Below are 62,533 nucleotides of genomic sequence, written 5' to 3' on the forward strand. Positions count from 1 at the left end.
TACCACTTAAAGTCAATTCATGGGCCAAAATATTTTTTTAGTCCCATAAAATAAAGACAGGATTTTTTTTGGTACCACAATTATGGCAGGTGATGCTTTTAGTCCCATAAAACTTAATCCCAAAAAGTTGCGTGTGTTGTGGTTTTGGGACTGAAAATACGTGATTATGAGTTTTATAGGACTAAAAGCGACACCTGCCATAATTGTGGTATCAAAACAAATTATGTCCTTAATTTATGGGACTAAAAAAATATTTTGCCCCAATTTGTATCATATATACTTTTGAGCTCCCACCACAAAAACAAAAAAATAAAGTAAAAATAAAAAATGGAAAAAATAAAAATAAGAAAAAAATAAAATAAAAACCCTACATATATATGGCACAAGTTGCTTTGATGCAAATCTGAGTGCAAAATTGTGTGGTCCTCTGAGTACTAAGCAGAAGGGCTTTAAAGAAGGTCCTAAAATATTGGTCCCTCCTCTACCTACAATGCATAGATAGATACTATATCAATAATCTCATCCAGCCATGCACCACAAACTTGATCAACACTTTCAAATTGGCATCTGATTTTCTGTTTCAAATACTATTTCATCTCTTATTCCATTTAATATGTATACTTACATGTATAAAAACTTTTTTCAAATAAAATACATAATGTCATCTTTACGCACGAGGGCTGAATATGTTGAATGAGTAGGAGAGAAATACGGTTTGCAACAGGAAATCCAATTTGATTCAAACTTGCCTAATTCAATTCTTTCCCTAGCTTAATTCTTACTTTATTTTTGCAACTCTTTGGGTATTATATATATATATATATATGTAAGTTTAATTTAAATTTGATATTCTTCAACAACTAGACATTGTTAATTATGTATCTCTTCTTCTTTAATTAATTCTTCATTATGTGCCTATACCCTAATATTATAGAGGGACTCAAGAACAATTGTGTTGCACTTAAATTTAAGTACTACTAATAATGTCAAGAATTTCCTTAACATTAAAGAACTCATGTTCATTGCCAAAAGGGCATCTCTCTCTCTCTCTCTCTCTCTCTCATTGTATATCTATATGGAACATTACTGAGAAAGCTATTTGTAGTTGACAATAAAGCAGTTACCCTCATTTTCAAAGTATGCAGCTAGCTAGGTTGGTCCCAATTGGAGTTATAAGTCCATCTTAAGAGCCATTTATTAGCATGACACTATAAGCTCAAACACATGACTTTGTTTTCAAACAAAAAAAAAAAAAAAACAAGTGATTGAATTTTGCAACATGTAATTATCTTTGATGAAATTTGCAGAAATTTTATGTGTCGTTATGCATTTAGGCCACATGGACGCAAATGCGCCATACCTTTTTTCCCCTTTTCCTTTCGTTTTCAACACAGCATCGCACAATATTCCATCGTCTGCCTCTTCCCAGAATTGAAGAAACAAACTTATTTAAGCTCAATTCTCTTAGTACTCAGCATATAATTAGGTTTTCCTTCTGAGTTTTTCCCCACACTACCGCGAATGAGCTGAAAGTGCAGCGTTTCCGACTCCACTTCTGCAGCTGGCAAAGAGAACAGATTCAGGTTGATCAACAGTAATTATACTAAAATATTCATGAGTTCGTTTTGCAATGTTTCCTTTTAATTTACTCTCTGAATTTCGGAGAGTATAATCTTATGTTTCCTCCAAATTGTTATAAATATATATTTATGTTTATCAGCTTGCAAGAGTTTATGAAGATAAGATAACCTAGAAAATTTTCCTATTACATTTCCCAAAACCTAATTGTTGTTGCATAATTTAGACACTGTTATGAAATAAAATTTCAGCTAGATGTTAATTGTCTTTGATCAAACTAGGGGTTCCCCAAGAACGCGTAAAAAGTTTCCATCATCAAAATTTCTATAGATTTATGCCTTCTTAGAGCAAAATCCACCATAGAAACTGATGAAATTCTCCTGTTTTCTACGATTTATTTACTTGATCATCCAACTCTTGCAGGGCGATTCATGATGAAGCAAAAGTAGCACATATGATGGCCATGAATCCGAGAGAAAAAGACTTCCAAGCAAAGAGAGACGGGGATCCCAATTACAACAAGTTCCCCAAGTTCACATCTTCTTCAAGGCAATGGTCAAGCTACAAAAACCCAAGAATCATTCGCGTCTCTCGTGACTTTGGAGGCAAAGACCGGCACAGCAAAGTGTGCACTCTGCGGGGACTGAGGGACCGACGCATCAGGCTTTCTGTCCCTACTGCAATTCAGCTCTATGATCTTCAAGACAAGCTTGGACTCAGCCAGCCCAGCAAAGTTGTCGATTGGTTGCTTGACGCGACTAAGGACGAAATCGACAAGCTCCCTCCTCTCCCTATGATCCCTGGAAGTTTCACACCGTTCCATCAACCAACACTAGCTTGCCAAGATTCATCAGGAACCATTAACCCTCAAAACCCCATGTCCCATTTTCTTGCTACTAATCATCCCTTCGCCAAGAATTTAGGGATTAGTACTCCAAGAAAAGATGGGATCATCAAGATAGACGAGGATGAGAAGGAAATGTCGACAACAGGAAAGGAAAAGTGGATTTTTCCACAACAGGAGCAAGAAAATCAAGAGGGTTTTGGAGGATTTGTAGCTCAACTTTCAGCACAAAACCTCTTCCCACTGAGCAATATCAATCATCAGTCATCGTCCATACCGAACTTGGGCTACAACTCTTACTTCCATTGTTGGGATCCTCCAAACCTGTCATTATCTCAATTTGGAGGAGGGTTTACTTTCCCAAATCAAACAGATGAGCAGCAGCAGCAGCAGCCCTACAATACGCTTTCAACGTTTAATCTACCGACGAGCTCTCAGCTCTATTTCTGCCCTTCTGCAACAGCTCTGCCAGCTTCTATCATCCCTTCTTTTCCTTCATACATCAGTACCCCTTCACTGGACAACTATGGGTTGAGACAATTCAATCATCATCATCAGTTGCAGCAAAATCCACAGCTTCTGCCCACAACAACCCTTCACTTGATCAATCCCACCATGAAGTCCTTCGCCCTCAATGTCAACTCTAAAACGGTTAATCATTCACAGGATCAGAAAGCTGCTGATGAAAGACGGAACAAAGACCACAGAAATAGTTAATTCCTGAAAGTTTTACATGATTCGGTAGTGCTAATTACCTTGGAAGAAACAAATTAAGAAGGGCTCACGTGGGATCAATACTTCAGAGATAAATTGCAACGCCGTACAGTAAGAATTTCTTCTGTCTTAATTAATTTTTATGCGATATATATATATATATATAAATACTGGAAAAATGTGATTTATTAATGATAAAACTGTATGTATTAATTTACATGTTTGTCAGGTTTTGAGGTATTTGTTACAGAAATTAAATAATGAATGATGAATTATTAATATATGAAAAGCATGCAATAGAGTTGTGTAATGCTGGCTTAATTTATGAATTCAATTATATCATTTGGGCTTTTAATTTTATTTTGTTTGTCGCTTTACGTTCAATATATTTATTGATTCAAAAATATCGATCTACTAAATTAATATTTGAGTTTGATTATACTGATTGATATAGTAATGAATTGAATTTTATTAGAAAAAATAATCTATAATGCAGGGACATTATATATGTAATTGATATATATATATATCCATATAATCAAGTGCCAGCAAAGAAGACATTTGATATTGTATTAGTTTAAATATCTGATAAAATGTTGTGTTTTTTAATAAACTGATCATAATTTTTAATTTACCGATTCCAACTAAAAAAGTATTTTAAAATGTATAATTTATAAAAATTTTAATTGATTGAACTAATTTAATTGTCCATTTATATCACAAATATTATGGCCTGCTGCTTATGATGAACATTATAAGGAACAGCAAGAAAGACTAATAAATTTATTTTGATTTATGATATGTATATATACATATATATATGATTGAAACACAAAAGTGGGGATGATAAATTAATTAATTAGTGAGATGGCTTAAATTTGGGCATCATTTAATTTTAAGTAAAAATAATAATGGCAACACTTTCCTAATATATATATATATATATAAGGTCAATTTATATAAATGCATATGTGTCTTTAAAATTTTAATCACTTTCTTTGACAAATCTCATGAGGCAAACACTTACAAATACTTGTTAAGTTCAATTCAGTTCTCTATGTTAGAAGGGTATCAGCCGTTGTTGTCCTGTAAGTAATGAACTGATAATTTTAGTCTTATAATTTAATTATTCTGACATAAATCAATCAAAAATTTGTCGAAACAATTAGAAATTTTAGGAATTTTTGGGGTTTTTTTCTGACTAGACGCCAAATTTAGATGTGGCATATTAGATCTGCACATTTTGGAGGAAGTTTTGGGACATTTTTGCATATAGTCACTGATTTCTTGTTCATTCTATTGTTTGACAGGGAATGCAAAAGGGGTGTTGATTTTCCTCCAAAATGTGTAGATCTAACGTCATGTAAGCTGCCACGTCCAAACAGTACTAAAAGTAATATAAGATTTAATCATGACTAGTTATTATGACTAAAATAAATAGCCATGGCCATTGACCATAACCGTACAATATTTGTTCGTCGTGGTTTTTGCGAATGTGGCTAAAATATGATTAAAAATACTTTTCATGACGGACAAATTTTTGCATCAGATTTCTTCAATATTAATATATAATAGTTATTTACCATAGCTTTTAGTCCATACATTAGAAAAAATACAATTTTCCATTACGGTTAATTACCATTGCCAAAAAAAGAAAATAACTATAAATACAAATCAACCACGGCTTCACAACGGTCATCGGCCGTTGTTTCTGCAAGTAGCCAAAATATTAGCCATGGCCAAAACCATAGCAAATGTTTGGACTATGGCTAAAACAATGGCAAATATTGATTAATCATTTAGTTTATTTAACCATAGTTAATAGTATTAACTTACCATGATTTTTAAGCGTAGTCATTTATAGTGTAGCGAAACCTTATTATTATTTTTTTTATAGTGATAGCTATTAAAAGTTCTAGTGAAAATTGGTACCCAATTGCCGAAAAAAAACTCAATTTTTCTAATATTCCTCCGATTATTCTAACGAAAGGACTAAAATTGCCGCAAAATAATTCATTGGAGTTAAAGTTACAACATGAGTCACCACCCCTTAACATACATAACTAAAATATATATATAGTCCATCTGGGAATTGAATATTTTGCTTATTTAAGCAGCTTGTTGATGAAATATATATACATGCATGGTATACAAATGCTGATGAAATTAATATGCATGCTATACATGTAGCTTTATTTTTGATAAATTAATTAATTATGCATGTTTTGGTTTGTTTTTCAAAAGTTACCAAATATCATTCTATTAAAGTAAAAAATATTTTCACATTAGTCGAATTAAACTCATAAGTCGTATAGTCATATAGAGTCTCAATTTTACTATCTAAATTAGGTACGATCGAATGCACTTACATTTATTAAGCATATTAAAGATTTAGAAAAGATTTACAAGAAATAATTTTACGAGCATGCAAGCATATACGCCTTTCGTGATCATCTTTTCTAGGGGAATTTAAACCCTCACCACTTTCGCTATGAAGCCGTTCATCATGAAACGTCGTCATTTCAATCATTATTCGGATGTTTCTTTAAGTTTTTCAACAGATCTCAGTTATAACTTTTTTAGTCATCATTTGGGTTTCATTAAAATTTACCCACCTTTCAATTATATCAAATAATTTAAATAAAAATTATTATTTCTTATCTCCCTCTGGCCTTTTCACTTTTCCTCCCCCTTCTGATTCACTTGGAATTGTTCCCAATGTTCTTTACATGAGACAAATGTTGCCCAACTCCTTTGGTAAAAACGTCAAGTGCAGAAGTATTAATTGCATAGGTCATTATTTGACAATGAAATTGCAAGTTTAGTCCTATAATTTATGAAAGACGGCGACTTTAGTCCTCCATTTTAAAAGGGACCAGCAATATTGGTCTCAAATGCAAATTAATCACGTGCTAGTTTATTTTTCCGATCCATAAGTTTTCAATTTTCAAACTATTACGCGCGGATGTGACTTTTTTTCTAATAAATTTTGTTTTATTTGTTGCTATATATATAACTACAATAAATTGTAAGAAACTCGTGTAAACTATGGTTCGGATTAAATGTTGATATAAATTTCATAATATTCGATCATTACGTTTTCTGATCATTTTCTGGAATATCTTATATACATGGATTATATAATTATTAATCGAATATATATGTAGCGTCGATTGTATTTAATAGTATAATTAGATTATTACATCGATTGTTGTTATTGCCTATATCGAAATATTATCAACTATAATATCAGATAATATCGATCATATTATAGGAAATGCTATATTATTAATGAAACTTGTTTTTTTTTTCCTTTGGAAACTCTGAAATATGATTGTTTACTTATGTACGTATATTATTATGTGTGTGTATATATACATTGAATCTTGAAATTGTACTTCTTGATATAATTATCAGAAAACAACAACAACAATAATAAAGTCATTAATTTTAATCTAGTTATATAATAATTAAGAGCTAGCTAGCTAGAATAAAATAATTAAATGCAAAACAATTAAAGCTAGCTAGATCATCATATATATATATATATCGTTAATAAAGACTATCTACGATTGATAATAATCCAAAACGTACCTACGTACTATACCAATAATTAATTGTGATCTAATTAATTACATAACCATGCACAATTAATATTATAAATATATATCCAATAATTATATATATGTATATGTATAAAACCCTAAAAGAAAGAAGCATAAAGAGAATATATATATGTGTGTATATGTAGAATGAATGAATGAGTGCATAATTGAGAATGTTGAAAAGGAAAGAAGAGGATGTGCAGACTGCTGACAGCATCAGCATCAGTATAGCTCACAAGATCCAAGAAAATTTAAACCAGCAGCTCACCACATTATACCAAGTTGTGGGTGCAGAAGGGCTATGCATCCCCATAAACTTGCCAAAATAAAACCTCCTTTTTCATCACTAGTGGAGTGGTCCTCCTCTATATTTATCTCATTACATCTATGTATGTATGTATGTGTATGGGAAAATTATTATCTGTATTAAGCTCGAAAAGGTTGAATTACTTACATGACAAGTATAATGAAATATATTTATCATGTAATTAATTATTTTTTCTGAACTGCATGCACGTCTGCCCAGTGTAATTACATGATCTCGTGAGATTTGATTTGCATGTGGTTTAAGTAGGGCATGTGGGGTGGACCAAAATGTGTTTTTCTTTCAGTTGAATGGGTGTGAACTGAGAGTGATGTAGTATATGTGTTGCTGTCTTGAAGGCTCTCTCTAAATATCATTTTCTAGGGTTTTCAATTGGGGTAGTCTGCACGCTGATTGGAGGCAGACCCTATTAATCAATCCAAGATATGAGAAATAAAAATTTTAAATTATTGTGATTTCAAAATCATTTCTTGCTATAATTAGGAAAAAAAAAAAATGAAGTTCGTAGCTGCCCTTCACACAAAATTTGAAAAATTCCTCCAAAATTTTACTAGAAATTATTGTCGTTAATAAATTTGTAAAACAATCAGTAATAAAAAAATTTCAATACTAAAATTAGCTACCAACTAAATATTCTCCTCACTAATTTTGTTCTAACATAAATTAGCAACCGATTTCACTATTTTCAAGAAATGATATTATTTCTTGTAGTGAAAAAGATCCATAAAAAGGGTAATGCTAAGCCAGACGTAGAACACAGTAAACTTGTTTGGTATAAGTTTAAGGATCATGTTGCTACTTCTTCTTTCTGAAACTTTGTGTTTAGTAATTAGTATATTTTTAGGGTAGTAAAATGCAATTAACTGAAAATGATGATTATATATTTATTTAGAGTGTAGCCAAAATGTGACGGAGGGATGAGATAACCCTATCATAACACTCCCACGCTCTAATCCTATCCTCATCTCTGGCCGCATAATCCAGCTTCATCACCCCATTGAACAAATCCGAGTAGAGTTTCCTCAGCCGCCCCCTCTTCTCCGCCGGCTTCGCTTGTATAATTGTGTACATGTCCTGTTTCAGCAACGACGAGCTCTTCCGGAGCACCTTCTGCGCTTCCTTCCACGACTCCGCCACTAACAGATCCTTCACTCCCACCAGGCTCTGCGCGTGGGGTTCAATCCCCGATTCCGCTTCTTCCACTGTCTGGTCCGGGACTGTCATTCTGAAATCGAAGGCGGTGGCGGGTTTTGTGAAGAGGAAGAGGGCTGAGGCTGAGGCTGTGAGTATTATTAGGGATGATCTTCTGGTGGTGGTGGTGGTGGCGGTGGTAGGGGGGTGGGGGTTTGTTGGGGGATGAAGTGGTGGTGGGTTGAGTTTCTGGAGTAGAGATGGTAAGTATGTTGCTGCGGCCATAAGGTTCTTTGAGGAACTGCAAATGCTTCGCTACTGTTTATTTACTTTGTGAGTTTAAACGTAAAATGAGTAGCAGTTTGGTATGAGGTTGGGAAAGTTGTGAAAAAAATACAAGTGTATATATAGTATAGTAATAAAACAAGAAAATGAATACATCAATTAAAGGAGATCATAAAACTTTACAAATAGTTCAAATCATATCATACTCAACTGTTTGTCGTGATTTGTTAATAAATCGTGATCATAAAAATATAATATAGGATTAATTTATACTTAAATTCCATTTAAAAATGCAAACCTTAATGATTTCCACCATCTTGTTGTTGCTCCTTTTGTCCAAACCCATCAGCAAATTGTTGGTTTGTGCCTCTCACATCTTGGAGCAATGTATGAACCAGTTCATGTAGGTCTGTCTCCCTCTTCCGAGCCTCATTCCCGTCTTTCGAGCCACTTCAAGAGCAATTTCAAACAATTTTCTATTTTCTTCTTCTTTTCCTGAAAATTATTCTTCCATCTTTGTAGCACTAGAATGCATATCTTCCATTACTTTGATCAACTCATTAAACTTTTCTTCAAATGCTCTAAATGTAGAACCAATTGGACTTGCACTGGTAGATGAAATATTTGTCCACATGTCCTTTTCTCAACTTCAGATTCTTTTGCTTCGCAGAAATAGTTGAAACCAGGATATCAGCCTCTTTGTGTTGGTAAAAGTGCTACCTTCTACAAACTAAAAGCTGATCAAAGTAGAACATAGAAATTGATTTTGGCGATGAGTCTAGTAGGTGTTAAGGAAGTGCCAATACTTAAGTTTTCTTAGTGGTGGGAGTGATGAAACAATGAGAGTACTTACATTTAATGAGATCATGGTTATGCTTATTAAGTTGCAGAATTAAGGGTCAAGAACACTTTGGATACAAGTAATACTTTAGTACTCTCAAGATCCCACAATCACACTGCAAGCTGAAACTTTTCCCGAGGAATATCCGATTATGTTTTCAGGGAGGAAAGAAAAATTTTATAAAAATCTCTTTGTTTCTGAAACAAGAAATATTATCAGAGAATGAATTCTTCCATATCTCCTGTATGGCTGTATGATGAATATTGTTTCCTAATAAAATCCTAATAATATCACCTACATAATGAAGACATGTTTTCTCCGATACACCTGTTTATGACTATCATTAAACTAAAGAAATAACTCGAAAAATCCAAGCTTTACACATTCTTGCATCATTTCAATAAAAGAACATATAATGTTGATAGTAAAATAAGAAGAAAAGAAATAATCGAAAACCAGTAGAACTCCTGAAAGCTCTTTACACCAAATTAACACTGCTAAATCTATATCAATTTCTGTTCTATAAAAAAAATTTGAATTCTTTCCTTTCTGAGTTTCTTCAAGCATTCAGAAAAGGGTAGACCTACTGTGTGTAGTTGCACGTTTGTATGTGTACTGGGATACTTACAACATCAATTTCCAATCAAAACAAAAAATAAACATATAATTCAATCATATAGGCCAAACGCCACAAATTCAAGAATCCAATAAACATATAACTCAACAGATGTTGAATTTTGTCTTACTTACGTTTGATTGTTCCAGCCCCTGGGAGAATGTGCGATGAAGTGCTTTATCCACACACCCTTCAAAAGGATTAGGATTAGGATTAGGCTTAGAATTTGAAATCTCCGGACCTCGTGGTCGGTGATCTCCCAATAACTCTTCATTCTCATCTCAAAGGCGCAAAGATGCACCTCACTAACACCCTCGCCCGCGTCCTCCAACTCATCTCTAGTCACCCTCCTGTCAAAGAGAAACAAAACCAATTACATTCTAACAATGAAAAAACTATAATGATGACAGCTCACTAACTAAAAGGAACAAATATCACCAGAGTCAACAAGACAGATAACCACTTTGAGGAATGCGTCAAAATTGGACAGATACTCTACTTGCATCCAGTGGAATCAAACTAGTTGTACCCTATAACAATGCAAAAGACATGATGACAGATTACACTAAATAAACCGAATAAAATAACTTACATGAAGATGATTTAACAATGATTTAAAACCTTTACATTACAAGGATATTCGCGCAAAGAATAAGAATATAAAAATGGCCATCTTTTCTTGTAGGTTTCTGAGCCAAATATTTGGTGTTATTTTGGCACTATAATGGCATGTAGGTTGTTGATCTCTCCTCAAATATTTGGATAAATATGTACCTTTTATCTTATAGTAATATTTGTTCAAGGTAAAATTGCTTCCCGCAATAGATAAAAAATTTGAATCCAGTGATAAATAGCTGAGAAGAAACAGATTCGATATTTCCTTCAAAATTACCATCGTAGCCACAAATAGAGAAGTAAAAGTATAGCCTGACACTATATACTGGAACCAGGTAGTTTCCTTCACTATCCATCCAGAAGGTATGTTTAATAGCCTGAACAGAACCCTTTTTGCAGATAGAAACTTCACGTAATTGTCCCTAAATGTTACTCTACAATAACTTTAAGATGACACTACCGAGGAGAATGTCATAATCATTAGTATTTCAGCCTTCGAGCAAATATAGAACATGATACAATGTGCAATATTTTCTTAAACCTTCAACAGCCACATAAAAATGAGAAAGTAGCCTGGTTCAAGCAAAACTGTATTATTTCCCCGAGTAAGATGCATAATAACCAAAGAACAAAGAAATTTACATGATACTAAGGACTGATTGGAAAACAAACTTTCTCATGAAACTGGAAGCTACCTGACTGAAAAATGGCCAAGTTTTCATATTTTGGGCCCTCACGCATTAACTGTCTGGAAGATGTTACCATTTGGTGTCATAAACTAATTGGGTCTCTGCCACAATTTTTAAGAGAATATGAGCTTCTTCTTCAAAATATATATGTACATATACATATATATATATATATATATATTCTGTAAACCATTTACTAAACATCTAGATCAACTAGACTAACCAAAAGTTGTATAAAATCAGGTAGGTTATTCATAAGAGCTGAACCAACCCAACCGAGGATTTCAGAAAATGAATTACAGGAGCTCCACCATAACAGAATTAACTTAAAGGTATTATATATTCCTACTTTCCTCAATGCTTGTACAGGTAAAATGCAGAAGAAATCCACAATCTATGTTATGGATACTACAATTTTTCAAATTATTTAATCAATAAATCATTCACTATTCTAAGATAGACAGAAGAAAGGCAGACGCACATCCAAAAACATACAGAATTCCACCAACCATATTCAAAATTAAAAGGAAAAAGGCGAAAATACCTATCAAAAGAAAAATCCCTAAACATTTCACACCAATTCCACCTTCATGCACTAAATACGTGAATGGGCAGTGAAAAGTCCAATGCCCAGTGAAGTTCTCACACTGCTTAACTACCAATAACAAAAATATCTCATATTAACCAGCGCGAGAGAAATGGAAAAGGGTGATCAATGTTTGAAGACTCACCAAATGTGCCTCCGATGACAGATGATGAATTAACTTCACCGATGACCAGAAGAAATTGAGGCAAGAGCGATGTTTTCTTTTTTTCTTATTTCTCTTCACCTGACTGGAATAAATTGGGGCACGGTTCTTCTCAAGAGCGATTTCTTCTTCTTCTTCTTTTTTCCCCCTCCTTTTTTTAAAAAAAAAGAAAAAAATAGACATTTAAGACAAATTTGTTTTAACAAAATTCTCAAATAACTTCTGAGACGGAAATTTTCCATCTCGAATTCTCAAGATGCTCTTGTCATTTGAACATGATCTATTACAAATGCTTGTTCCAAGAAACAAAAATGTAATAACTACTTTTCTAATGAAGGGGAATTTAAAACTTTAGATCACTTGACATTGATATGGAAAAAGGAATTACTATCACCTGAAGTCCAGATAATTGTAGAAGCAAATCGCCAACAGCAGATTATGCTTTATGTGATCAAAAATTCCCCAGTTATCCCTTTTGGAGAACTGCAGTTGGGGCCAGAATTGGTATTTCCGTACTTTCTATGTATTAATTTACCAATAATCACCACATGAGCAAATCCCATTTTCAAAATGGTGGTATCGATTTGTATCCCTTACTATGATTTCACGCTCAGCAATCTTAGAGATGAACTTGATAGCGACGTGGCAATCCTCACAAACACGAAGATTTTTAGTAACCCTGATCAATATCCCTGGCTTGCTATTAATAATTGCGAATACAATGGCCAATTTTTCACTGTGAACCACCAGATGGTTTTCTTTATCTTCCTCCTCCACATCATGAAGGGCTGTGTCTGTCTTTGGAACATAACCAGCTTCTTTCATTTTTCCTAATAAGCTTTCTAACTCTTCATAGATCTCTTCTGATTGTGGATGTGATCTATCACCAGCAAGGAAAGTATGGACCTGATCCTGAAGCTCAACATTGCTAACACCAGGTATTTTCTTGATTCCTCTGCCTTTCATAATTGAGCGAATTAATGTGACGTCTTTCCATCTCCCAGCCTTGGCATAAATGTTTGATAACAGGACGTAATATCCAGATTGCTGCGGAGCCAATTGAAAAAGATGATCAGCTGCTACAACCCCAATATCCATGTTATTATAGACATGGCAAGCGCTCAATAGAGCTCCCCAAACCCTGTCGTTTGGCTCCATTGGCATCTGCTTGATATGAGTGTAGGCCTCATCCAGTCGACCAGCACGCCCAAGTAGATCAACCATGCAAGTATAGTGTTCCAATCTAGGAACTATCTTATATTCTTCAGTCATCAATCTATAATAGTTACGTCCTTCTGATAACAATCCTGCGTGGCTGCAAGCTGAAAGAATTGACACAAAAGCTATTGAATCTGGGGCCAGACCTAAGTCCTGCATTTTGGAGAATAATTCAATTGCTTCCTGACCTTTACCACTCCTACCATATGCAGACATCATTGAAGTCCATGAGATGACATCCTTGATTTGCATCTCATCAAATACTTTTCTTGCTTCTACTAAACACCCACACTTAGCATACATATCAATCAAAGCATTCTCTATGGACAAGTTAGGCTTCAGCCCCCTCATTTCAACATATTCATGAATCTGCTTTCCTAGTGACACGGCAGAAAGATCTCCGCATGCTGGAAGAACACTAGCGATAGTTATTGCATCTGGTTCTGTCCCATTAGTTTCCATCTGTAAATAAAGGTCAACTGCCTCAGTCGACATAGAGTTATTTGCATAGACGGCTATCATTACATTCCATGCCACCAATTCCTCTTTGGACATGCCCAAGAAAATCTTCTTCATGAACATAACATTTTCTTTGCTCGTATTAGTCACAGCAGGTGAGAGGCTAGCCATTGTGCCAGGATTAGGTTTGACACCTAGTGACTCCATTTCCTTGCACACCTCCAGTGCTTCATCAAACCGCCCATTTTGTGCATAACCCGCCACCATAGAATTCCAAGATACAATATCCCTACACGGCATTTCATCAAGAACCCGTTTTGCATCCTCCAAATTCCCACATTTCCCATACATTGCTACAAGACCATTCCCAGTAAATAGAGTCAAATCAAGACCCTTCTTCACAGCAGGACAATGTATTTGCAAGCCAAACCTTAAATCATCCGAAGCCGAGCAGGCTTTCAGGACACAAGGCAACGTGTAATGATCTGACATGATGCCAGAGGCTAGCATACTCTTATACATCAAAATAGCATCTCTGTAAAAATGATTGTTCACATAACTTCTAATCATGACATTACAAATGACATTGTTTCTCTGAGAAATTCTGTCGAATATCTTGCGAGTGACCTCCGGCTTGCCACGCGCTGCATAAGCCCGCATCAATTTGATAGCCAATGATGTATCTGAATGTAAATTCGGGTCAGAAATAATCCTCGAATGAAGTTTCTTGAGGGTTCTGACATCTGGGCTCTTGTCTAGTGTCTGGATGATCAAAGACTCGGCATTCTTAGTGGCAGTTAAGACATGGCGCGAAAGTTTGGACTGGCTTTTAATGGATTTCATCAATCGAAGAACGTAATTCTTGAGCTAGTACTGCTTCTTCCTCCTAATTCATAAAGGGACGGGAAAAGAAGAAACTTAAAAAAATAACATACCGAACTACTGATACTCAGAATAGCAAACTCGCACTGCAGAAAAGAGCAATTCGTCGATAAGGGAGATGAAAAACAAGGAAAGGGAAAAAGGCTGTGAGTATTAGGAATGATCCTCTGGTGGCAATGGTGGACGTGGCGGCGGCGAAGTTGGTGGTGGGGTGGGGATTTGTTGAGGGGTGAAGTAATGGTGAGTTGAGTTTCTGGAGCAGAGATGGTGTGTACGTTGCTCCCATAAGGTTGGGAAATACTCGCAGAATGAGCAACACTGATTTGTTAATAAATCGTTACATAAGATGTAGGGTTAATTTATACTTTATACGGCATCTATAGATGAGAAGGGTATAACTATAAATAAATAATTTTTAAAACGAGTGTAAGTGTAATTTAAAAAAAAAATAGAAAAAATTTAATTCTGTATTTTTAGAGGAGATGCAAAAATTATAAATTATAATTATGTTTAGATTTCTTTCAAAAATACGAAATTATATTTCCCCCAAAAATATTTTAAATTACATTGCACTCTGTCCACAAATTTTCTGTATACAACTCACCCTCTTCCATTAGGGTTGTACAGAAAATATTGATATCAACAAAAAAATATATAAATTTTTAATTTTTATCTCATTCAAAATTCTCTTGTAATATTTTTGTACTTGTAAGCCCAAATATAAATATATATAAAATCAAAAGAGTGAAATTATAATGAAATATTGCTTTTAAATTATAGTCATTGGATTGAAAGCAGGTATAGATGAATGAATAAATTAGTCATTTTTTGGTGTTTTTCATACTTTCTATATATGGAGCGAACTTAAAATTATTATTTCAGCTATTTTTTAAAAATGTGTTGTTCAAAACTTCATCCACTGCTTGAATAAATATACGCAACAATAGTGTTCACTTCACTCATTTATAGGACATAGAAGAAGTACAAAAAAATATAGTTAATAATTGTATTCATAAACAACTACTTTTGTCTAATCATTATTGATGCAAGCAAATAATGTCTATTATCGAAATTTTTGAATATAAGCTCTTTGGCCCAAATCTTTTGCAAGCCTAAGAAAGAGGACCGATAAAAAAGATATTAATACTCCAACGAATAAGTCAACAAACGATTGTAAAAAGACAAACTCAAAGATAAATGAAATAGCAATGAATGCTTAAAAACTTATAGAATGATTCTACTGAGGGAAATGTTTTGAATAAGGATTTTGTATGCGTGCTTATACTAAGAGAATGTTATCCTTCACTAGAAGGGAAGTTAGCTTTTATAGCTTTTAATACCCCTCGTATGATAAGGTGTGCCCCTTAGAACTCGGGTCAGTGGTTGTTGCCAATAAGACCCCTTTGAGTCCAGAGGTGGTTGGCGGAAGATTTATGGGGTCAAGCTGGCTGAGGAGACTTGAGACAAGTGGGTCTCCTAAAGAATAAGGTTTACATCTTGGGGGAGAATTGTTAGAATGTGAGGGTAATCCTTTCGTATTTTCAAGTTGAGGTAGTGACTTAGTGGTTTTTCCTTCTATGCCATACAAATAATGTCGGCCATGTGTAAAGGACTCAAGGGATTTGTTTTCTATTGCGCAAACGAATTTTTTTATTCGAGCCAACTTTTCTGATGTTCTATACGTCGATAATGGGCTACTTATTCTCTCTTGGACTCTGTGCGCGTAAGGGTTTTCTGCTGAGCCTTTATGCACAGTTGGGCCTTGACCTAGGCCAAGTGCACTTTTTCATATCAGTTATAATTTGCAAAATATATTTTATTACAATTTACACCCTTTTAACTTTATATATATTACATTTACTCCTTTATAAGTATAAAATTTATTTGAAAATCTTAAAATGATGGGCAAAATTAAAAATATATGTAAATTTTTTTTTATTGACTTCAGCATTTTCTGTCCAAACCCAAATGGAGGGAAGTCAAGTGGAAATGGAGAATTCTTGGAAAGGGAGAAGTGTAATTTTTGAAACTTGTTGGAGGAACGTATAATTTCATATTTTTAAAGGGAGTTTAAGTGTAATTAACCAGTTATTTATTTGTTAGATTTAATAGTTATAGATGAATTTCAATTTTGGAAATAGAGTTTTATTTCAGAATAATAGCGTTGTAGTATAAGTGGTAGCATGCTTTATGAAAAATGCACCATCATCAATTCCATATATCATTACTCCATTGCAGTGTTTAGTGTTGTTGATATGATTTTGCGGGTACTCTACCTCAAAAGCTGGCTATTGAAACCAGAGAGTCCACCAAGTCCTATATCGGGCTGGTTTTGAGCAAGATCCTAGCCCGGATGAACACTGCAATACTGGTATCAACACTCTCACTGTATCATTACAAATTTGCAACTGAGAGGAGCCGTGCCAATTAAGTCCCACTTGCGACGTTTTGCACAATTAGTACCATGCTTTATGGAAATACACTATGTGACCCCACATGGTTTTGAAGGAATTGCAAGGTCTTCAAACCTTTTTTTCAAATTCAAGTTTCCTAATCCACACATAATGACTGCAATCTTGGACATTTTAGCAGCATGCTTATGAATCCATACTGTTAAAATCAATCTTTTGTTATGGTGAAAGGAGTGAAGGAAAATTAGCAGTTAATGTATCGAGGAAATGGGAGTTATTTGCATGGTTGCTTCTGCCAATGTTAATCCAAACTGATTTAAGATCTGGATTTGAACAGGAAAATGAAAAGATGAGAAACTAAAAATATATATCTAAACAAAACAAGTGCTAGGATATGCATGTGAATTCTTGAATAATTCACTGTAAAATGTTAATCTTCATAAATATTTTGCTGAATGATGGATTTTCACAAGGATTTTCTTTACAACTAAATCAGCCTGTGGTTATAGATATTCGAGATTTCTACCTGAACAAATATAATATAAACCAGAAGCGGCAACATGCAGATGTAGGAACAAATCAAATGGATGAAAGACAGCAAGCTGAATATGATCTACTTTGCAAAGAGTTTACGCCTGCCTGGTTTCGTTATCAAACCGGCAGACTCCCCAATCACAACCTCATCAACTAAATCTTTAAATATCAGCCGCTCAATGTCAAGGACTGCACCTGAGATTTCAGCATCAAAGTCTATCCAGCTTTCTGACCAATGCATGACATCATTGCACAAGATGTTTTTCCACCCATCGTCTTCTTCATCAGAGATGCATTTTGGATTCTTGGCCTGAAGCTCTTCAATCTCAGAACATAATTCTTTAAGAAGCTTCTGAGCATTGAGGGCAGTTCTGGCTAGCTTCCTCGGCCTTGACCAAGCCTCAAAATGTGGACCTCCCTCGACTAATTTTCTGGCAAGAATCTCATTAACAGTGTCAAATATGAGTTTCCGATGAAACTTCTCACTTGTCGTCAATTGAGCTGTCTTTTTTAAGCCACATTCTTCCTTCAATAAAGTGCTTCCCTTTGTTTGTTCCAAGACTAAAAACAACTCAGGGTTGATAGGATGACCGGAGGGATGAAACTGGAAATCTGACAGGCTCGAACTGAGGTCTCTTAGGAGGAGACCAGAAGCCAATAGAATCTCAGAAACATATCTGTGGTCCGGGTCAGTGTTCTCACATAGCGAGGCAATGTAGTCTGTGTGGGCTTCATCATGGTTGGAGTTGAGCCGTCTGAGCTTCTGAACTAAGTTCTCAATGTTTTGCAGTTTCTTTCTGTTAATTTCAAATGTAGCACCAGATTTCATGGAGTTGGGATCAAAACCATCCACTGAACTCTCTTGAGCGGCAGTTGGGTTCCTCTCATTACCCGTTGATGCATCCACTGGAATAAATAAATAAAAACAATCAGGTACGAACTTTGTGCATGTTAAATAAGAAAATCTACAACCTTTCCTATACATCTTATTGCTCTTGCTTCAGTCTATGCTTGTTTTACATGATTTGATTTGGGATATTACTAAAATTGCACAGAAGGCAAATAATGAAACTAAACATCTTCTGAGAAGCCACACATGCAGTTTATTTCTAAACATCACCAAGCACATGGAGGGGATGATAAATTTTCGTTCCATGAAAAGTGATGTAATAAGAACTTCTTGATATTACTCTTTCAAACTTCTATAAATTAAAACATAAGAGTCATTTTATATGCTTATTTTAGTTCATGACAGGAAAACTTAAGAGTATTATGAAGTTGAACGGGAAACTGTCCTTGGCAGAAACATAATGAAAGAGAATGACATGAAAGAGATATTGGAGAATAATAGACAGAGAAGTGGCTGCGAAGGTCCACTGACAAATTCTAATAGATAGTTGAGAGACAAGAGAGATCAAGGTATTTTACTAGGCCTCCCTTTCATAATATTGCAACTATAAAATGTAGATAAATCTATTAACAGACGCACAAACAGCAAGACATGCATTAATGTATATACGTCAATTAGTAGAAACAAATGTCATATACCCTGACTCATTTGTTCTGTAACACATACAAGTGTAATAACAATTAACAAAGAAAAGTACCTTTGAAGGGCTTCCCTGCATATTCTGTAGGAGGAGAATCATGTTTGTACACCACATTGTCAAGAACAGAGACGGGACTGGAGTATTCAATGCGAACAAAACCTAGTTCTGCTGATTCTTCTTCACACAACACCAGGGTAGATTTCTGAATAAACCATGATATAGTTAGCAAATGAATAGACCACATCAATTAGATGTAAGAAAATAAAATTACCAACCTTCTCTACCGAGCCAGATAGCATAAACTCAGAGGTTTTCTTAGATGGGCTCTGGAGACTGCTTATGCCAGGAGATCTTTCAGAACTAGTCACTTCAGCATTGCTGGAGCCCAGTAGGACAGTCTCGTTTATTTGAGCTGAATCCTCATTTTCATTTTCATGAGAACTTAAATTCCTTGATTCAAAACTGACCTCACTTAGTTGGTCTTCACTTAGCTGATAGTTGATATATTTTGGTCGTCTTTTTCCACCTGGAGAGTTGGACAGGCCCTGTGGCTTGTTTGACGATCTTTTTGATTTGCTTAAATCAGGAGGGGTAGGTGGTCTAGATCTTCTTTCTGCCTCAAGTTTCTTCTGTTGGATTCTTGGGCTGATGGATCCTGAACTCTTTCCTGACCCAGCATTGCCCTCTTTGGCCAAGTGCTGGGATCTAGTTGAAGTCTGTGTGGTTTTTAGAGTTTTGTCATTTTTCGTGTTGGCAGAATTTAGAACATTGTCCTGTTGGCTAGATTTAAACCTCAGATCTTTAGATGTCACGACACTGCTTTGAACCTTACTATTATCAGTAGACTCACTACTCCGAATTTTCGGTAGACGAGATAAGCCATCAAGTGAAATTACAGAAGCAGCAGGTAGACGAGATTTCTCGACAAGTTTAGCTGGTTTCATTATCACAATTGGAGACTCGTAAGTTCGTGCAGAACCTGTCCTCCTCTTTGCGGAAGCAAAAACGTCACCGGTCTGTGGCTTTTGGTCGTCTACTGATTTTGTGGAAGTTAAAATGTTTTGCTCACTGTCTTTATGACTGGTGAAATTTGAACCTTGTCCCTCTTTTGGGGTTTCTAGGAGTCCCTTACCCTGCATTGCTTCCAATATCTGTTTAAGTGCTCTAAGGTCCTTCCCAGATTGTGTGAATTCAATATCTTTCAGTCTCTTCTCTATCTCACTGTAAACAGACGGAAATGCGGTTGGAGCCTTTGATGGACCTCTTGTACTTCTGGAGGCTGCTTTCTGAGAACCCCTTGACCCATCAATCTGCTTCCACGGTGCTGGTTCAATTGGAAATCGTGACATGGGTTTCATTGAACTGTCCGAATTTCTCCAATGTGGTGAGCTAGGCTCCTTCAAAGAGTTCTTTGAAGAACTGGATATTTGAATTATTTTGCTTGGATCTCTTCTCTCAACAAAATCTGCATCTGGATAACTTCTAGTTAAACCCATGTTGGCATCACTAGATGGTAAGGAGTCAGGTAGCGTTTCCAAACCCATCAGCTTTGCTACAACACTTGGAGGCCGTGCTGGATTTCCAGGTGTTTGTTGCTGACTCTGAACCTTTCCATCAAAAGCACCACTACCCTTTGGCATAGGTTTCAAGTTGGATTTAGGATCAGCATTCACACTCCTCAATGAACCTGCTCGACTGTCTAATGAAAGTCTTGGAAGATCTTTAAGCTTTAAGGCAGAGTTGGAACCATCCCGTGAATTAAAGGTTGTGCGGTTCATCTCCCTTCCATCATAAGAAAACCGAGGGGCATCTTTTGAGATCGAAAACGACGGCCCATCCTTTGAGTGGTAGGACGATGATCTCATAAGTTCTCTAGGTTCGTTATGGTACCGAGGTGCTTCTTGAAGCTTAGCAAGAACTCTAAGAGATTCCCTCAGATCAGCAGCCGTACTTTGCTTTTTGTCAAGACCTGAGCCACAAGAATCATCACTAGCTTTTGACTGTAGTCTTGGCGAATCTCTATATGGAACTGTAGCCTCCTCTACGGTTTTCGCTTTAATAGATACACCCTGAACTTCCCTGTATATGGAATCCTTCACCAAATCCCGAAGATCAATGGTTTGTTGAGTAAATTGTGGGGATGTATTTTGCTGGTTCATTGCTGGATCCCTTGGAGGGTTTTCAGGAAAAATAATTCGGTCAAAGGATGCTGGTTCCAATTGAGTAGTAGCTCTGTTACAGTCAAGAGAAGAGAAAGAAGATGACCGGGACGAAGATGAGAATGAAGCCCTGGATGACTCCGTGGAGACTCGTTGTCGGTCTTGCACATTCTTGTGTGAGTACGTTTCCTGTATGGTAAGTGGAAAAATGTCAATGTTGCATGAGAACATTTGCTGATTTCATGATAGAAGTCACCTTGTAATGTAGAGAATAAAAATGCAAATTTCCACGTGACTTTTAAGACACTGCAATGAGTCAGTCCCATTTTCAGTTCCCTAGTCAAGACAATGTTTGATTCTGTACCATGACAGATTAAGGATGTAAAGCCACCGACAGAATGAAACTAAGTCACTGTGTCAAGTGAAAGGACGGGGAAAGTTGCAGGATGTTATCACTATGCTGCTTGTTTTAACTACATTAGGGAAAGTTGCAGAATTTCAAAAGCAAGGGATAATTCCACTTTTCCCTTCATGAATTGATGGAGCCTCCGAATTTCATAAGTTACCAGTCTTGAAAATCACCATATAAGAAGTTTGCAAGAAACCATGACGATAGAAAACAGAAGGAAAACAATTTTATGCTTTTAAGTCCCGTATACTTTTTCTCTTCACATGTTAAACCTTGCAAAGTAGACAATCTTGTATCGATCTACGGGATGTCCATCGAACTAAGTCGTCCGTTTGAATTTACCAAAGTAAACTTAAAACTCAGAGGTCTTACCACTGATGCAGATCTTAGTTGTGAGGTGTTGGACTCTCTTTCCAGAGTATCTCTATTGAACTGGGAATTTCCTGCAAATCATAGCATTTGAAGACATCAAGAAAGAAAAGTATGAAATGAGCAACTTCACACTCATATAAGACTACATTGACAATACATTTCCCAGAACACAGTAGCAGTAATCAGTGATATTATCATGCTCATAGTATCTCCCAAAGAACACTGTCAGAGTAAACTATAGAAGTTCCAAAATTAAGACTGTTGGCAGTAAACCAGATGCAGAAATCTTTACCAGAAGGTAGCCTTTTTGGGCTGTGGCCTACAATTCGCCTACCACTGGTAAGCATATGCTGACGATCAAACATTTGAAAGATCCCAGTCATACATCCTATTTGCTTCTGTAAATCTGGATTATCATCTGTTAAGGAATGCAAAAGCTTTGCTGCCATCTTCAGCCCCCCTCGTTGATCACAATAACAAAATCACCAGAAACTTTCTCAAGGTCTAATTATCCTCCACCGTTTCGTTCAATCCAAATGCTCTATTCATAGCTATTCATCAATGCAAAAACCTGGCTCCAAAACCAGAATTTTCCCATATACTCTCCCTATGTCTCAAAACTACACCAAGCCAATGGCAGAAAGATACCCTCAGAACTTAGACAATATTTTACAAGCATTTCAAGCAGCAAGAATTAACATAATCTCCCTCAACACCATACACACATATTTGACCAGCAAATTCCCTCCTGACTGCAATTCCTTTAAGTCAATTACTGTTCAAATTTCACTTGATTAATTCAAGCTTTGCAACAGAACCCCAGACAATCTGCCAAGAACCCTTCAAGATTTAACTCATTCTGCTCCACAATCGAAGTGTAACAAGACAGCCCACAATCCAAAATCAAATCTTTTCAGTCAAACCAAGCAATTTCAATTCTTCACTAAAGAAACTCAAACTATATCCACAATGAGAAGCAAAAGAACACAGAGATGTTTCAGCAGAACATTCAACCTGCGACGAAACTAATACCAATGCATTAACAATAACAAGAACCTTCCCAGATCCAAGAACAAAATGTTTTGCTCAAATCCCTCAATAAAACACCCAAAAAAATATAAAAAAAGAAAAGAAAAGAAAAGAAATGAAGACAGCCCAGAGAAGCTTGGATTAGTTAGTTGTTCAATGAATGTAAAGTCCACCATCCATGTGTAGACCAGGGCATGATAAGAGAGAAAACGCAGGCAAAAATCAATATTAAAATTCAAGAAAATGTTAATTTAATATTTAATTATTACCAAATAAGGAGGGAAATGAAGAGGCCAGGTTTTGGTGAAGTGCCTTTTCTCACCACTTCCATGTGGGATGGGTATATGGGTGGGTCTAAAATTGTCTGCATGGGGACATGTGATTTTGTCAGGATTATATGAGAGGGAGAGATCAGTTCAGATGGCCCCCATTTCTTTTTATTTGTTTATTTATTTTATAATTCTTTTATGACCAAATAGTTTATTTTTCTTTCTTTTGTTCTAATTTATAGGAATAAATTATTGCTACGTAAAAGTCATATACTTTTTTAAAGTTCAGAGCTCTCTTTGTTGTTTTTGGGTTCTTTCTAAGACTATAAAACAGATCTATTGAGCAAACCAAAGTAGATTGAAGTTGGAATGAGTCTTGAGAAATGTAGAGATAGTGCTGAAATACTATTTTAATATAATTGATTTATGGTTCGAACAAAACACATTGAGTCTATTTAGTTTTTCTGATCGATTTCAAACTATGGGCTAATCTAAGTTTATTTATACTTTTAAAATCAGTAACCATAACACTGGGTTGCCCCTAATTATAACTCTCAAGTACTTAAATCAATGAAGTCGATACAAAAAAGAGTCCAAAACTATTGATATAAGATATCCGTATAGCTCAAACACATAATTTGAATGGTTGTGAATCCAATCTTACGTAATAAATATTATGAAGTTTCTTGAAGTGGTTGGCCATTTTGCTGATGTCCAAAGGTGTTTTAATTATTTTAAACAGTTTAAGTGTGATCGTCACATTAATGACAAAATCGAATGCATTTATTCAAGAAATAATGAAAAACATTGAATAATTTCTGAATATTTGCATAAATAAGGTAAATTGCGTATTCAAACTTAAATTTGCTTCTTGTACAAATTTTGGGTACAAAAGGTATATAATCCTAATCTTCACATTAAAGAGAAGTGCTATTCCTCCCACTTTGCTTTAAACTTTGGAAAAAACAATAAATAAAAGCCAAATGGGAGTTATAAAACTTTGAAACTAAATTATGTTTAATTATGAATTTTATATATATAGTAGGAAAAATATGTTTATTTCCTTTTCATTTCTAATAGTTTTCTCGTTTCTCCGCAAGTTCGCCTGTTTGTTTGTGTTTTTATTTTCAGCTTTTAGTTTTTAGTGAAGAATATGTATTTTCAATTTTGTAATAAAATGAGAATGTGTTTGGATTAGTTAATGACATTGTGTTTTATATTGAATTTCGGTGTCATATCAATATATTCTCAATGAGAATACGTATAAAACAAACAAACATGTTTTAATTACTGTTTTTTAAAAAAAAGAAATTTTTACTAGAAATATCTTTTAATGTAAGTTTTTAGTGATTCTCATCAAAAAATTATGTTATTAAATGGTCTATTATAGGGCTAATTACACTTAGATACCATCTGAAAATGTTAAATTACAATTTTCCTCAAAAAAATTTTGAAGTTATATTTACACCACCTTCGAAAATTTTCAATTTACACATTACTTCCTCCATTACCATTTGGATGGAAAATGCTGACGAAAGCAAAGAAAAATACTAATTTTTTTTTAATTTTGTCACTTGTTTGATATTTTTATGTATATTTTCGTACTTATAAATTAATAAATGTAATATATATATATAATAAGATCAGCATCATATTTTTCCTTCATAAGTACAAAATTATTACATAAAAATAATTTAAATGATGGGTAAAACTAAAAATTGATGCAATTTTTTTTAACTAACATCAACATTTTTCGTTCAAATCCTAACAAAAGAAATCAGGTGTAAATAGTGAATTTTCAATATATAGTACAAAGTTTCCAAGATTACTAGGTGTCTTCTCGCAAAATTATTTAAAATTTATAAAAACTATATATGTAGTAACTACTTTATGCACAAATATTCTTGTCCCTAATAATTATTTGTGACAAGAGATCAAATTTATTGTTATTTAATATGTACTTAATAATTTGTTAATAATTTTTATTTTTTGTTAGAATGAGTTAACATATAAAGGGGATCTAATTGTAAATTTTTTAAATAATGAAGAGGTTTTTGTATAATTAAATTTAACTTTCGGGCTGTCAATATAATTTAGAGAAGATAATTTTGGTCAGTAAAACAGCTTATATATGAAGAAAACAAAGAAAATGTATATATAGAGTGGTAATGGAAGTCTTGTGTGGAATTAATTAAATATTGTGGGACATGCATGCAAATTATCATAATATATATTTGTCAACAGATCACAAGATTCACACTATTATGATCATATCTGGCATCACATGCTGCTCAATTAAATAATTAAATGTATATATATATATATATATATGCTCACACACAGGATTATATCATAAGTTGAAAATTTTTTCAATTTTAATTTTTACATGTATTTTCTATTCAATAATTAACGGAGCCATTAGTAGTCTCACGTGTATTTTCTGCTCAATAATTAACAAAGCTATTAGTAGTCTCACGTGCATTTTCTATATATTTTCGTTTAGTTATCAGACGAAAAATGTACATGAGGATTAAAATTAAAAAAAATTTTAATTTATGAAATGCAAATATAATCCGAGAAAAACGTAACAAACGAGACTAAATTGAAAAAGATATGAGCCAAAAAGTGCAATTTCCCTTCTTTTCACATTCTCATTCCTTGTTAATGTGTCTATACAATCAAACAACATATAAAATAAAAAAATTTAATATTGTCACTAAATATATATTATATAAGTGATTAAAATTTTTATTTTTATTGCAATAAAAAATTATAATTTTAAATTTAATAGCGAGAATTATTTTGAAAAATTATCATTAGCAAATATTAGTGACAAGAAAGTTTTGCATAAATTTTGTATTGAAAGAACAAGTGGTACATGTACAGTGATGACTAATGATAACAAATAATGATTATTAATTAAGGTAAATTATGATATGATTATCTATACTTCGACATAATTATAAATATCTCATGATTATTTAAAAAATTATAAATATCCTCTGATATTAACGGTCATCTAACAAATACCTCATGCAATGGACTGTCAAGATGAGGTATTTGTCATACGACCGTTAATTCTAAAAGGATATTTATAATCATGAAAAACCTTAGAGAAACACAATATAATTTATCCTATTAATTATGTTTGTGTTATCGTTATATATATAGATATTTCCATTGTCTCTAGTGGCGATTTTGTACACAAATCTCGTTACTAATAATTATATTATGATAAAAATAAAATTATTGTTGTTTTAATAAATATTTATAGAGATAATGTAAAATTATCATTTCAAATTTTGTCTCTAATATTATGTTTTAATGTTGTCTTAAGAAAATTTGTCTCATTAGAAACTTCACTTGGAAAAATCGACATTTATACACACACGAAAACACACACACACACACGTACATATATATATAGAGAGAGAGAGACAGAGAGGTGAAAAGCACATGCAAAAAGTGAAGAGACATATGGGCTGTGCGTCAAACTCATCGTCTCAGTCATGATCAACCCAACTCACAGGCCATATAAGCCGTCGTAATACATTATTTTTATGTATATATATATATATATATATAATTTTTTACGTATTAAAATATATTTTAAACGAGAATAATATATATATATATACATAGAAATCAACAAAAAATATTTCAACAAAATAAAAAAATAAAAAATCAACTTAAAGTTTTATCAATACAACAAAAAAATTAGTATATAGTGTTAAAATGACGTGAAGTCACTATTATAAAATAAAATAAAATTACAATTAACTTTTACAATGATTCAATTACTGGTATATTTATTATATATAAAAATTAGTACGACGGTATTATTAATCACCGTTTATAATTGTAGAGAGTTTTTCTTCTTAATTAGTATAGATAGATACATATATATATCAACGACAAAAAAATTATTTTGTTACTAATATTATTTTCCGTTGCAATGTGCATCCATACATATGCATCATGTCTGTGTCCAAGGTGATCGCGAGCCATTGATTCGTAAACTTCAAGGTTCTTCTAAAGACTATACTATTGTTCGACGTTTATATCTAATTTAAATGATAAAATATAATTAATTTATCTTTTTAATTATAAAACTAAATATACTTAGTCCGTAAAGCTGGATACTATATGCACAAATCCCTTATTATATGGAACGAAAAGTGCAATTTTATATATATATATATATATATATATATACGTATACTATTTCCACTTTATTACACCAAGACGCCTACTTTTCAGACAGAGAAATCACAACAATAGTGTGGAAGGGGCAAACAATGCGTGCATAAGTGATTAATAACATAGAAAGGTGGGATCAAAACAACTTTTTCATATCTACTCAAACCAATCAATCTTGTAATAATAAATTACATCCACGTCTCCTGAAATTAGATTTAATTATATAAATATTTTTTTATTTTTTTATAGATGTACAACGACACCTTGTCCACGTAATTTATTACAAGACGTATACTTGTAAAATTTTGTCCTAAAACATGGAAAATACTTGTAATTAAAACTACAACTTCAAGAGATATATTTATAATTTTAAAAAGGGAGAAGGGTGTTTGATGTAATTCGTCGTAACTGCAAGAAGTATCAATGTAATTAACCGTGCAATTATCTCTATTTCCAAAGCTAGAGGATGGAGGGCGTCATTACAATCAAGAGGTTATGGGTTCGAGTCCCGCAAATGTAAATATATAGACTACTTTCCATAATAGTGTCCTGTTTTCTATTCACTCTAAATATATTTATTAATTTAAAAATATCAATATATCGAATCAATATTTGAATTTGAATATAATAAATAATAAAATTGCGATGCATTCATATATCGCAGCTACTTTCTTTGAAACATTTACTATCAAATTTTAAGAATACGTAACGTGGATGTTCTTAAATGCTGGTAGATACAAAATTAATTATGATACTTACCCATATAAATGGAATTTGCTAAAGGGTCATTTTATTTATTTATTTTGAATTTGTGAAATTTTATTTCTTATAAATAGGATTTTGCTGTGGAGGGAATTCAGATATTGAAATTGCGATAGGATCCAAACGATATTTTACTCATTTTTCAATTACGTTACTTGATTATATATAACGATCGAATAAAATAATTAAAACAAACACGATTATCTAAATATTAGATACATTAAAGGTAAAATCCACATGATATTTATCGTAATTATAGCAAATTTTAAGTATCCTATAAAAAAACGAACGGTGCAAAAAGATGAAAGTAGGTCAAGATTAATTATTGGTGATAAATAATTTGTTAGCTCCCCTTTAAATATCTAGACCTAATTAATATTTATATATATATGCACACGAGTACTACTAATTATATTATATAACTTATTTATTTATTTATATTATTTATATCGATATCAATAAATTACCAAATAGATCGATTCGCTGAACAAATCCATATTACAATAAGTTCACATTAAGTCAGACTAAGACACAACTGTGTTATTTTAGGCATGTGTGATTTTCATAAATTGCCACTTACCTAAAAGGAAATAATCCTATTTTAGGTGTGAAATTTAATTGAAAGGCACATGCAACCATTCATATGGTTGGTACATAATTGGAACCTCTCTCCATATATAATTAAAATGAGTTGATAAGATCTTATTTCGTCGAAAAATAAATATAACTACTTTAAGCTTTGCGTTTGCATTATAAGTTAGGTCGAAAATATTGATGGGCTGTCTATAATTTTAACCACCTCTAATAAATGATTGCGATCGCATTAATGAGGAGAGTGAGCGAATATTATGTACTTTAGATTTTTTTTTGTTTTTAATATTGATATCATCGAAGAGTATTGATTAAGTTTATATCCGAGTGTTTAGTTTTGAATCATTTTTAATTGAAGACGTTCATGATTTCTCATAACTATCTCATCTTATTAGGCACATACAATCTCATTCTTTTCCTTACAACCAAAGATTTTGCTACAAACAGGTACCATATATAAGGAAATTTTTGGTCGGACGTCGTTTTATGGTATAAGTAATACCTGAAGTACGATATAAAATCGTTTACATATATTTTTTTATGAGCAAATGCCATTTACGTATATTTTTTTATGAGCAAATGCCATATCGTATTGACCTTTATTCGAAGTTTTCTTTCAAGTTGTTTGTTAATTATACAATTAGATGGTAGCATGTAATATGTAGTCAGATGTATTCAGAGACGGCAAATAAGATGTGGAGATTATGATTTATTGTTGCGCAAAAAAATAACAAAATAAAACAAATTAGTCTCGAGTTCAATAGGCTAAAAACATAAAATATTATTCGTTTTGGCGGCCTAAGAGGAAAACTCTGATCTGTATACAGTTTGAATCATAATATGAAATTACATGTCAAGACATCTGCATATACTATGTCATAATCCATAATGTTTCATATGGATGGATATAAGGATTTGAATTTGACATAAACATTTGGAGAGAATGTCCAGTAATATCAAAACAAAATATAGTTCAAAATGAGAATCGAAGGACTTCAAATACTTTGTGAAATGCAATTATCCAAATAAATTCAAATACCCGTGACTCCAAATCTTTCAATCCAAATGAATTCAAAACCTCGAACAATAGAGTGGGTGAAACAACTAAGAAAGCCAATGCACACTACAAACACCACTGCAGAAACAACAAATCTTACCAGCAAATTACATGCATAATACAAAATTTTCACTTCAGGAGTAACACACTCCGTTGTCCGGCTCCACATCCTATCATACACAATACATCTACATCGAACGATGGATTTGCTTAGCAACACAACAGACACTATTGCAACAAAATTTACCTGAAACTACAAAAACTGATCATCAATAGATCAAACATCTAGCTCCTGAAACTCATTTATGCTATGACACTTAGACAATCTGTTCCCTGGAATAAGTTAAGTGGTTGCAAAATAACAATACAGTAGACTCTCAGTTAGATTGCCTTTGACTTTTCTCACTCGCTCACATAGCGGTTGAGACACTGATAGCACTGATGCAGATACAGAGATCATGATGTTACGACAAAATCAAACTGTTAAAGTTGTCAAGAATCGGCCTCCTCAGTTTCCCGTGGCGGCGTTGAACTGGCTTCAATTACCTTAAGATAGAAACCCCAAGACAGATTCTTTTCTGTAATGGGTCTCTGGCCGAATGGCTTTTGCTTTACATATTCCTGAACGTTTTCCGCCATTGCTAAACCCTCCAAATAAACGCGGAGATCGCCTCCATGCCCTGGAAATGGCAAAATAAGAGTGCATCAAGACATATATATATTAACAGTTTGGGGGTGGGAGGGCAACTAAATAACATCACAACAATCATATATTTAATTGAGAAATCACTAACTATATGATAGCAAATGATTCAACATCCAGATCACGGAGGGAAATGATGTTACAACATTTTCATTGAATAACTATGATGCAATTGACTCATATTTAAGCATAGACAAGGCCTTTTATCCCGTGACGTTCAATAGAAATACAAATGATAATATATATAATGAATGCACACATTTCAAAGTAAGTCACATCTCTTTCCACTTACATTCAAATTCATATGCTTTGCCAACTCCATCCAATCGATAATTATTTGGAACCATGCTTACCATATATTAGTTTCTTACTTGTACGGTTTCTTTTTCCCCCCTTTTTTTGGTGAATAAGAGGTTAGGTCAGGTTAAACCTGTTGTGGCTACCCAACAAAGGGGATGCAAGAGCTTGTTTGGTTGGAGCAAAAGGTGAATGTACAAGAAAAATTGGATGCAAAAGGGAATGAATAAGAAAAGTTTTTGCAAGAAAGTGGAAACATAAGGCTCAAAAGACAAAAAACTCCTCATTTTAATTTTCATTTATGACATTATTGACAAACACAATTTTCCTGCAAGTATATTTCATTCTATTTATCTTCTCCCTTACTTGTAACTGAAAGTATCTGATTTAGATTTCAAAACACCAAAGCCAGACCTCACAAGAAAATAAGAACAAATGCACCATGCTGCAGGGGAAAAGACGTGTAGTTTCGCTGGTTGACCTGTAGAAACCTTAAGGATGCAAACATGTTCAATACCATCCATGATTGATGCATATCAATTTACTTGAATCTGGACAATTTTACAGGTTTCAAAATTGTCCTTGAATACGGAGAAAAAGAAAGTATTACTCTTGCTATTCATCTACTTCTAAACTAAAATAGAACTAGGGGATCATACTTACTACAGCTTGTAGGGCAGTCCTGCAAGTTAAGATGCAACAGGTATAATTGTTAATGAAGTCCGAAGAGAAGGTAAATCAGGTTAAGTAAGGTGATTCAATTTACAGGTCTTCCAGATTTTCACAACAATAAGTAGAGCATTTTATCAGCCACGCAAATCAGTTGGAAAGCTTTGAAATGCTGTTTTTGGCAATTGGAATACCAACCTTCACATAATTCCTTCAATTGGAAGCTATAAGATGGTCAAATCTTCCACTTTGTATGTGAACTTTACGCCGTGTGCTTTAGTTCATGCAGTCTCCTAATTGTTTTATTGGTAACATAATTTACATATGAAGAAGATACTGCTGCGTGACAATCTGTTGACTGATAACTTCGGAACACCCAACTTGCTTTTTTTCTTTCCTTTTGGAGTCAATTCTCATATAAAACTCAAATCAGTTTCTGCTGGGGATAGAGGCTAGATCACAACAGGCCTTAATCATTATCAAGTACAAGCCAAACTAGTCTGAAATACTTGAACACATGTTGCCAGACAGGTTTTAATCATGCTCTTGAACTCCATTCAAATTGTTTCTCTCACAACCAAAATTTCGGGGGGATAAAGTTGACCAACTTCCCATTGACACATCGTCTTTGCTGCACCCAACTCCTCGCCCATGGTGCACTTCACAAAACTAGTAAAGAGACTATTACCTCAAAAGGTCTTTGATACCATCTTTAAGGACCATATCAGAATCCTAGCCTTGTCAACATATTCGCCAAACCCAAATAGCTTAAACTATTTAAGCTAATGTTACAAGTAAGAACAAATCAAGGCCCTATCTAACAGCCTCATCGTCCTCACGGCTCACACGACCAATAGGAGCCTACCTTTGAGGTCCCCAACTAAATACATAATTATCTCATGATGCCTAATGGCCCAAACCTGCATTTCCTGACCCACCCGCTTAAAAAGTCCAGACTTGCCCAAGTAGATAGCACTGCAAGGAGGGATGTTACCTTTATTTTAAGATGATTATCAACCCCAAGGCAGCTCAGACCTTGTATGATGGATAGTTTTCCAAGGAAACAACAAGAAGCAGGTTCTAGCCAGATTCACTCATAGTGAAGTGAATAGTTTATTTTCAGGCTAAAGCTTTTTCACACAGCGTAGTTCAGCCAGTAGGACAACCAATAGGAGCCTACCTTTGAGGTCCCCAACTAAATACATAATGATCTCATGATGCCTAATGGCCCAAACCTGCATTTCGTGACCCACCCGCTTAAGAAGTCCAGACTTGCCCAAGTAGATAGCACTGCAAGGAGGGATATTACCTTTATTTTAAGATGATTATCAACCCCAAGGCAGCTCAGACCTTGTATGATGGATAGTTTTCCAAGGAAACAACGAGAAGCAGGTTCTAGCCAGATTCACTCATAGTGAAGTGAATAGTTTATTTTCAGGCTAAAGCTTTTCACACAGCGTAGTTCAGCCAGTAGGACAGGAAACCATTGACAATGCACAATTTGGCAAGCTCATTAAGGTTTTTGATATTATTCGCAGTTAAACTTGTTTAAATTGTCAGACACAAGCAATAACTTGGTAGTTTCTAAGAAAGCCAGCTGGGGTTTACCAGAACAAATATTGATAAACCTTGCAGAGCGGATTGAATGCAAGACGCTGGGCCTAACCCAGCTTTTAAACCACCAGATACTAGAAAGATTATTTTTATCACACCTTGAATTTATTGATAGTCTCCTTGATTTTCTTCGCAACATTTTGGTGTTTCTGAGATTATTATCAAGTTCCAATTTTACGAAGTCAAACCTGTCAGGCAATCTTATAATATGCTGTCCTCTCCAGATTATAATCATCAAAACATAATTATTGACATTTGAACATATGGGCTGCCATTATATTTACTTAGTTTGAATACCGTGTTCTTCTAGTGAAAATGTCCTGTAAGGCAGATGAGGTTATGCATTTTTGGAGTATCAATTATATTCACAAATATTTTGTAGATATTATATATTTGTTATTTAATAATTTCAAAATATTTTTTCTAAATCCAACTTTGGACTAGAACAGATAACTTTTGTCCCTAAGGAAAATCACTCTCAACAACTCAAAGCCTTTCCTCATTCATATCTTAAGTCAGCTATGAGGATCCTCCTATTATACACACCTTTCATAAGTAGGACAGGCGTCGAAAATATCTACCTAAATTTCAATAAATAAACCAACCAATAGTTGAAACTGATGGTCTGCTGAGGAAATTAATAAGTGATCAAGATAAGCAGATGCTGAAAATTTTGATGATGGATGGTTGAAATTCTTTATCAATCAAGAACAATAAAAATCTACAAGTAAAATGAGAATTCCAGAAATGAAGTTTTACTTAAATATGACTGACATTTATGACTAGCAGGAGGTAGTGGAGAACTGACCCAATGAATTGTCTCTTACATTTGTGAACCGGTAAGTGTAGGGAAAGACTGCAGTGTATTGCTGAAAATATGTACACAAAAATGTGAAATTTGTGAATCCGTGACGCTTAAGAACTGGAGTTTCATCCGACTCATGAAAAAAGTGTGAAATATCTTTTCACTTAAAAAAGTAAATAAATAAATAAACTTACAGGGTTGGATAAGGCCTTATAAGGAGTATCATCTAACAAAAGGGTATTTGATTCATTATATACTCCCCTCTCCCATGGTAGATCAGGGTCACACTTGTCCCACAACTTTTTTAGTTTCTTTAAGAGAAGAGGCTTGTGCCTTTTCTCGACGGTAGTAAAACCTGTATCAGTACAGTGTGATTGATCCTGTAAAAGATACGTTGCAAGATAGAGCAAAATGTTAGAAGATCATCAGAATAGAAATGGTTAACTCCAAATGAATTAACTGTGTAAAATTTCTCATACAAAAGAAAAGGAGCGCATGCATTTCATAGAGGTACAACCAGCATTTTGACAAAAGCCAATGTAGCAAATTATACTTTCTGAAATGAATGCTTAAGAAGATAGCATCAGTATTCGGTTTGAGCAATGAGTCAAGAACAAAATCTGAATTCTACATGAGAAAGAGCAAATCAAGATATTGTAATCTCTGGACAGCATGAGGAGAATATATCCTTGAGTAGCATCCAAATGTCCAGAAACCAGTAGAATACATCATATACCTGATCAATCATCTAAAAAATGATTTTAAATAAAAGAACCATATAGTGTTGCCAAAACATGTCATGGGAAATGAGAATGTGAAGAGAGCCTATAACAGGCTGCCACTTTAGCAAACACTAAAGAAAATGACTTACCCAGCAAAAAAGTAACTTGCACTTATCACTCCCTAATAGAAACTCAAGAATTGGCTCCATATTTCTTCTGCAAAAGATCCATTAGTGCAATATTCATTTTCTTTCTAAGGACAGAAAAGAACAAATAAGCAAATACATATGACCATAAGCAAAATTCCTTTTGTTTGGGGGAGGGGGGGGGGGGTGGAGGATGGAGGATGGGGGAAGGGAGAGAGAGAGAGAGAGAGAGAGAGAGACTTAATCATGACAAGGCAAAGGTTGAGGAGTACTTGGTTCTTGAAGACCAGACACCCACATTAAACCTCTCAAAGCAGAACTTCAGAAAATCATCGCAGTAGGGCCTCTTGAAAACTGATAGAGAAATTAGAAACTAAGTTAGGAACTGCTGGGCAGAATTAGGAGCATCAACGTACGAGTTACTTATTCCTTTTTCACCTGCTTTCTTCAGTATTATATCATCCGGATCATGATCATAAGGTACATATGAAGAGATATCAACAAGCAACCCATTCACATCAAGAACAAGAAGCTTCTTCCCTGTATAGCCAGCAAAAGCTCTATTCACTGTCACATTTATGGTTTCATTTATAACTTGGGAAGCAACACCTTTTACACTGTCCAATGGTTTCAAAGACAGATCAGCATTTGATGTCACATTCTGTTCTCCTTGGACTGGCTGGTTTTCCATATTCAATGCATCACCAGAAGCGACTCTTGGGACACCTATATTTTCTTCTGCAAACTCCACATCATGTACTTCAACATCACTAACAGTTTCCTTGGCCTCATCATGGATCTCTTCCAGAGGGTTAATTGCAGATTTATCGGCAACAGAAGAGTTTTTACTTATCATCGTTGCATCATTAGAAACAGGAGACAACAGCTCCTTATTGTCCAAATGTGGGGGAGGATCTATGCAACATGCATTTGAAGAAGCTACTCCAGGGAATTCATCATTATCTGTTTCAGTAGATACCACATTAATTACTTCATCATTTTTAGTCTTACATGGTGCAAGTATAAGCATGTTAGCATCACGATTTTCAATTGTATTTTCATTTGACTGGTCAAGCAGCATTTTGTCATCACTATTTGAAGAAGTCTTTTGGAAATCCAAACAGCAATCTAATGCGTCCTCCAATAATTTGTTCTCAACATTTTCCACTGAAACCCCTTCCTGCACAATCACCCTTTTCTCACTTATACTCTCAGAACAGCAAGGTTCCACTGATTCAAGTTCAACTTGCTGATCCAAAGAAGTAATTCCTATTCTGTGTGGCAAACCAGATGATGATGAACCAGCCTCCTCAATAATTTCTGAATCAGTTGTTGGTAGATTAGACAACTCCGTCTTTTTTAGTCTTTTGTTCATTTGGCATGTATTCATACTCTCGTCCTCGTCAAGAACTTCACCAGTTCCAGCATTGTCATCATTTTTCTGCGTCAAACTAATATTGGCATTACAATTTATTGGTTCAGCTTCTTCCTGGGCAGAGTTCGCGAACAATTTAACAATAGACTGAGTGCTTATTTGATTTGAGCTAGGTCTACCACAACTTACGTGAATATCCTGGCCAGTATCGCTACTTTCAGTAGAATCACAACTCTTTTGCTCGTCCATCTTATTTATATCCTCAGGCAAGCACTCACCTGCACTTCATTTTCAATTTTTAAACTTCATGAGCATATTATTTGGCAGAAAAAAGAAGAAAGAAAATTTTCACTATAAAACCATGCAACAAAATTGGCTGACCTGTACTCGGCACTTGATTCATTTTGTCTTCACTATGATCGAACCCAACAAGTACACAGATGCTTTTGCACACGATACATTAACTTTTTTCCTCTCCTTTACTTTAATCAGAGCAAGCACAAAATGAAGATCCCCCTGTACGTGATGAATGATCTTCCTTTCTGACTTTGAACAGGACCCATATGGACACACAATGCAAGAAAGACTATAAGATGATTAGTGTCGTTTATTCACCTTTTACACTTTTTCTAGAACCTGCACTGAACGAATAGAAAGTAAAAACAATTAAAAAAGTTCACTTTCCAGCAGCATGCTGTCCACTATTCTAAAACTTACTTTGGTCACCAGGGTAAAATTTCCTACCATCAAGAACCATCAAATTTCACAGAATTTCTGCAGCATGCCACAAAGATACCCATCAGCCCCAAATAAAGAAAATCAAGATAAAAACATATGAAGCTAGGAAATAATTTGCCCTGATATGTACTGGAGGAGTCAACATGCAGAAACCCAGAAAATATCATGTTGACACCCAGTTAAGTTTGTAGTTTCTAATGGCAAGCTAACATTCTTCAAAGCTGTCCCAAGAAGAACTTTTTATACATTTCCGTCACTACTTACAACAAATAGTAGCAGCAATACTCAGGATAGATACGAGAATTCAACAAAAGAAAAGGAGAAAAAGGGCGCCCATAAACATAGGCAATTGGGCATCTCCAGGAACTAGAACAAAACGCAAAGAAAAATATAACACCCCCAGTTCACAGACATGCAGCAGCAGCCCAGGGAATAAAAGAAAACCAAGAAAATGATAAAAAAAAATAAAAAGAGTGCAAAATGGGACTGATAGAAAATACCCAGAAAGAGATAGTGATTAACAGACCACTTAGTTGAAAATCCAGCAGATCTTGAATTGCAAACAGTTGAGCTCAAGTGCAACTCAGTGAGTTCAGAATGCAGAGAGAAAGAGAGGGACAGAAGAGTGTTGTGGTTGCTTGAGATTGAGAAGCAGAATGAAGGGCCAAGGCGAGAAACAAATTGGTGTTTTGTCTGATCCGTGCGAGTCTGGACCAACTTTTGTAGTACTACTACTGGGGAGGGACGCTGGTGGTCGGTGTGGGTGTGGGTGTGGGCGACTCGTACCAATTGTTAAGAGATAGGGTTCGTCATTCATTCTCTTTGATCAACCCTAATTAATAATTTATTTCTCTATTATCAAAATTACATTAATACATTATTTGTTTTGTCTGAATGTATTGAATTTAAATATTTATGATTTTTAAATTGAATAATATAATAAATTACATGCATTAATAAAAAATGATATCAAAATAATTTTTTTAGTGATATTCAAGTTCATAATGGTTCCCTTTTGTTTTTTTAGTTAATATTTGCTCTTATGAAGTTCACATATTTAGTAAAACCACGTTGAAAAATTCAATTTAACAAAATTAAGTAAAAATTTCTATATATATTCTTATTTTTTAGTTTTCGTAAGTAAAATCTAAAAATAAATATAAAAATAATAAAATTAATATTTCCATGGATTTGGTTACCAGAATAGAACGTCAAAATCAAATCGAATATTATACTCAATTATTCTATTTAATTTTCATACTTTGACAAATTTTTAGTTTGAAACTCCTTATGAGTTATAAAATTTATAATCGGTTCAGATTTAATACGGAATATAGATTTATGCAAACCCATCGTTCAGTATTATGTATAAAAAAAAAATTTGGTGGTTGTATATTATTTATTTAAATATGATGCAGCTGGATTTCATAAGTTGGTAAGTTCATCTCAGGGCATGATGCACACAATGTTGATTGCAGAAAGGCTTATGGTAATTGTTATTCATCGATAGAGTACTGGACTCGGCCAAATTATGCATACATCGATAGAGTACTGGACTCGGCCAAAAGCAGTCGCATTTCATGTTAAATTCAAAATATAGAAAGAGAGTTCAATGTCAAAGGAGATGCTGTTGGCGAGCGTTCGGAAATCTAACAATCTACGCCTAGATTGGCTGCAACTAGAGGCATAAAGAAAGAGATGTACAGTCAGAATCGTCGGAAACGTCCCTTCCTAGTTTGTGCCCATGCTAAGGCAGCAACTGTAGCTCCACCCAGATGAGCAGAGCCAGAGACTTCACGATCACCCTGAGATAGCAACAGAAGCAGAATTTAACAGAGAACATCAAAATGAATGAGTCAATGGTCAGAGTTTAAATAATAAACACTATACAGAAATAGATTGCTTATTTGATCCATGGCTCGAACTGTTAGGATAAAAGTCTATTTTTATATGTATATCAGACCGCACGAGGCTTCATTGATGATATTTCAACATAGCAAAAATTGTGTCTAATGAAAGAAAAAGTAATAATAATTATATACAAATCCCTTGAGGTTTAGGCATATTACAGACCCCCCCAACCCCACCCCCCGATTTTTATGTTTAAATTATAGCTTTTGCCATGAGGTGCAATGTAATTTTTCAAAACCAAGGGTGTCTTTTTGTAATATGCCTAGATCTTCAGTGTAATTATCCCGAAAGGTAGACGGCCCTTCAGATACCCTAAGATTTATAATGTCACAACTTGATTCGTCGTAAGAATGACAATGAAGTTCAATGTTACTGTTGAAAAGAGAAAAGAACAAATATTTCCAAATGAACATACCTCCAATATCCTCAAGACATCTTTACCAATAATAAAGATTCCCTGCCGTAACATTTGGTCAAAAATAAGTAAGATTCCAGCAATCGACAATTTCAGTCATCCTATTTTACCAAGAAAGAGGTAAATTGACCTTACCAGTAAAATAGCTGGTACTGGTATAAAAAAGTTAAAATAGAGGGTGGCTGATGGAAAGAGAAATATATCGAGAAGCATTATTGCATTCACAGCTCCACTTGCACCCTAAAAGAAAGAGCAAAGTCACCAAAGGAAGCAAACCTTTACAGACTAAATTATGCTTTGCCAATTACATAAACGTGGAAGGACAGACAAATTAAGAAGAAAATGGACCAGAAATCTGCCCAAAATTGAGGGTTCAAAAGGCTTAAATTGTGCGATCATTTTACAAAAATGAGAATTCACATTGGCGGAGCATTAGGATTGGAGATCAAAATTCCTCTCACAGCAATTGAGTTTGGGCCCAAGTGAACCCCAAAATATGATTAGACTTATGTGATTCAACCAAAATAAAGGTTCCATATTCACAAGTTTCTTGAAGTTAAGTGAAACTATTTGATTTCTGTCATTGGCATCATGACCATAAATGGTTGTATTCCTGAGATTATCTGCCTCTATTTCATGTTTATGATGCCAAAATGCATGTCATTATGCATGCCTACACATTTATGAATGCTTGATGGGTCTTCATCGTGAAGTGTTTATATGCTTCACAATATGCTGCAATACATTTTATTCATGAACTTTGAGTGCAAGGCTCCTGGAAATTGAAATATTCTCAAACTCCAGCAAAATGGCTAATGTAGCCATTTGGAGTCATAAAGCTCACCTATTGGCAAAAGTTACATATTATGAGACAAATATATTTGTTGATGGTGATATTTACCTCTATATCTTAGCTATTTCTGTGTTGATGGTGATATTTGCCTCTATATCTTAGCTATTGCTGTGTTGATGGTGATATTTACCTCTATATCTTAGCTATTTCTGTGTTGATGGTGATATTAACCTACATGGTGATATGCCATGATACTTTTTCTTTGTAATTTTTAAGATTTAAATTACATGGATGTAGAGTCTGCACTCTCCGTGTAGAATACAGATCAAGAAGTCTACTTGGAATGATTTTAATGATTAAGTAGCCAAAGTCCAGAAAAATAAAGTTCATTAACATACGATATCAACTGATGGCATTAGGCAGTCCTCTGAAGTGGGTATATGAGATCCAAAAGGGGAAATTTCTTGGGTTTTTCATCATAATAGATGAAGACAATTATTCTCATGCGGAGAGACTCATTACGAGGTTTTCGATTCTATCTGTTTTAAGTAATATCCTAATAGAGGTGATGAGAATCAGTATTTATAAGCCATTGAGAAATAGTTGTCCTTCAATTTATGTGTTCGAGTGCCTGGTGAGTAAAACTTCATACTGAGTGTTGAACTCCATGCAAATTGCTAAATTTATAACTTTGAGCTCTTAAATAGAGGAAAGTAGAGGGGAGGTTTTTGTTATTTTGGAATGTGTAGGGGAGGAGTTTGTAATTTAACTATTTCAGATTGTAGATGAGCATCATTATCCCTATATGAAATGGTCGTAGTCACAAGAAAAGATGATGATTAGAGAAAACAAAAGGATTAGGGATGCTCACCAGTCCTGGAACTTTTGAAGGATGAATACCCATTTGCTTTCTCTGCACATAACAAAGTAATTTAGAGCAATTACTAGGAAAAGAACTGAAAATCTATAGCATCGAACTTCCATATGATATGTATAGAGACCACAGCATTTCACAATTTGATTGCTGATGCTCTAGCCGTGTAGCAATTGACAAGAATCAGAGAACATGCTAGTACTAAATGTATATACCAATCTTTAACGTTATAATAGCACAGTATACTTTAAATAGTATGAAGAAAATCCTACAAGTCCACAAGCTAAATAATACAAACAAAGAGTCTGCTAGTTGTAATGTGATATCCAAAGTAGAAAAGGACATGCAACCTGGAAAAATCAATGCAAAGGAAAACTAATAATACCTCCCAAGTAGATAGAAATGCAACCAAAAAACAACAATTTGACATTGTTTATACTTTGTCTACAGCTGTGGAGAATAACCATGCTCTATTCCTAGAGCTCTATTCCCTTGTTTGATTTTATAAATATGACTACTTACCTGGAATGATGGAGCTATAAAGGCATGATAGGCCAGATAAAAGATTGAGCCAACAACCGCTCCAGATAGGTATAACTTCAGCAAATACTCAGGTCCAAAATTTCTTCCTATCTGGCCAATAAGAATTACAGTTCAACGAAATTACTTAATGTAAAATAATCCTACAAAGTACAAAATGAAAGATTAAAAATTCCATATACATAAATGCTTTAGCACAGATGACCACTAAACACTATGCATTTTAGTATCAAATAGTTTATGAAGCAAAAAGAAAAAAATAGAAGACTAACAAGAGTTGAAAAAGTTGAAAGGAATAACTGGAGTCATGTGATCTTACACTTGATCCAAAAAAGTAGAGTCCAACCATATTTGAAATGAGATGCCAACTGTCTCTATGACTAAAAGCAGAGGTTATCAATGTGTGCAACCGGCCACTTGTAAAATTGTCCACTGAAATCTGAGCAGAAACAATAGAATTAGTAGCTAATGTTTGTCTCAACTGTTGTATGGCTTTGTTTAAAATTCACACATTACGAGAAACATCTTACCATAAAATTCTTCACCATAAATTGAGGGCTAGCAATTCTCCACAACAAGAAAACAGCCACATTTGTTACTATCAAGCCTATCACAACTCCATCAGTTGTAAGCCTTCTAAAAATTGATCTCCTAGGAAACAAGAAAAGAACCATAATTCACTTACACGTATGGTTCTGATACTTCTTAAGCTAGAACTACAAGATATAGAAATGTGATATTTTCATGGAGATATTCTCCTAGATAGCCACAATTATGCAGGTATTCAATAGAGCAAATACAAGAACAATGATTTTTGAGTGCACAGCTTAGAGAATGAGTTTCTGAGGAGATAGGGCCACCAAGGGCCAAAAAGAAAATAAGAGCAGCAGAAAAAGGGTCAAATTGCTGAAGCTTTTCTATTTGATGATCAAGATAAGAGTTTTAAGGTGACCACAAGTATACAGAAAATTAAGTTTTGATTTCAGATTCGGAATGTTCCAGATGTGCACCAAGGACGTCAATGTTTTAGCATAAAGGAGGATAATCAATCAGAAAAGTTCTACAGTTGAACATTTTCTATAAGCAGTTTCTCAAGTTTTAGATGTTTAAAGTTCCTTTATTCTTGTTATCAATTGATTAGAATGCATGTTCACATTCTAATGGGGTAACAAAACACTGACGCCAAGTTTAGGCTGCACCCATTTGGCATTATTGGCTCACTAGAAGGTTTAGGAGCAGTTTCAGTGTCAAGAGGCCAGTGAACCACAACACACTTACAGGGTAGGTTTGTCTGCAGACCACGTGATCCATTGTGTGAACATCTGGCAAGGATAAAATTGCTGAACATGCTATTTTCTGTACAATATAGTGCCCGTGGTTTATTTCAGCATCGTTACTTCTTACAATCCTCGAAATTATACGACAACTCTAGAATATGGGTGGTCAGGTTAATCAAATTAAGGGAGCTGAGTAGAACACGCAGTCAAGGCAGAAAGACATCCAACACGAAGTCTCAGGATGAGTCTGTTCAGCAGAATCAGTGTCGAGATCACTTTTTAAGTTGCACTGGACTTAAAAGAAACTCCAATAACCAGGACATGCTACCCCCAAAGCCATGTGGTATACTGGCATAGAAGAGATATTATATATTAAATTTTTTGGAATACATGGAGTAGGTGTGCATCACAACCTAAGAAAACAAACAGAGTTAGCTTTTTATAACAAGCTTATAGTGAACCTTGTCTGCGACAAACTTTATACCTCTATGAAGTCTATGGAATCCACATTTACTTAAGTATCTTTTAGTGGAGTTCACACACTTCAGACCTTCATTTCATAGATACTTAGGAAACTTGATCAATTATGATCAATATCCTATGCAAGCCACTTTTAATAAGAGTAGACTATTATGGAAGAGATGGATAACTAGAATGAGGGGTTGAAAGGAATGAAGGAGTTGGATAACCAAATAATCAACCAAGAATAAAGCTTCAGATTAGATCTTAGAGCATAGAAGAACATGATTGAACATTTCAATCAAAGAGAATACTTTATTAGTTATAGGAGTTTACAATAATCAAATTAGTTCTTACTTTCGAAGCCCATCAATGCATGCAACAAGACTAGACTTCTGGAAGACAAATACCCTATAGAAATTAAACAGGGAAAGAATGTATAAAGGTTGGGTGAGGGTTAAAGGAAAACAGAAGCTCCAACAGATTAGATCTTAGAGAATTGCAAGTGTGTTTCTAAGTAAACAGATGATCCTTAAATTGGTTTTCAATGCAGACAAACAAAGATTTTTACCCAGTCGAATGGTGTCAAAATGCATGAGTCTCCAAACATCACATAATAAACATCTTAAGTAGACTGTGGTACTCAACAATGCTCAACGTAAACCTAGAGAAGAAATGCAAAAACCCTCCACGTTCTGGATAGAGTAATAATCGTGGAAGGTAAACACTTTTATCTCATCCCTTATCATTCAGGTAAATGATACTTAAATATAACATAATCGTCTGACTCTTTAATTACCAGGATTTTATCTTATGGCACCAACTAAGAACTAATCTGAGATAGGAGAAATAACTAGCCAGCCTCACGATTAGTTAACTGCTAACTAATATCCAAAAGGCAGCCTGGGATGTTTATGAAGGAGTGTGCATAAGATAAAATACAGTATTTCTCCTTGAATTTTCCTAACTCCAGGAGAAGACATTCGTATCTTCCTATGATACAATCTTCCGCCGGTGGTTCTTTCCAACCAGCCTGCACCACGCAACCACCAAAATAACCCTTGCCAATAATACCACCTTTTCCACTTTTCATTATGAGACAAAAAACACACATCAGAGAAGCATGAGAAAAAAATCCAGTTTTAGAGACACACCAATTATAGAAACCAAATACATGGATTCTATTGATCCCATAATATTTTTCACTTGAATGCAAGAACAAAAGAAAAGTTTGTTCCTCCGATCAAAGCGGAGTGGTATGACACACCAAACTACCTTACTGGGTCTTGATGGTGCCGGCCAAATAGATACAGGGCACAGCTAGGCAATAAAATTTTCTACTTTTGAAATTCTTGTTGGCGCTCTTTACACCCAGTCCTCTCAAAGAATGCTTTCTCTCTCTATCAAGCACAAAAAGGTAATGTATCTTCTCCCACATGAAAAGAGGTAAGCTCGCTAGTCAATGATATCTCTTTATTAACAGACTTCTACAGATGATCATAATTTTGCACGAAAGATTCACCAGTTCCCAAGAGAAGCATCTTTGATTGGTTATCTAAGAATTAACTATCTTACCAGGTCTGCTGCCAAAAAAGTTCCCCTTCTTTGATTAAATATCACAAAGCATTTCTTTTTCATGTTTATTAATACAGAATACTCATTATCTCTTGGCACTTTTCTACAGGAACCACAAACTATCAATAAACCAATTCTTTTGTTTCAGAAAACCCACCTGTCTTGTACAATGTGCATTTAATCCACATTTATTTGACATATGATCAGCATTTGTTACTCTCAGACTTGGCCAAACTATCAGGATAAATTCTACAATTCCTATCTTCCACTATGCTTGCCTTGGTGATTTCCAACCAAGAAGAAACCAAAAGGGAGAAAGATTAACACATGGACAGACAATTACAAAATATAAATATTATATAGGCTAAAACAATCATTTTCCTTTGAGAATATTTCTATGTAGCTATTACAGGAAAACTATATTTTCAGTTTTCAGTTAGCAAAGTGTAACAAGAATCTCTGCTTCAAGGAGTGGATACGAACGTATGCATGAGAGTGAGCGAAAGAGTGCTCGAACTAGTTTTGATTCACAGAGCAGGTTCATATGAACGAGCCAGAGACTGAAACACCAAATTGAAGCTACAATGTTATTGATCAAATACGAACATAATACAATGTAGCTAACTTTCTGTTGATACCAGATTCTAGCCAATCAACCATAACTTCTTATACAAGAATTTTAGTGAAACTCTTATGAAATCACAGGTATCCCCAGTACTAAATGAACCTACACAAAAATAAAAATAAAGTAAAAGACTAGGTTCTTTCTCAAATCCTCTGATTTTTCACAGAAACCAGAATGGAAAATTTCCTTCTTTTCTTTTTTGATAGACAGAAGGAAAAGAACAGATACAGGAAGAATACTTAAGAACATTAAAACAAGCATAAACATAGAAAAGTACCAGCCACGGTACTGAGAATCAAACGAGTGAAAATTTCTTCCAGCCTGAGTCCCAACTGTACCATTAACAGGAAATTTGCTTTGCCCCTTGGAAAGAACGTTCGAAAAAGACCTCCTGGCAAGAACTGGGCTCGAGAAAAACCCATTTCGAATACTCCCCGAAACTCCATTAGAACTGCAAAATTTCCATAAATGGGAAGGTGAAAGGGAGGAATGTTGAGAGATAGACTGTTGATAGAACGGGTTCGCATTGCTCTTCAAGAATGATGAAGAATAACTGGGTTGGAAGATCGAGTTGGTATTGGTAGTTGAGGCATTTCTTGGGATTTTAGAGAGCAGCTTGATGCAGAGTTGCCTTTGCATTTTCAGATTTTAGTCCAAGGAAATTCTCCCCAGGAACTATTCCTCTCAACTTTTTCATCTACATATATATGTAGTATAATACTATAATTCACATGAAGACAGAGCTGTGTGCTTCTTTGTTTGTGGAAAAGGAAAACTGTGAAATTTCGCTGTGCCTGGACTGGACTAGCATTCGTGAAAAAGCCCTAAAAGCATGATACTGTCACCGAGAAGAAAAAGGAAGGCCTGATTCATAGTTTTGGGCTGCAGAGATGGACATCATAAGGTTCCCTCATTTTGGTCACTCTCTTTCTTAGAACCACTATGGGACGATTTATCCGGACTCGAGATCCGTCACTTATTTAAATTTAATTATATTCCAAACCTCTTCTATTTGTAGTTGTACTCTGGACCCCATGGGTTTAACTTGTAAAAATCTAATCAATTTTTCGTTTTTATATAATTGATATACTTTTTTTAAAAAATAATATTATTATTTATAAATATAAAATAAGTTATTATTTTATAATTATATGTATTAAATAAAAGTTGCATATTTTAAATAAATTTAATATATTTATAAATATTATGTGGGACAGATTTCTAAGGAGGTTTCAGGTCTTTTTATGAAATTAGAATTTGTATTCAAACCCAAACCTAATAATTTAGACATAAATTAGGTTGGTCTAGGGCAACCTCTATCTACCGTCCCATTTGTCGTCCCTACTCGTCTAGTTTTTATGAATTCTTTTCTCTTTTTTGTGTTTCCCTCCACCTCATCCCTGCTATATGGAGTTTCCCACCATCCCGTTTGGCAAACCACTTATCGCAACATCTCCAAAGTTCACTATCTCCGGACATAGATCAAGGCCATGATATTTCTTGTTAGGATGTAGGTTCCCATCCGCAATGTATGGTTCAACATATACAAAGCTCCAATAACCACGTCTTTCAAATTTATCTTATATTAATAAAAAATTTTAACAGTGCACATTGTGCTCGTATCACGTCGACCACTACTCGTCTTGTTGCCTTTCTCACCAGAACCACCTCTTATGCTCGAAAGTTTTACATTCTTAATCGCTATTAAATGATAAACATAATTTTAATTTATTGTAATAATGATTTTAAAATTGTGTTTGAATAGTCATATCATTAATAATCAATAAAGTGATTAAAAATTATAGATTCAGACCACATTTAATTCTACTCAATCCTATTTTCCAATTATGTCATCCAAAAAAATAAACGAGCCGTAAGTCCGATGACTCAATAACACAATGTCATTAATACAAAGCAATAATAGTCTCAATGGGATGCACAGTTCTAACAATTTACATGATGCGGCCACAAGTGAACTCAAATTATCATAACAAAATATTATCTTAAACGCACTTGTATTAATTTCGACTCCGAGCTATGTCATAATAAAAAAAAAATGAACTTATCCGTAAGAAATACAAAAAAATAGCTATAATAATTGTGGTACTAGGAGCTAATGTCCATAAACTAATTGTAATTCCCAATACCTCTCTTTCCCAGACCTTCATTCCTTTTCTCTGCGAAATAGTTAAATGGTGTCGAGTAAATTACTCAACGGGTCGTATTTATCTCTTTGTGTATACGAACATATCATACTTATAGGTATATATACGGTCATTTATCGTGAACGTATACAATCAATGCATCATGAAGTAACACTTTTAGTTAAAAGAAAGTGCATCCTAAATTTCAGTTAAAGCATCAGTTATATGTATCGTTAAGTGTCGACAACAACAACTTAAACACTATATGCTTATCAGAAAATGGTGAATTAATAAGACATACATAAACATTAGTTCTTGTCAACTAAAACCTTTGAGATAGTTATCAATAATAGAGCAAAACAGCAATCATTGCTTAAATATGTTGTACAGAAATGGAGTCTTGCCTGAAAAAAGTAAGCCCACCACAGCAACCTCTCATCCTGCATAATATATGCACCCAAGGCAAGAGTACCATAATCACAAATTGAGACACAAACATTAACATAATACAACATAGTACAATGATCAACATCAATGTCCATTCATGTGTATTATCCACAATACTACTTAATTAGCACGCGTTATTCTCCATAATCCATAACTAATAACACACTTTAATTATGTCGAGAATGTGACGTAAATCATAATTAAGCGCCTCTCGAAGAATGAATGAAAACTTTACGACGAAGCTTGCCATTGTTTATTGCAACATACCACAAAGTTTAGGCTAACAAGCTGTAATAACCAGCTTTTTTAAGGGCAAAATTAGGTAATAATGGGAGCCGCCAGCTCCATAATCATTGAGTTGATTATTGTAAGCTTCATTCACACTACACATATTATATTACTTGCTTTTAATTTGTTTTGTCATATATTTTGATATTTTTTGTTATAACTATTTTTTAATATTTTTCGAAGCATTATATTTAGTTCTGATTCTCAGAAAACAAAAAAAAAGTCGGGAGATTGTCAACTTTATTCTACTTGATGGTTCTTGATTGCCTTTCTTGGCTGAGAAATTTGGTTCTGGTTTACTGAAATCACACTATGAAGTATGACTTTTTGTTATAATTAATTAATTATGATTACATATAATTATTAATTATCGTATTTTCAGACGACATCAAAATATTAACAACAGCTAAAAAGCATGATAAATATTACATGATAATTGTCGGCATGAACAAGACCAAGTACACTTCTCTCAGATCTCTCATCTGCGGAGACTTTTGCTTCTGAATGTATATATACTACCACGAGAGACCCGAAATCCGTCGCCTAAGAGGTGGCTTCATGTGTATGATGGTGGAGGACCCATGGCGGTGAATATATACTACCATTTAGGAGTTTAGGACAACAAGTGCGTACTACCATAGGAGACTAATCATCTTAACAATAGAAGCACCCTAAAGTTCCCATCTCCTTGGCGACACGTTTTCTTAATGATAAACCCGTGAAACTTTGTGCAAATAAAACAATCCCTTGCATAAGATATTGATCTATCAAAATAAATAAGCACACAACACGTAAATGCTGATCAAATATTCTTTTATTTTTCTGTTAAAATTTGATCAAATTCCGCGTGTTTCAATTATATCAGCCCTAATTTGAATCTAGGTTAACAAGATGAGAACGGAAAAAGCGGGTTTTGGGGGAGTAAAGTATATGACAAAAAGTGCAAAAACACCAAGCATGTTATGTTGAAGGAATAATCTCTCGTCCATGTTTTACACTGCTTTTGGAGCTCATACGTCAGCAGCATGCAATGGAATATAAATCAAGATGCCTTTACGATTTTTTTCTTTTTTTTTTTCCTAATTTTTCCCATAATCTTCGGGTATTTAAATTTAATTTTTTTAATTCAATATTAATAGGGAGAATCTGAATAAGAATGGATATTAAGACTTTAATTTGTCAAATATACAAATATTTATGTTTTTATTGTAAGCGACGTACAGGTGAATAAGATTTCATAGATAAATTTTTTGGTCTCTAAAACCTATAATTTGTCTCTAGAGGAAATCAAAGACGGAGATTTTCATTAGCAAATCTGTAAAAACAAACATAATTGAAATGACAGAAATATATTTTAATGCAAGTAAGCCTCTGTAGTCGTTTACTTTCCATGAGCACAAAACTAATGAATAATTTGAAATCCCAAATCGAAAGAAAGCAAAACAGTTGCAATAAACAGTGCCATTAAATCAGACCTTACTGTCACATGAATCTATTAGTTGTTGAAACATGCCAAAAGTGTCGTCGACCAATATTTTAATAACTTAAACAAAACCAAAAAAATAAAAAGAAAAGTAGTAACAATATTTTGGGATGAAATATATACATACTTCCCGAATTATGGTCCGTCGACACAAATGACTTATGTCTTTTATATAATTATATAAATCAGTCCTAATAGGTACAAATATGGATAATTTGTGTAATAATATTGATATATTTTAGGAATATACGTGTAAGATTCAAAAAGTAAAAGTGGTTTGTGTAAATGATATTGACGTTTCTTGTGGGCGTATGTGTAATTATTCTAAAAATAGGGATAGTTTGTGTAAACAGACCATATGTTAGAGAACGTAAATGTAATCATTCTCCCGTTTGATCAAACATTCTTATATACAATATTGTCTTTTTTTTCTAAATTTTATACTTTTGCTCTTTAAAGACATCTCACTACGAAGAAAAAAAAAACCCTTAAGACTTATATATTGTGTAAGTTCCTTATTTCTATCCAATGTAGGATTGTATTATGTACTCAGTACTATAAGGCCCTCAACGAGATACTTGGAACGACACATCAATGCTTCTTCCTCGCATAGGGGTCCCTATTTAATCCACCTTATAATGCTGGTCAACATGATATGCACCTCTAGACTATGAATTTACCATCTCAACTTTATAAAATTTTGCACTTTGTCATTTATAATTATTTTTCAATAAATTCTTTTATCAAAAAATACCACATGCAGTGCACACGTGATATTCAAGGGTTATGTGATGTGGTATTTATCATATATGCACGGCATGTGATGTTTTTCCGACAGGAAAATAAACAAAAAAAAAATCATATATAGTAAAGTGCAAATTTTACAAAGTTGAAATGATAAATTAATACACATAAAAAAATTCAATAACAAATATAAAAACGAGTAAAATTCGAATAACAAAATATACTTACTGTAATTATAGTTGAGAAGTACAAAATGTAATCAACCTTTGATTCAATTTGAGTGGACAATGATATTAGTGCAACGAACATCTTACACTTGTACACTGCACCCCAAAAGTTTCATTTCAAGAATATCATAGCATATGTGTGATGTATTTTACCATTGATCATGATCTCATGTCCTTGGAAGATCTTGACAGATGTCAATACCTGATTGACGCGCGTGGTACCTCACAATATAAAACCCTCCAATCAAATTGCAAGCAATAATTTTTTTTAATCTTTTAGTATGCACTGTTGAGCTCAGTTGCAATGACATCATCATACGAATTTGTAGCCATATGAGTGTGCGTTGTATCCATAGCTCAGTTACATACACCTCAGGTGGGTAGAAATTTACACATACAGTATTAAATTTGGAATTCTCTGCCTTTTATCTCTCAAGGTTTTGACCTATGAGGCCCCACCTAGTGACATGAGGTTTAATTGTCGTACGTACTAGTTCTCATCCTACTTAAATATCAAATATTGTTACAGATATCGAGCACCTCCAGCGGATATCTCATATTTTATTTTAGTGATTCAGATTATTAATAAGCACAAACTCTCTTAACTAGTCAAAAGTTGAGCTTTTTAATTTCAGTCCAGGTCAATTCAAACCCGACAGAGATTGTTTTTACTTGATTCGTACACGACTACATATATCCACTACTTCGACTTGATTCCTCGCTGATTATAGATATCCACATATCGACGGGCTGACGCCTTATACTCTATTCCTCTCTCGTTACATATATCCACATGTTACACATATATCTAATGTCCCAATAGAATCAATTCAAATAGAGACATATATACATATAATTGTACGGAGATGCATTTAAAAGCTACATTTATACATAGACACAGAAAGAGATGGTGATGAGGTGAGGTATATAGAAGCAAAGGAATATATACAAGATGGTAGTGGCAACAAGAATCAGTACAAAGGAAGATGCAGATTAAAGCAAGTTGGGGTGATTTTGGAGTTGGAAAGAAAGAAAAAAGTGATTATCTTGGGGGGTGGGTGGGGTGGGGGGGGGGGTTCTCTTTAGCTGTGGGGATTAGGGAAAAAGGAGGGAAGCTTTCCACAGGAGCAACTTTTAAAAAAATTATATTCTTGTGGGATGGATTTAGATCCCCACACACAAAGAAGCCATATATCATTATTGGGGTTGGGTTCTTATTCTTCAATCATATGGACTTAAAAAAATATACTATGTAATTACTATGACATAGGAGAGAGAATGAGGGGAGAGAGAGAGAGAGCCCTTTAAGCACAAATCATGCAAGAATTATTAAGGAATATTGAAGTAAAAAGTAGTGCATATATAGGTTTTTTTTTTTTTTTTTTAAACCAAGTAATGTAAGAGAGATCAAAGTACTAAAACAAGACAAGAATAGTGATGTAATGTTTTGACAATAAAGCTTGATGAGGGAAATATTTTTAATAATGTAAGATATTATGACAAGATATCCCATTATATTATAAATCTTACAAGTCCGTTCATGTTATTAATTATGACATAATGCTTGTATATATTTATTTTGTCGACAAGAAAAGAAAGTTTAATTTAGTTTTCTTACTTATATGTATCTTTTTATTATCTTTTTTTATAGTAATTTCTTGATCTAAACAAATATTGCAACAAAACAAGTCGAGATATATAGAGATTCGTCGTCACTAACTATAGTATCGTCGTAATTAAGAAGTGAAGGTACCCGAAATGGAATTTAGCACTATTTGCAATACTTAAAATGAGATAAATCCAATCCAACATAGCAGAGAGCATAAAAATATTTTGTTGCCAGTCCAGAAAACTTTGGCCACTGTCCAAACGTCATTTGAATGAATGCAGAAAAAATTGCAAGAACAAGTTTGTGACAAATCAAACCAAGCAACAAATATCTGATTTTGGCAAAACAAATACCAAGGAAGTGAGAAAGAGTGAGCCCCTCCATCTATATATATATATATATATAGCAAATATTCCACTTCAACCTCAAAAAGGACACACAGCACTTGCAGTGTAATAACTATGATAAAAGCTATAAACACACAAGCTGTTATATATCTTCCTAAACAGCCAAACAAGTTCCTAATAACACAAGAAAAGAAACCACTAATTAAATTAAGCCTGTGTGTTCTTGTCAACAACCACTAGTGACACTCTATTCATCATTCTTTAATTACCTAACAAATATCACCCCAGCAATCAGTACTTGAGAATTATGAACAAGATTGACTGATCCCAAGTGGGAAACATGGCATGACATCAAATCAGCACCCAAATCCACCAAAATCAGAAACCCTTTCTTGATTTGTTGAAGAAATCCTGGGAAAAGCTTTGCAAACCAATGGCTGTTTCATCTCCATTGACAATTTCAAGCATTCTGATAAGTCCACTGCATGATTATTATGGGAAGCAGTCCATTTGAAGTTGTGAAGCAACTGAGCTAACCATAGCTGCACGGTGGCAAGGCCCATTGCCTTACCAGGGCACACTCTTCTCCCTGAACCAAAAGGGGCCAACCTGAGATCAGACCCCATGATGGCAACATCATCCTCAAGAAACCTCTCCGGCCGGAATTTCCCGGGCTCAGGCCATACCTTGCCATCATGCGTTATGGCCCACATGTTCACCATCGCGGTCGTGCCAGCAGGAACAAAGTACGGGCCCACACAAGTGTCGTGGATAGCTAGTCGGGCCCACGAGAGGAGCGGGCCGGGAGGGTGCATCCTAAGACTCTCCTTCACAATGGCTTGGAGGTAAGGGAGGTTTGGGAGGTCAGAATCAGACACTGGCCTATTATTAGTTCCAATCACACTATCAATTTCATCTTGAGCCTTGGCTTGAATTTCAGGGTGAAGAATCATTCTTGCAAGAATCCATTCTAAAAGAATGGCTACAGTATCAGTCCCTCTAAAGATCATTTCCTGAGGAAGCAAAAGATATTCCATTTAGAGGACGTTAGGATGAGAATTTTGTTCCATGCAGAGAAAGATGGGAAAACAACATTGGCATGAGATGTGTGATTGAAGTAGAAGAGAAAAAGGACCGGAAAAATATCAATGTTGCCATCACCAGGCACAAAGAGCCTAAAGTGTGCAGATTCCCCATATCTACATGCATATCCATAAAGATGAAATATAATAGATGAGCATATATCTGTTCTACCATCTACCACATATAATTACAGTATCAGGCAAAAGAAATCTAAAGAAAAAGGGGAAATGATACTCATCATTCCCTGTAAAGCGTAATTCATGCAACCTCAAACTATTTGCTTATTGTTTCATGATGCCAAAGCAAAGATAACTCTGGAAAGTGAAATTCTTGGATGCAAGAAAGGCTGATGAATATTGAAAGGAGAGTGGGTGATATAAAACAATTCATCCCCATATTAATGCAAAAGTTAATCAGTGAAGCAGAAAAGCCTGCGCCTCTAGAATCAGAAACCATCATGACTAAGTAAATGCAAGAAACCATTGGAATTTGATAACGCATGCATTCATTCATTTCCATATTTATATAGCAAAAAAAGTATGTTTACTGAAAAATGGGAAAAAAGAAAAAAGAATTACCCAAAGAACAGCAATCATGTCAGAATCAGAGAGCCTGTTCTCATTCTCCAAATCAAGCAAGACATCAACAAAATCATGGGAATGTTGATCACCAGCAACTTCCAGGTGTCCATTTTCAGCCCTTTTCAGCCTTTTTTCCTCTATGATTGTTCCAACAAAAGCATTAACTTTTGCTACCAATTTCTTGCTCCTCCTCCTCACTCCCTGCAAATCCAGCCACCCCAGCAATGGAAAGTGATCGCTCCAGTTGAATATCCCCAGCAATTCATACCCTTCTTTCACCAACCCCTCCAGCTCCAACCCATCATCTCCATTTCCACCATTAAAATCATAGCATTTACCGAACACACTCATCATCACATTGTTCAGCGACCCATAATGGAACACATTTTTCACCTCAACTTCACAGTTTTTCTCCATTTTCAGCATGATCTCCTCCACCATTTTCACCCCTATCTCCCTCCTGAAATCCCCGAAACTGGCTATTCTCTTGGGACTGAACAAATGGGTGGCGGAAATCCTTCTCAAATTCCTCCAGTACTCTCCATACGGCGCAAAACCCATAGCTCTATGAAACAGAAGCCCGTATGCAGATTCTTTGACGGGCCTGTCAGCAAAAGCAGAACTATTCAAAATTTCCTTAGCAGTCTCGGGATTGCTTGAAATGATGAAACGCGTGAATCCAACTGAGAACGCCATTAAAGATTCAGCTTTAAAACTTTCAGAAAGCCTGGAGAGAAGTCTATGTGTCAAGGAGCTTGTGAAGGAAAGAGCCATGCCCAGAAGAGGGAGCCCCGAGGGCCCAGGAATGGCCTCTCCGGGCCGGGCCTGAGCCTGGGCCTTGGAAAGAGCCCATGCAAGCCCACCTGGTCTCAGCCAGAAGGCGAACACAGCAATGAAGAGAAGAAAGCACAGCAGAAGCTCAAAGGACAGCACAGTTGAGGAGTAACCAGTTGATGGGATGAAGAGAAAACTGCACGCAGACGACATTTTCAGAAACTTTTGGCAGGCCTTTGATCGTAATGGTGAATGGGGAGCGGTATTGGTAGATAATGGGCAGTTATAGGATGAAAATTCGGTGAGAGAGAGAGAGAATGGGAGGAAGTGGTGGAAACAAGCAGACGAAGAGTGTGACAGAACGATATAAATAGAGGTGTGTTTGGCGTTAGAGGAAGTTAAATTAAACCAATTTTAATATTCTACCATGATTATATCGTGAGGGTAAATTAGTCAAAACCATATATCCCTAGAATTTTGCCATAAATATCATAGTTGGGTCCTTGTAATAAAAATACTAATAGTCGGGCACACTCGATACACATGTTAAATTATATTACACACTACTCACCCCCCATAAATCTAATTAATTAAATAAAAAATAAATAATTGATCAGAATGTAATAATTCAATTTATATGTTTGAATAGAAAATAATTGATGGAAGAAATTGATTAAGGAGATAGTTATATCTATATTTGTACTAATAAAATGCGTCTTTTTCACTCATAAACTGTAGTTTGTGACTCAACGATACTAAATTTTTTGTTGTGTCAATAATATTTCTAAATTATTTTTTTATTTTTTTTACGAAATAAAATATGTTGATTTATATATTTTATTCTTATTTAATACATATATATATACTAATATAAAAAAAATCATTTGCACTCACAAAAGAAAATAATTAATATCACTACACTAATTTTAAATATGACAATTATACTCATAATTTTAATTATTTTAAAAATTAATTATAATTACCCTTTTTTTAAAAAAATAAAAGTGGCTCAACACCATTTTAACACCACTACACTATATTTTTTTATTGTGTCGATAGCACCTTAGATTAGTTTTCATTTATTTCTTTTGAAATATGATTTGTTAAGTTATATATTTTATAATTTCTATAGTATATTTTAAAATTTGAAATATTATTTATTCTATGCACACAAGGACGACTTGTCATAACAGCTAGTTGTTAAATAAATAATACATACTGAAAGGTATTTTAGTCGATCAATATTATATATGACAACCAAATACAGTTACTTCAGGGGGTTGAGCCTAAATAAATAGTATGAGGCATAATTTTAATTTCTTATTGTATTTATTTAATTAAATAAAAGAAAATAAAGATAAAATTGTATTAACTTATAAAAACTGTAAAATGTAACCTAAAATAAGCATGAATAAAAAAAAAACTTATTGATAGATAATTAATTTTAAAGAGATTGCGGAAAAATAAGGATATTTGATGGTATTTTAATCCATACACAAGTTGTTATTATAAGCCCCTCGCACTTAATAAACTAGTCGTCGGTGTTCATGATATGAATATAAAAATACAACTTGTGAAAGTAAATAAATATGGTGTGAGGGTAAGAGAAAGAATGACGTTCGTTAGCAGAAAGAAACATGGAATGGGGCGTGAGAGAAAAAATATATTGTAATTATGCCTTTGTTAAAAATATAAAAGTTTGGTGGGAGGAAAGTGGAGCAGTGGGTCAAGAAAAAAAAATTATAATTATGAAATTATTAAAAAATATTAAAATTCTATGCGGACCAGAAAAAATAGGGAAAAAAATAAATTTGAATATTCAAAAGTTGGATTAGTATGAAATTATAATTTTAGGAATATTTCTTGTAATTTTGATAGTGGTGTAAGGGTAGTTTGGTAAGTTAATATAATGACAACCTAATTAGTTCTTACAAGGCTTTGAGCTTTAATAAATTGTATACACTATCTATCGAAGCACACTCGATCTATGTGAATAATTTAACTTTTTTATATATTTATTTAATTATACGAAAGTAGAAAAAATAAATAAAACAATGAAATGAACCTAATTGATAATTTCTTTTAGGTTTTTTATAAATGTTAAATATATGAAGATAATATTATTTAGAAAAATAATTAAAGAGATGATAATTCCGTGTAAGAATAAGTATGTTTGAGGATATTTTAGTCAATATACATTTTATCAATTAAAAATAGTTACTCTAACCCCCGTATTTAATAAATACTTAAATAGTATTAGATATGTGAAGTTTTTATAAGCAGAAAATCCTCCCAAACAAGCCTTCTAAAACAGAAGTTCAGGGGTCGAATTCTCTTCTCTTTAACAAACTTCAGAGGTTCATATTGTTATTTATTTTATTTTAATTTAAAGGGAGTGTTTGGTTGGTAGTATTTTAATAGGAGAATTTATTGCATTTAATCCTAATAAATCCACACGACACATATTTGTCTAAAAAAAATTTGAATTTTCAATCAAAATTTTTGTTGTTATTAGCACTTTTCGACCCTGAAATTTTTGATATGAGACCACTTAAGGGTAACTTAATGTAATTATCGATAATAGAGGGGTAGTTTGCGTATTTTTTAAAAAATATTAGTATAAATATCCCATTAATTTATTTTTCAGGTCCGAATTGAAACTCGAAGTTGACTAGAATGAAATAGGAATTTTTCGTAGGGATGCATGCCATTGCCACGAGGATGAAATTTAACAAAAATTTGAAAATTGTGTTCATATACATTGACATTAAATTTAAAATTAAAAAAAATTAGGAGATACAATTTATATATATATATATATATATATTTGTTAAAAGATGGAAAATGAGTGAAATGTCTATACAATACTAGTTATCGTGATATGTAATATTTGCGCATATATAATCTGATATATACGATATAAATTTTAAAATTAAAAGCAGATCAAGTGATTAGTATAAGTGAAAAGTGGAGGATAAACACGACAGTATGTTGGAGGTTAAACGGTAACGTGTACCTTTTGAAATAAATAGAGATAATTAGACAGCCCTCTCCCTTAGTTTGGTATAATTACATATATACCCCTTATGTTTGTTTTCCTTCAACAAATAGATCCACCCATTAGTCAAAATTCACCAAATTTGATAATATTTGCAAAAATATAAATAAAAGTTTATATTTACCCATAATTGACTTATTACTGATTTAGTACAGGTCGAACAAATTTTTTATGATCAAAATACCCTTATAAGGATAAAAGTATATTTCCTCACACGCATTATCATGTGAAGATATGTAAGCATAGTTTGATTAAAAAAAATTTGTTGGACTTTCAATAAGTCAGTAATAAGTCAATCAATGGTAAATGTTAATTTTTATTTAATTTTTTTACTAATACCAATAAATTTAGTGAATTTTGACTAATTAAGTAATCTATTTGTTAGACGAAAACAAACGCCATGAATCCTAAATGTAATGTCTCAAACACACGGGGTTTATATGTAATTACTCCAAACTTCAAGGGAGGGCGATCGGTGATGTAGTCATTTTTAAGTAATTATATTGATACAAATATTTAAGAGTATAATTAGTATTTTAAAATTTGGTATTAAAGTGTCACAAACTGCTAATTATGAGTGAGAAGTAACATTCATTTTTATATTAGCATAGATATAGATATAATTGAAAATATTTGAATTTTTATTTTCCAAAAAATTTTCATAAATTTTTCCCTCTCATTAATAAATTGTTCTAAACACTTTAACTTTAATTTTTATAATTTTTATTTTTTAAAATTAATAACTTTTACTACAGTCTATTCTCAATGCAAAAATAGAAGTTACTATAAATACCCATTTAACCAAGAATGGTGCTATAAGATGAAAGGTCCAAAGAAAGTGGAAATAAATAAATAAATGCGTTAGCTTAGTAATTATTGCGGGGAACGTGGCACTTATAATATTGAGATTTAATTTATGCTATATTAAAAAAAAAAGACCTTTATACTCATTGATGCATACAAAAATACGTATGAGTGCAATAAATTTACACAATCGTTCAAGGTTTGGGTCGAAGCGAATCCAAATCCTAAATGAGGGACTTGCAAAAAAAAGGTATTAGTATTTTGACGTCCAAGTTGATATTGAATTTGAAATTGAATAAAACCAATAAGTAGATAAATGTAATTGAAATCAAGATAAGGTGAATAAAATTGATAAAAAATATAAGAACACGTGATAACGTGCTTGTATAGTGCTTAGAGAGTGAGAGAGGTGATTTAGAGAGTAAGAAAAGTGTGGGGGAACGTCTAGAGAGTGAGAAAGGTGTCAAGAAACGTGAGAGACGTTAGAGAATGTGGGAGGTCTCCTTCGTATGGAGGAGTAAACAAATATTTATAGGGGTTGTCTCCTACGATGAGGCTATGCACATTTCCTTCATTATCGGGGAGAAATGGATAAGGGCCATTTTGATAAGCCATCATCTGTTCTTATTTTCTATTAATCTTATTGTTGAATGCTTATCTTCGAGTTGGGGATCCTTCATCAGAGATTACTCCTAATCGCTACGGAGTCCTAGCCACCAAGGAGTCTAGGGCTTTGGGGGAACCTCCCTCATCTGCAACAAATCCCAACCATCAGGGAGTCTTTCCTTACTAAGACGACGTGGTTCTAAGGTGGCTGCTGACACCTAAGCTAATTGGATGCCACAATAGAGTGCGAGTTGCCATGCATGCCTTTTAGGCTGAATGTTTTGTTGGGCTTTGATCATGATCCAAATAGGGGGATGTCTTGGGCCTCCTAAGATGTTACGGGCTTCTTGCTTATTTCTTCTTTTTAGATTAATTGAGTCTCTTTGAGTCAGCTTATTTTTATGCATATCACTCACAAAAAGCGGTTAATGACATACCCATAATAATTTTTTGTAAAGTCAAAAATATATTTCAACTAATAACAAAACTAACTTATTCAACTTTTTAAATTTTATATTAATTGATACATTATTTTTCTTTCTTTCTTTCTTCCTAATGTATTTTAATCTTATATAATATAATATAAAAAACTATTTATTATATACGCATAAAAACATCGTACCACAATAAATAATATTAGAAAGGGTTATTACATATACACCCCCTAGCCTATGGTTTATGCCGATTGTGTAATTAATTAATAGCAGTCTATTACATGAACAAAAGTCAAGATCTTATTAATATTTCAACAATGTTCAATTTGCACATCATATAGCTTTTAGTTTAGGATAAATCGCATTGACACCCTTAAGGTTAAGTCTAATTACATAAATACCCTTGTCTTATGGCAAAATTACAAGTACATAGTTTGATTTGTAGATATAATTATAAGTACACTCCCTAATCAATGGCGAAACTTTACACAAATAACCCCTGAGTACATCGCACTAACATTGCTTTAGGAGTCGAACTTATAATTTTGCAAAGGATAAGAGGTGTTTGTATAATTAGGGCTAACCTTATGAAAGATCGATTTAATTTACCCTTTGATTTATTTATCGGTCATAATTCATGAGATATTTCTAATAAATTAATATAGTAATATGTCCTGATGATATCATTATAAAAACTTACATATATTGCTTTATTCATTTTAACATATGTAAGACCCAAATCGAATCAAATTATTTCGAATAAAACCGAATGATTAATCCTATGTATAAAATTCAAATATGGTATATAAGTAATAATTATAAATATTTTTAAATTCAAATTTAAATAAATAATACCCACCCATTGACAGGCTATCGTCCAACGGTCCTTTAAGTGAGTAAATTCAACAGAGCCTTCAAATAGACTTAGCAATGCTGGATCCAATCAGATGAGCAGACCTCCAGTACTTAGCCTACCTCTCCTCTCCTGCAGCCTACTGGGGGCTGAGAAAAGGTTAGGCGTATCAATCTTCACAGTAAATTTTATATATTTATCAATTAATCATTTTTCTATTATAAAGTTTAAATTATTTATAAATTTTTTATTTATTAATTTTTCTAAAAATATAATTCTCTCGTGCATTGACAGAGGTACCGACAGATTTATCATATATGTATAAAACATTCAATAATAGTTACTAGACAAATATTACACAAGCGTTTACTATTTAATTGATCGAGTCCCGAAAGATCGATATCAACAATAATTTTGTTTTAAACATTGAGATACATAAAAATCTCTTCGACCCTTTAATTAATTATTTTGCATTAATTTTAGACAGAAACAATAATTACATTATTACATCGATATTTGAATAAATGGAATAGTTGAACAATGTATTGGTTCAATCGATATTTTAATAATTATAATAAATTCATATAAAAAAATAAAATAAATACCCATACGTTCGATAAAATTCGAGTTCATAATTTTTTTCCAACACTTCAAATTAAATTATAAAATTTCAACCATAACTATTAGATTAAGTGAGAGAGATCATCAGTCATCATCAACTGATTTTCTTTCACTAAATAGGGATAATTCTAAATTTGGTGTGAGTGGTTGGCATGATTTCATTTCTAGAAATAAGGAAAGCAAAAACCAGATGCTGTCTTAAAATTAGTTCTAAGGATTTGATGTCTGAATTGACAAAGTCAGAAATCAAATCTATGTTTGGATGAAGGCTGTCCCAACAAGTAATTACCTTTTCTCACTAATTTATCTCTAAACTACATATGTGTGCCCCAAATAATAATGCATGCCAAATTTGTACATATATATATACAGCTTTCTGCATGCCTATAAACTTTATTTTTTAAATTGATTATATTATTTTGTCCTAAATAAATAAATAAATAATATTTCGTGTTCCGCGTAAACCTATTACTCTATCATATTTCACGTTTAATTCTGTTGGGTCTTATCAACCATTCATCCGGTACGTAAAAGCCAACGACACCTCCTGAAAAGATAAACTTAGACACTATTTACTAATAGAAATTGGGTTGAACATTCCAAGATATCCAACACAATCACGTATTTTGCTTTATTTCTTAGTCCGATATGATTAAAATCGGATCAAGGGATTAATATGAGTGAAAGTGAATGATAAACATAATAGTATATTGTTGATTGAAAGATGACGTAAATCATTTAAAATAAATAAATAATTATATCGATATTAATATTAAAATAACTTTTGTTGTTATTTTAAAGATCGTCACGGTTGTTCTTCTATGGAATAATATGAATTTAGGAAAGTTATATTTCAGCAATAAAATATATTTATAAATTATATGTACATTTTAATTTTTAAATATGAAAAGTTGATTATATTTGTTATTTTCATAAACATTACAATATAAATCATATTTTATCAAAATTTTACCTTATTAATTTTGATTTTTAAATAT

General features: G+C 33.7%; 7 protein-coding genes across 32 annotated transcripts; 1 reads left to right on the plus strand and 6 right to left on the minus strand.

Annotated features, from left to right (window-relative positions):
• Positions 1-1,150: 1,150 nt before the first annotated feature.
• Positions 1,151-4,723, plus strand: LOC105168872 (transcription factor TCP5). 2 transcript variants are annotated; one of them, XR_016066661.1, is made up of 3 exons: positions 1,151-1,583; positions 2,002-3,247; positions 4,447-4,723. XR_016066661.1 is itself a non-coding variant. In XM_011089057.3 (2 exons), exon 2 carries the CDS (start codon positions 2,033-2,035, stop codon positions 3,137-3,139), a length of 1,107 nt encoding a protein of 368 aa, XP_011087359.1. In that variant the 5' UTR covers positions 1,151-1,583; positions 2,002-2,032; the 3' UTR covers positions 3,140-3,478. The 2 variants fall into 2 exon arrangements, 1 of the variants encoding a protein (XP_011087359.1); XM_011089057.3 differs by lacking the exon at positions 4,447-4,723 and having other exon boundaries at positions 2,002-3,478.
• Positions 4,724-7,925: 3,202 nt separating this feature from the next.
• On the minus strand, positions 7,926-8,495 carry PQL3 (PsbQ-like 3). The gene has a single exon (XM_011089058.3). The coding sequence runs from the start codon at positions 8,480-8,482 to the stop codon at positions 7,955-7,957; it is 528 nt and encodes a 175-aa protein (XP_011087360.3). The 5' UTR covers positions 8,483-8,495; the 3' UTR covers positions 7,926-7,954.
• Positions 8,496-8,616: 121 nt separating this feature from the next.
• Positions 8,617-14,888, minus strand: LOC105169394 (Tetratricopeptide repeat (TPR)-like superfamily protein). 6 transcript variants are annotated; one of them, XM_020696452.2, is made up of 5 exons: positions 12,387-14,888; positions 11,975-12,143; positions 11,250-11,344; positions 10,378-10,469; positions 8,617-10,289 (listed from the first exon to the last, which is right to left on the minus strand). In XM_020696452.2, exon 1 carries the CDS (start codon positions 14,510-14,512, stop codon positions 12,524-12,526), a length of 1,989 nt encoding a protein of 662 aa, XP_020552111.1. In that variant the 5' UTR covers positions 14,513-14,888; the 3' UTR covers positions 8,617-10,289; positions 10,378-10,469; positions 11,250-11,344; positions 11,975-12,143; positions 12,387-12,523. The 6 variants fall into 6 exon arrangements, with proteins under 6 accessions (XP_020552111.1, XP_020552114.1, XP_088740119.1 ...); XM_020696455.2 differs by lacking the exons at positions 10,378-10,469; positions 11,250-11,344 and having other exon boundaries at positions 8,617-9,144; positions 10,074-10,289; XM_088883993.1 differs by lacking the exons at positions 10,378-10,469; positions 11,250-11,344 and having other exon boundaries at positions 8,617-9,219; positions 10,074-10,289.
• A 2,490-nt stretch (positions 14,889-17,378) lies between these two features.
• Positions 17,379-23,320, minus strand: LOC105168875 (protein LONGIFOLIA 1). The gene is made up of 5 exons (XM_011089059.3): positions 22,279-23,320; positions 21,987-22,057; positions 19,322-21,394; positions 19,104-19,248; positions 17,379-18,402 (listed from the first exon to the last, which is right to left on the minus strand). The coding sequence occupies exons 1-5, from the start codon at positions 22,433-22,435 to the stop codon at positions 17,576-17,578; spliced, it is 3,273 nt and encodes a 1,090-aa protein (XP_011087361.1). The 5' UTR covers positions 22,436-23,320; the 3' UTR covers positions 17,379-17,575.
• A 6,653-nt stretch (positions 23,321-29,973) lies between these two features.
• On the minus strand, positions 29,974-37,757 carry LOC105168876 (uncharacterized). 20 transcript variants are annotated; one of them, XM_088883845.1, is made up of 10 exons: positions 37,464-37,757; positions 36,943-36,999; positions 36,607-36,866; positions 35,460-36,503; positions 35,289-35,390; positions 35,123-35,204; positions 34,854-34,920; positions 34,177-34,362; positions 33,986-34,046; positions 29,974-30,574 (listed from the first exon to the last, which is right to left on the minus strand). In XM_088883845.1, exons 3-10 carry the CDS (start codon positions 36,626-36,628, stop codon positions 30,387-30,389), a joined length of 1,752 nt encoding a protein of 583 aa, XP_088739971.1. In that variant the 5' UTR covers positions 36,629-36,866; positions 36,943-36,999; positions 37,464-37,757; the 3' UTR covers positions 29,974-30,386. The 20 variants fall into 20 exon arrangements, with proteins under 20 accessions (XP_088739971.1, XP_088739973.1, XP_088739972.1 ...); XM_088883847.1 differs by having other exon boundaries at positions 35,289-36,291; positions 36,415-36,503; positions 37,464-37,756; XM_088883846.1 differs by having other exon boundaries at positions 35,289-36,339; positions 36,415-36,503; positions 37,464-37,756.
• Positions 37,758-38,431: 674 nt separating this feature from the next.
• On the minus strand, positions 38,432-46,299 carry RBL12 (RHOMBOID-like protein 12). The gene is made up of 8 exons (XM_011089063.3): positions 45,710-46,299; positions 42,027-42,147; positions 41,816-41,935; positions 41,479-41,589; positions 40,954-40,995; positions 39,425-39,529; positions 39,290-39,331; positions 38,432-38,768 (listed from the first exon to the last, which is right to left on the minus strand). The coding sequence occupies exons 1-8, from the start codon at positions 46,069-46,071 to the stop codon at positions 38,670-38,672; spliced, it is 1,002 nt and encodes a 333-aa protein (XP_011087365.1). The 5' UTR covers positions 46,072-46,299; the 3' UTR covers positions 38,432-38,669.
• A 6,466-nt stretch (positions 46,300-52,765) lies between these two features.
• On the minus strand, positions 52,766-55,515 carry CYP78A10 (cytochrome P450, family 78, subfamily A, polypeptide 10). The gene is made up of 2 exons (XM_011089064.3): positions 54,383-55,515; positions 52,766-53,734 (listed from the first exon to the last, which is right to left on the minus strand). Exons 1-2 carry the CDS (start codon positions 55,370-55,372, stop codon positions 53,078-53,080), a joined length of 1,647 nt encoding a protein of 548 aa, XP_011087366.1. The 5' UTR covers positions 55,373-55,515; the 3' UTR covers positions 52,766-53,077.
• Between the last annotated feature and the right edge of the window lie 7,018 nt (positions 55,516-62,533).

Source organism: Sesamum indicum, linkage group LG8, assembly GCF_026168435.1.
Source record: "Sesamum indicum cultivar Baizhima isolate 11 linkage group LG8, ASM2616843v1, whole genome shotgun sequence".
NCBI lineage: Eukaryota > Viridiplantae > Streptophyta > Magnoliopsida > Lamiales > Pedaliaceae > Sesamum > Sesamum indicum.

Coding starts and splice junctions, on each gene's coding strand:
- RBL12 (XM_011089063.3), bottom strand. CDS start 46,071: ATGCAAAGGCAACTCTGCATCAAGCTGCTCTCTAAAATCCCAAGAAAT. Junction 39,530..40,953: donor CTTCAAAAGTTCCAGGACTG/GTGAGCATCCCT, acceptor TCTTTCTTTTAG/GGTGCAAGTGGAGCTGTGAA. Junction 38,769..39,289: donor ATGTCTTGAGGATATTGGAG/GTATGTTCATTT, acceptor TTGCTATCTCAG/GGTGATCGTGAAGTCTCTGG.
- CYP78A10 (XM_011089064.3), bottom strand. CDS start 55,372: ATGTCGTCTGCGTGCAGTTTTCTCTTCATCCCATCAACTGGTTACTCC. Junction 53,735..54,382: donor ACATGATTGCTGTTCTTTGG/GTAATTCTTTTT, acceptor TTGCTTCCTCAG/GAAATGATCTTTAGAGGGAC.
- LOC105168875 (XM_011089059.3), bottom strand. CDS start 22,435: ATGGCAGCAAAGCTTTTGCATTCCTTAACAGATGATAATCCAGATTTA. Junction 21,395..21,986: donor AACTAAGATCTGCATCAGTG/GTAAGACCTCTG, acceptor CTTACCATACAG/GAAACGTACTCACACAAGAA. Junction 19,249..19,321: donor TATCTGGCTCGGTAGAGAAG/GTTGGTAATTTT, acceptor TGGTTTATTCAG/AAATCTACCCTGGTGTTGTG.
- LOC105168872 (XM_011089057.3), top strand. CDS start 2,033: ATGATGGCCATGAATCCGAGAGAAAAAGACTTCCAAGCAAAGAGAGAC.
- LOC105169394 (XM_020696455.2), bottom strand. CDS start 14,512: ATGAAATCCATTAAAAGCCAGTCCAAACTTTCGCGCCATGTCTTAACT.
- PQL3 (XM_011089058.3), bottom strand. CDS start 8,482: ATGGCCGCAGCAACATACTTACCATCTCTACTCCAGAAACTCAACCCA.
- LOC105168876 (XM_088883836.1), bottom strand. CDS start 36,628: ATGAATCAAGTGCCGAGTACAG. Junction 34,921..35,122: donor GTCTGGTCTTCAAGAACCAA/GTACTCCTCAAC, acceptor GATCTTTTGCAG/AAGAAATATGGAGCCAATTC. Junction 34,363..34,853: donor GCAAGTTACTTTTTTGCTGG/GTAAGTCATTTT, acceptor TATCTTTTACAG/GATCAATCACACTGTACTGA.